Below are 72,089 nucleotides of genomic sequence, written 5' to 3'. Positions count from 1 at the left end.
GATTGCCCCACCCATACCCCAGTCCACTTTTCATCTCCTGCTCACTAACACAGAATCTGGCTAGGAGGATCTGACCCCAGGTTGGACCACTATCATTTCTCAGCCAAGATTCAGAGAAGCATGCCAGGTCAGCCCTCTTCATCTTTGATAGTACATGGTGTGTAATTTGTTTGTTTGCTTGCTTTAAATTGATCTGGTAATACTTAAGACTGAGGTGAGTTTTTGTGGATGGCCTGACTCACTTTCCAAGTTCCTCAGGCTGGCAGAGTGACTGGAGTGAGATAGGTATTACATCTCTCTCACTGTCTCCTTCCTCCAGAAGTGCATGCAACCCTGCCATCACCATATCTCCCTTGGCCATGCACAATTTGTATTGCAGCTCGGTTTCCATATACATTTGATTAAAACCAATCAATACAGAAACAAACAAGCAAAAAGGAAAAACAAAAGACAAACAGTAAGGTATTACTATAACAACACTTAACATACTCTAGTCAATGGGTGTGTTCCCAGTCGATCAGGCTGATAAATTGATTAGTCTGGCAGCACCCTACTCACACCAGAGTGCTAGCTACCGGGTAACCAATTAAATGGTTCCAGGTAATAGCTTGTGCAGTTTGGCTGGAGGGTGATCCATTTTTCATTCTGAATTTCATTGAGTACCCAGATCCGTTTTTGGGAACTTCCCCAAAATCAGCTAATAGAAAAATCTGTTTTCGGCCAGGCAATTTAAAGATCCGGGAAGATCTGGCCAATTGGTTGCAATGGTGAACCTACAAGACCCCGCTTTCCATTCCTGGTATCCTTTCCTTTCTTCCTTTCAATGGAGCCTGGTTTTGAGGAACAGAGTTAAAGAAGCATCCTTCCTGGGCTCCTTTTCTTTCTTCCTTTCAAGGGAGCCTGGGTTTGAGGAATGGGGTTAAGGAAGCATGTACCGTGTACTTCCGAATAGAAAGGAAGAAGTCACTCCCGGCAGCCACATGGACCGTTTCATGCGAAAAAACATGGCGGCTGAGCCCTTGCTGTTATGAATGTCCAGAGAATCTGAAGAAGCTGAAAGAAAACAGCTAAAATGCATCCATGCACAAGTTTACCAGGTAGTCCTCTCACTACTACCTGGTCCTTCAGCTGGCTTTCTCACTGCTACCTGGTGTATCAGTTCCAAAGCAACCAGTCTCCACCCACTGAGCTGGTAGGGGTTTTCACTACATAATAGTACACAACATATAATGCCATTAAAATCGATAAAGAGTTCTTTTAACAGCTAGGGACATAAAACCCATACTGTTAGTGAGCCCAATTCTAGGTTTCTTCTCCTGGCAAACACTGGATTTCTTAAGCCTCAAGATGCCAGTTCCTCCCTTACCTCCCCCTACTCCCCAGTTGCTTCAGCATCTTGGCTGACATCACATCTGTCATTGACCCAGGACTGCTGAGGGAGGACCATCACACCTGTCACCAAGGAAGGGGCACAGCAGCAGGACAGACATCCAGGGAAGGTTCCAGGATGCTGGATGGTTGAGACTCCCATCTTCACAGTGGCCAGGAGACTGGTGGTAAGAAACAGGGCTGATTCAAAGTTTGGCAGTCTGGACCAGCCATGGGATATTACTATCCATATAGAACCAGTCTTGGTTTTTGGGATTGATTCAAGCCTGATTTGTTTCAGGACCCAATTATTTCACTATTATCTTTTGTACTAAATTAGTTTTTGCTGTATACTGCCCTAAAATTCTGAGGTATTAATATTCTGAGATCTTTTTCTTCTTGCTAGCATTTGTCCCACAAATTCGTAGGGTCTGCGTTGCCTGCCATTTCCATATGGCTTTGTTTTGGGCATTCCTAAAAAAAAACCCTTCATGGTTTTGACAGGTTGATGCGACTGTTTGTACTGCCGCTGGTGGGTTGCACTACCTATCACTGCAGACCGTTGCCCCATTCATTGGTTATCCAGATGTTGCTGCTGGGAGGTGGGGTTGAATTTTTGTCAGCCATTAATATTTTGAGATCCTCAGAAATTAATTAACAAACATCAATAAATGCATACATACAGACAAAAATAGTGGTACAGTAGAGTCTCACTTATCCAACATAAACGGGCCGGCAGAACGTTGGATAAGCAAATATGTTGGATAATAAGGAGAGATTAAGGAGAAGCCTATTAAACATCAAATTAGGTTATGATTTTACAAATTAAGCACCAAAACATCATGTTATACAACAAATTTGACAGAAAAAGTAGTTCAATACACAGTAATGCTATGTAGTAATAACTGTATTTACGAATTTAGCATCAAAATATCATGATATATTGAAAACATTGACTACAAAAATATGTTGGATAATCCAGAATGTTGGATAAGCGAGGCTTGGATAAGTGAGACTCTACTGTATTAAGTTTCCCCAGACCAATTTGATAAGACTTCCTATCTTTAACACCTAAATGGTTCAAGCCATACAAAAGGGTTTTCTCCATGTAGATTGCTATTTTTGTGGTGGGTTTTTAATATATTTTATTAATTTTCATATAATCATCAGGCATTGTTTATTTGTATATCAAATACCAATACACTGTTACTGAAAATATAGTTACAAAGCCGATCAAATTAAACAACTACCAAAGTCAAAATGAGATTATAATGTGTCAGTCAAAATGGCATATGGCTTGATAGAGATCAATGGACAAAGTTAGTTTTTGAAACAAACAGAATAGGGAAGGATGTGGTTTTGAAATGGTCCTCTGTGATCTCTTTTATTGCTTTTAAATTTTGAATGTCATTTTTTCCCTTCTGGGCTGTTAATACAGATGGGAGTATATATTAGGTTATTTTTGAAAAATTAAAAAATGTAATCCAATTCACACATTTATGTATGAATTTTATGGAAAGATTCTGAGACCTTTTTCAATGAATGCCACAGAAAGGGACATTGGAGAATTTCACCCTATGGTCCTGCTGTACTGTTGTGGTAATGGAGAGAGTCTTAGAATTGCAGGTGTAGCTTATGTATTTTTGTTGTTGTTAGTACTGAAATTAGGTTGCATCTTATAATCGACAGTGTCTTACAATGGAAGAAACTTGGTAATTTTCTATGATTATCTTCTGAGAGATGAGACTTTCTACCAGCCTCTCTATCTTGAATTTGCCCCTTTTGTGTCCAGGTCACTGTGTAATTTTCAACTATGGTTCCAGCAGTGCCACACTTTCCATGCTATTTCTGGATGCCACCGTGAAATCCTAGATAGAAAGACACCTGCTGCATTAGCAAACATATGTTCTCGGTGTGATTCCACTTGCAGGGAGATTCACCCCTTCCTGAAATTACACACTACAACTTATTTGTGCTTTGCTTACAACATGAGTTACACCACATGCACATCCTTTGTTTGCCTCATCAGTCTTGGCTGTCAGGAGTATGTGAGTGCAATAAACAGTGCAGCCAGTGTCAGATTTGCCATTGGTGTGCTTAAGTCAATTTTTTTACAATGGATTTTGCTGGGGGACTTCCGGGTATGGCAGCATGGCGACCGGGTGAGTGATCGCGGAGCTCGCGGTCACCGACCTCTTCACAGACTGGGTAGGGCAGCTTTTTCGCCCCCTCTCCTAGGTGGATTGAGTCCTGGGAAATAGCAAACCACTGAAGATCCCCGTTGCGGGTCCTGTAGCTGATTCCCCCTCAAGGGGATCGGCAGAAGGATCTGAACCGGGGCGGTGGCAGCGTGTCTGAAGAGGCTGGAGGGCTAGAAAGCCCAGAGGGTCGCCGAGCCATACTTCCAAGACTTATGAAGGATATAATAAACATATAAGGAGCGGTTAAAAGAGAGGATCATTACACAGATACCCAGAGACAGTGTCAGCCAAGAGGAAAAAAAAAGAGAACAGAAAGAAGAAAGAAGGGAAGACATCGATCAAGGTAACTCTATGCAAATTAAATCTAAAATCTAAATCCCGGTGGAGAAACGGGGCAAAAGGAAACGAGACCAACCTTTATTAATGAATTAATGAATTGCCGATAAACTGTTGTGAGTTATCATATGAGTCCAGTCCGAACGGGTTAATGCCCAACGCGGAGGAGGGAAGGCCACGACCTTGACGGCCTATGTTTAGTCTACTGGCTCTGACGCCAATACAGACCAGAGGACCTGGATGGGAGAAAGAGGAAGCGCGTAAGCGGAAGGCATATCAAAGAGAAAACAAGAAGGCATTACTGAGTACAACGGCTGCAAGGAGTGGTGGAGGACTGGAAGGAGAAGGGGAAACAAAAAGCAAAGTAGACCCAAATATGATAAAGGGACTTAGATAACAAAGGCAGCGTTCATAAGGACGAGGACGAGAAGCAGATGGTGAGAGGAGACGTGACACAGGGGGTCGAGGCGGCGTGCGGAGCGAGGACGAGAAACAGACGAGGAGGCAGGGAGACGAGGAGGAGACGAGGAGCCCCGGACAAAGCAAGAACAGACAAGGACGAGAAGCAGACGGGAGGACGAGAAGCAGAAGGAAGAGGAGAGGAGAGCTATCAAAGAGGACTCCAGACAAGAGGGGAAGTGGATAAACTTGTGGGTGAGAGAAAGAACCCATCAGGAAAAAGACAGAAAAGAAGAAAGTCGGGTAGGGGAGATATCTATGTGAGCAGGAGGCAGTGTCAAGAAAGGACATTGGAAAGACAGGGGATTGAGGGAGAAGGTCAAGAGAGGGTTTTGAGAGGGAAGGAAGTAAAAGAACGAGACTTACTTACCTGTGGGACCCCATTTTGAATGGCACAATAAAGAATACTATGATTTAAAGGAAGAATCCCAAGAAGGGGAGTGCAAAAGGGGTAATCAGATATACTCTGAAAAATATATTTAAGTGGGAAATACAGGGAATTAAGGGAAACCAAGGGATTAGCGTCCACCCTCTCAGCCCCAAGGGAAATTACATATTTCAGAGGTTAATATAGTGAGCCCCAAATTAAATAAATAAATAGATAAATAAATAAATAAGAGCCCGTACCAGCGACAATCAATATTTAGAAAGTATTCTTTCACCCAAGTACCAAAAATATTCTTATTTGACATAACATAAAACAATTTACCTAATTTTATTTATATCTCAAAACAATATTTTATTCTCCAAAATTAATTTAAGAGATTGTATTTAAGCAACTAAGTAGTGTCCAGTAAGAAAATAGAAATAGGCCTGAATGCAGAAATTGATAAGGGAATTAGTATAACCCTGTATAACAATAAATCTTTACTCCAGCATAACTAAAGAAGATGTCAATTCAAAAATTGAAGATGGAGGAAAAAAGGTCTACTACGAGAAAAGGGTCTATATCGGAGGAAATAAGTTTGAAAGATGTGATGAGGGAACTCCAAAAAATCTCTGAGAGCCAAAAAAACTCTCCAAGAGCAGATGATAGATATGAGAAAGGAACTATCAGATGAATTTGTAGAAGTAAAGAAATAAATAAAGGACCTACAAAAAGAGATGAAAGAAGTCAAAGAAGATAAACAAAAGATGGAGAAGAACCAAGATAAACTTCAAACCAGATTGGAAAAATTGGAAGTAAGGAACACCAGATTGGAGGAAAGACAAGAGAGGTTGGAGAGAAAAGAGTTAGAATTTCAAATAAGAATGAGAAACATCATAGAAGAACCCAAGGAAAACTTGAAGCAAATCACAACCCAGATTCTGGCGGACCTTTTACAGGTACAAGATGAGGAGATGGAGGACAGTATTGAGAGGGTTTACAGGGTAACTACGAACTTCTCCAAAAAAAAACAAAGTAGCGAGAGATGTGGTCGTGCAGTTGGAAAAAAGGAGAACAAGAGAAGAAATATTAAAAATAAGTTAAAAAAAACACTATTCGCTACAAAGGGCAAAAAGTAACGATATTGAAAGAGCACCCGGCTAGTACGAGGCAAAAACGTAAAAAGTACCAGTTTCTCACAGAAGAACTAAAAAGACGACAAATCCGCTTCCGATGGGAAAGGAAAGAAGGAATTATGGTAACCTACAATCAAGAAAGAGTATGGCTAACATCGGAAGAGAAAGCAAAGGAATTTTATAAGAACTTAGTGAAGAAGGAAAACGAACCAATCCCACCGGACTTAGCCTCTGAAAGAGAAAGAAAGAGAGCCAGAACCATCTCCCCGGAGAAAAGCTACAAAGTAACTGCCCCACAAACCCCAAACCTAATAAATTTAGAAGAAGAAGAAGGAGGAGGAGGCACCTCTCAACACTAAAAGATGCAAATAAAATGTCACTCCAACAATGTTAATGGTTTGAATGCACCAAATAAAAGAAAAAAATTATTTAACAATTTGCAAAAATTGAAATTTGATTTAATAGCACTCCAGGAAACGCACATTTGTCACAAACATACCTCATATTTAATCCAAGGGAAGTTAGGGAAAGAGTTTATAGCATCTGCTGCGGAGAAAAAAAAAGGCGTGGTCTTATATATAAATCCAAAACTAAACCCAGAGCTTGCATTCAAGGATGAGGAGGGAAGAATGGTAGGAGCAAAAATAAAGGTGGGCAACCAAACATTATTAATTTGCAACATTTATGCGCCAAATGGGCCTAAAACAGTTTTTTTTAAAAAACTAAAAGGTAAAATTGCGGAACAAGAATTTGACGAACGAATAATCCTAGGTGACTTTAATGGAGTTCCAGACCCGGAGTGGGACAGGAAAGGGAATAGACCTAGGGAAAAAAGGAATGGTAGCCTGGGTAAATTACCAGTAGGCTTCATCAAATTTTTACAAGATTGGGAACTTAGGAACGCTTGGAGAATGCAACATGTGAGAGAAAAAGATTACACATACTTCTCAAATAGGCACAACTCATGGTCAAGAATAGATATGGCCTGGATGACCCCCTCACTAACCCTAAAAGTGACCAAAATTGAAATCTCTCCTAGGTATATTTCGGACCATTGTCCACTGGAATTTACATTAAACAAAATACAAAGAAACACCAATTGGAGATTAAATGGGAACTTAATAAAATCAGAAGAGGATATACAAAAAAATAAAGAAATTTTGAGGGAATACTTCGAACTGAATGATAATGGAGAAACCACCATACAAACAATCTGGGACGCAAGTAAGGCGGTCATGCGAGGCCATTTTATTCAGCAAAGTGCCCAAAAATATAGAACGAAAAACAGATTGATAACTGAAATTATTGAAGAAATCAGTTCAAACGAAAAAAAACTAAAATCTGAACCAAACAATAAAAAATCAAGCAAGAATTGGGAAATTTGAAAGGACAAAAAATCCATATGGAATTAGAGGAAACAGCAAAAAGATTAAAGTTTATAAAACAACAACAATTCCAGAACGCTAACAAACCAGGAAAATGGTTAGCCTGGAAAATAAGAAAGAAGAAGCAAGCCCATACCATCACAGAAATCATCGCAGATGGTGTAAGCTATACGACTGAACAAAGTGTAATGTCTCAATTTAAAAATTTCTATAGTAACTTATACTCAAAAGATCAAATCGGAATAGATAACGTATCTCAATTTATTAGTAACCAAAAACTGGGGAAGATTTCAGAAAAACAAAGAGAGATATTAAATAAAGAGATAACAGACAAGGAAATTAAGATAGCTATAAGTAAGATGAATGGGAATAAGGCCCCAGGGCCCGATGGCCTAAATGGTATTTATTATAAAGTATTTGCTGAGGAACTGACACCATATCTTAAAAAAGTCATGAACAAAATTTTAGAAGATCAAGAAGTCCCAGACTCGTGGCGCAAAGCAATAATAACGATGATTCCGAAGGAAGGACAAGATCCCAAAAATGTTAAAAATTATAGGCCAATATCTCTACTGAATTCGGACTATAAAATCTTTACAGCTATATTAGCGGAGCGAATGAAAGAATTTCTCAATGATTGGATAGGAGAGGAGCAAACGGGTTTCCTGGCAAAAAGACAAATGAAAGACAATGTAAGAGAAATAATAAACATAATTGAATACTATGAATTTACAAAAAAAGATGAATTGGCTCTACTGACTATCGATATGGAAAAAGCCTTCGATAATTTGAATTGGGACTTTTTCAAACTGTTAATTAGTGAATTGGATATGGGCTACAAATTTATGAATGCGATTAACCAAATTTATGACAAACAAGAAGCAAAAATAAAAATAAATTCACTGGAATCACAGAATTTTAAAATATGTAAAGGAACTAGACAGGAATGCCCGTTATCCCCTCTGCTGTTCATCCTCTCATTGGAAATCCTTTTAAGAAATATCAGAGATGATCCCAGGTTGAAAGGAGCAAAAATAAGAAAGTACAATTATAAATTCAGGGCCTTCGCTGACGATCTCATTTGCATAATAGACGATCCTATAAATACAATACAATTGTGGTTAACTAAAACAAAAGAGTTCGGGGAAGTCTCAGGACTAAGGATAAATTCGGAGAAGACTATGTTATTACCAAAAACTTGACAAAATCAAGACAAGAAGAACTGGTAAAAGTTTCAGGGATACAGGTTAGGAAAAAAATAAAATACTTAGGTATAATTATAATGGCAAGGAATTCCCAACTACTAGAGAACAACTACGATTATAAATGGAAAGAGATAAAAAAAAGACTTGGAGAGATGGAAATATGCGAACTTATCACTATTAGGCAGAATATCGGTAATAAAAATGACTATCTTGCCCAAACTATTATTCCTTTTTCAAAACATCCCTATTATCAGAAGTACACAGAGATTTAGAAATTGGAACAAGGAAATTACCAGATTTATTTGGGGGGGGGGGGGGGAACCCAGAATTAAAAGAATTTATATGATAGATGACAAGAAAAGAGGAGGATTAGGCCTCCCAGATCTGCAACTGTACCATGACGCATGTGGCCTTGTATGGGTGAAAGATTGGTCGACACTGGGAAATAATAGAATTATAGCATTAGAAGGAATAGACCTAAGGGCAGGATGGCACGCATATTTGTGGTACGGGAAAAAATTGACGGAAAAAAACTTTGGCAATCATTTCATTCGATCCTCGCTTTTAAAAATTTGGGAAAAATATAAAAATAAACTATACCAGAAAACTCCAAGATGGATCTCCCCTTTGGAAGCATGCCAAAGGAGAGAAACAGGTGGAGAAATTTGGCCCAGATATAACGACATCTTAACTAAGGAAAATGGGAGATACACCTTAAAAAGTCAAGAAGAGATTAATAACAAATTCGGTAAGGTGGGATGGTTCCAATACATGCAACTAAAAGAATATTACAATAAAGATAAAATACTAGGATTCGAAGATAAAGAGACCTTTTGGGACAAGATAATGAAATTGGGAAAAAAACAAATATCCATAATTTACACAAAATTACTTGAATGGGAAACGGAAACGGTACCAATAAAAGAAAACATGATTAAGTGGGCCCAAAACCTAGGGGAAACAATATACTTAGGGGAATGGGAAAAGGCCTGGAACTCCAGATTAAAACTCACTTATGCAATAGAATTGAAAGAAAACTGGATTAAAATATTTTATCGCAGGTGTATTTGCAGGTGTAGCTTATGTATTTTTGTTGTTGTTAGTACTGAAATTAGGTTGCATCTTATAATCGACAGTGTCTTACAATGGAAGAAACTTGGTAATTTTCTATGATTATCTTCTGAGAGATGAGACTTTCTACCAGCCTCTCTATCTTGAATTTGCCCCTTTTGTGTCCAGGTCACTGTGTAATTTTCAACTATGGTTCCAGCAGTGCCACACTTTCCATGCTATTTCTGGATGCCACCGTGAAATCCTAGATAGAAAGACACCTGCTGCATTAGCAAACGTATGTTCTCGGTGTGATTCCACTTGCAGGGAGATTCACCCCTTCCTGAAATTACACATTACAACTTATTTGTGCTTTGCTTACAACATGAATTACACCATATGCACATCCTTTGTTTGCCTCATCAGTCTTGGCTGTCAGTTAGGAGTATGTGAGTGCAATAAACAGTGCAGCCAGTGTCAGCTTTACCATTGGTGTGCTTAAGTCAATTTTTTTACAATGGATTTTGCTTATGTGGTGCAATTCTAAATTGTTTCAGAGCAATTCCAGACATATTGATAGAGTTGATAGTCTATGGAAGTGTGTCACAAAGCAGGCAATATAGGTTACCTCCTTCAGGGCCCAAGTAAAGGAACTCTTAACATAACTAGCACAGTGCAGCTCATTCGTTCTCATTTGTGAGCATACTTAAACTATAGCAAGTGCAATGGGTCAAAATGATTTCCATCTTAAATAAAACAGTACAGCAATGAATTGGTGTTTGAATAAGATACATGTATACAATGCTGTCTTCGCCACTTCATTCAGAATTATCCACATAATAGTTTCTAAGGAAGTGGCACCTCTGCAGAGAAGTGGTTTTCATGGTGTCCCCACTGCCCAAGTAGAAGTTTTATTGCAAAGATTTCTGAAATGATTTTAATAATAATAATAATAATAATAATAATAATAATAATAATAATACCACCTGCCAGCCGTAAAGAACCGGTGGGATCACAACCTGCAAAGATTGTGGAAAATGAACACGCAAAAATACTGTGGGACTTTCGAATCCAGACTGACAAAGTTCTGGAACACAACACACCAGACCTCATGGTTGTGGAAAAGAAAAAGGTTTGGATTATTGATGTTGTCATACCAGGTGACAGTCAAATTGATGAAAAACAACAAGAAAAATTAAACCGTTATCAAGACCTCAAAATCGAACTGCAAAGGCTCTGGCAGAAACCAGTACAGGTGGTAATTGGCACACTGGGTTCTGTGCCAAAAGATCTCAGCCGGCATTTGGAAACAATAATCATTGACAAAATTATGGTCTGTCAGCTGCAAAAGGCCACCTTACTGGGATCTGTGCACATCATCCAAAAATACACCACACAGTCCTAAACGCTTGGGAAGTGTTCGACTTATGATTTTGTGATACGATATCCAGCATATAGATCTTGTTTGGTGTGTCATACTATGTCTTTGTGTAAATAATAATAATAAAAATGATTTGTACTCTGCCCCATCTCCCTGAAGGGGCAGTAAATAATCTTAGTGAAAAATTAGACACTTTATTTTCACTCTTTCTTTTGCATTGAGTTGTTGCTATTGTTCTCTTCACAGTTTGAAAGAGAACTCACATATATGAAGTTGAAAGAATGGACCAGTTCAGCCAACATGAAGAAACAAAAAATGAAAGTTTTCATACCAAAGTTCAAACTGGAAGAAAAATATGAACTCAAACCAATTTTAAAAGCCATGGGAATGACTGATGTATTTCTACGGGGGAAATCTGACTTATCAGGCATATCAAAAAATCAGGATCGTAATCTGCTTGTGTCCAAGGTCGTTCATAAAGCTTATGTTGCTGTTAATGAAGAAGGTACAGAAGCAGCCGCTGCTACTGGTGTAGAAGTGATTCCAGAGAGTGCAGTAATTCTTCCAGAGTTTAAAGCTGACCGTCCCTTCATTTTCTTTATAGCAGATAATAAAACTGATAGCATTCTGTTCAGTGGCAGATGTTCCTCACCATGATGCTCACCAGATGCAAAATCTCCACAAGCAATTTTATCTTGGTGGTGAAACAAACATGTTAACAGTTCTGGTAGAAATAAATCCTCCGAATTCAGTTTTCTTCTTGAATAACCTAGGTAGACTTTAGTCTCTTAAGAAATCACAAAATCGTATGCTTGATCTCTTTATTATATACATAGATAAATGCATCTTAACTCATTCTTTTTTCCTTTTCTTTTTGGTTCTCTATCTTCTGTTTTTCTCCCTTTAACTGCTATAGACATTCTTTATTTAGCCTTTTCCCTATCTTCATTCTCCCTCTCTCTTTCAAAAATCTTGGTCCTGGTCCTGCTTTCTATCCAGATTACAAGTTCTTATTTTAAAAAAAAGAGAGAGACATTTTACAGGGGGTAAGAGAAAACTGAATGGGGGGAAAGGACAAAAGAGGATAAAATTATAATGCATGTATTCCTGATAATTCCTTAGAAAGATGTTTCAGTTTAATTAAACCCTGCCCCTCACCCCCATAATATTCTAAACTCAATCAAAGGTAGTAGAAGATAACAGGGGAGAAAAAGAAGAAAAAGGAAGGAAGGGGTTAGGACTAAAAGAAAATAGTTTGATTTTTAAAAGATTTTTAAAACAGTTGAAAGCTTTTTTTTTAAAAAAGCAATAATACATAGGATACCCACTAGGCTTTGGCCAAAAATGAATTTGAATGAAAATGATTTGTAGTTTTCAGCTGGATGATTTATATAATTTCTGAAAACAAAACAGCGAGGAGGGAGACGAAAAGCCCAGCAAAACGGATTAAGGGAGCAAGATTTTATCAGTTCTGGAGAGGAACTGTATCTATAGTATCAAGCTTCTTGAAGTTGTACACTTTTCTACTTTAATTCAAAATATTAACTCAATTTTCTATTTTTTAAATCCTTTTTATTGCTTTAGATATATAAGTTATATCCATTTATTATTTCATAATACTTTTAGTTCACAAATCCTATTGCAGTCATCGTCTTCTGGTTTTTTATGAAATACATAAAAGGTTTCCATTCTTCTTGCAATTTTTGTGTATTATTTTGTTGTAGCATTAAAGTTAATTTGTCCATTTTAGTAATTTCAGAAAAAATTGTAATCCATTAATCTGGTGTTGGTGTTCTTTGTTGCTTTCAGTTTCACATATTGATTCCTTGCTGTTGTAGTTGTGTATAGGAAGATTCTTTACTGGTGTATTGGTATTTGCTTATCTAGTAGTCCCAATAAAAAAGTTTCTGATTTCAGTGTCACTTCATTTTTTATTATGTTTTTAGTATCATTATGCACTTTTATCCAGAAGGCTTTGGCCTTTGGGCAAGTCCACTACATATGATTAAAGGTTCCAGTCGTTTGTTTACATTTCCAGCATAAATTTGCTTTTTTATTTGTCTTTGAGAGTTTTTTCTGGTTTTAAATTTTTTTATATTGTACGTTTTTACTGGCTGTAAGCTGCCTTGGGCCTTGGATGGGAAAAGGGCGGGGTATAACATTCATAAATAAATAAATAATGCAATAATAAGTGACTGAATTGGAAGTTAAGCTTCCTCATGGGCCAGTCTACACTGTTATGCTTAGGCTCTCTAGAATTGATATTACCAGTTTAGCTGAATGTCAGCTTTTTCACTTTGTGTGGGGCATTGGAAGGCTTAGAGGTGATGTAAGTGGGTGACACAAACCAACACATTTGTGGACCGTTTTAGGCCATTCAGGCAAATTTCACACAAGCATAGAAAAGAGGTGGTTTGTGTTGGCTGAAGGATTCTGGGGCTGGAAAACCAGTAGCCATACTAGCTGGGAAAAAAAAGTTAACTTTTCTGTTTATAACTAAATCAAAGAACTGGTGATATATCCCACGACTATAATACTAAATTTACATGGAAGTCACGGCCATCAGAAGTGGAAAGATAAATTTTTAAAAATGTGTTTTGGATGAAAACAGTAATGTGGAATGAGATGAGGATTTCCACCAACCTCTACCTTGAATTTGTCCCTTCAGTGTCCTTGTCAACGGGTAATTTTGCCACACTGTCCTTGCTATTTCTTGATGAAGCTTGGAAGTCACCATGAAATCCTAGATGATTACAGAAAGATACCTGCTGCATTAGGAAACTTATGATCCTGGTGTGACTCTACTTATAGGGGACTCGGGCCCCTTCTACACATCTGTATAAAATCCACATTGAACTGGGTTATATGGTAGTGTCAAGTTTAGATAATCCAGTTCAGAACAGATATTGTGGATTATCAGCCTTGATATTCTGGGTTATATGGCTGTGTGGAAGGGCTCTCAACCTCATCTGAAATTGCAAATTGCACCATATTTGTGTGCTGTTTACAACATAGGTTGCATTACTTGTATATCCTTTGTTTGCATCATCAGACATGGATTCTTGATTGCAGTCACAGTAGTCTGCCTATTGCAGAGGTTCATTACATTTTCAGTATTGGGCATCGAATTTCCAGGAACTCCTAGAAGTGTGTGTGTAACAAACTAGTCTTTATGCAAATTTGCATCTTTAAATATCAACGCCCAGAAGCACTCACTGCACCATTTCAGAGACAGCTGTTCAGCAGAATTAGAATCTCCCCCATAGAATAAAAGGTAGGTTTCATGTAGACTTTTCTTTCCCATGAGTATGATTTATATGTTTATATATTATAAATGCGTGTGCATTCATGTGTGAACAAATGTCTAATGGGAGGATAGCTATTGGCCAGGATGATAGTTCATGTAGAATTTTAGAAATACAAGAGGGTGAATTGTTCATATTCAAATCAACAAAGATTGCGTACAACGTGAAAAGTGCCAGGTGAACAGAAAGAGTTTTTCATGCGACTATATCAACCTTCACTTTGCAAACAGTATCTTGTAGATTGTGGTAACATGGAAATAGAATCTTCTGTGACATATAAAATAGGAAAAGCACAACTCAAAATATGTTTCAGAAAGTTACCTGGCACCCTTTGCTTCCTCCATCAATAGCCTATGTTGATCCAACAGGCAACAACATGTCTATGCTCTTTATTCTAAAGAATTGGGACAGTATTGCTACACTGCCCAACCCAGCAAACCTGCTGAGTGAGCAATCTTGGTTGATAAAAATTATTAGATGTCTGACTGATTAATTATTGGGAAGATTAAGGTTGACAGTTAAGGTCTCTAATCTCAATAGCCAGATCTGGAACTCAACTGGATTAGGCCATATTTTTGCCTGGGGCATCATGCTACATTAGTTTTCTCTCAAAGTTTGTCTCAGTTCTGAATCTATTTAGCCATGTCCCCTTTTTCATTCCAAGTTCTTCCCTTTTGCCATTTAAAAATTGTATTAATTTATTCCATCACACATTTTCCACTACCTTATAAATACAACATAACCAAAACCTTACTCTGTTCGATTCAATATTTTATCATGCTTCCTAAGGCCTCTTCTACACTGCCATGTAAATCCATATTAATCTGCTTTGAACTGGATTATATGGCAGTGTAGACTCATATACAGTAGAGTCTCACTTATCCAACATAAACAGGCCGGCAGAACGTTGGATAAACGAATATGTTGGATAATAAGGAGGCATTAAGGAAAAGCCTATTAAACATCAAATTAGGTTATGGTTTTAAAAATTAAGCACCAAAACATCATGTTATACAACAAATTTGACAGAAAATGTAGTTCAATACACAGTAATGCTATGTAGTAATTACTGTATTTATGAATTTAGCACCAAAATATCATGATATATTGAAAACATTGACTACAAAAATCCGTTGGATAATCCAGAACATTGGATAAGTGAGACTCTACTGTAATACAGTTCCAAACACATAATGTGGATTATCTGCTCTGATAATGTGGGTTATATGGCAGTGTAGAAGGGGTATAAGTAGCAACAGGATCTAAAATCCTTTATATTTTTGGTACAGCATAAACATACAACAGTATGTTTCAAGATTGATTTGATAGCTAAACATTTTAAACTGATCAGAAAAGACATTGTTTGCCATGGAAATATTGCTGATAGAAGTCCGAGATTTCTGTTCCATAAGTATTGATGACATTTTTTCTTCCATGCATAACATGTATGCCTGTAAATGCTGGTGAGTATCTGATAAATATCCTATAAAATAGGCATGGGAAAACCTTGGCCCTCCAGGTGTTTTGGACTTTAACTCCCACAATTCTGAAAAGCCAATTTTGCTCACCCATGATTGCTAAGATATATTGGAGGGAATTTTTAACCTACAGTGGTTTTTCTTCAAAAGCGTAAGCTTCTATCATCTTCTCCTGCAAATATACAGGGTGGGCCACAAGCCACCTAGGAGTTTGATGATTATATACTGTATATCCATTTGGAAAGCTCTGCTGTATATGATGCTATGGAATTGTAAATTAAAAACAAAATATAAAGGCATTATTAAATAATGAAACTCCTTTGTGACTTTTGGCCCACAGTGTATTAAACACAAGTGTCCTCTGCTATGGTCTCACAGCAAACTAGAGACATTGTCCCTTACACAATTTCCAAAATATGTGTTAAGCAGAGGTCTTAGCAAACTGAGTGATTTCAGAGGTTCCCTAATTTCCAGAAACAACTGTGTGTCATTGTCTTACAAACAATAACCTGGTTTGTGGATATTTGTGAAACTGCAGTATATTATGACAGAAGAAAAACATGGAAACCATAAGTTAAGGCAAGCTTCATAGCACTGACATGTTGAAGCAGAAGTCCCAGCTCCATGCTAATAAAGGAATTGGAATGTTAAACCTCCGTGAAGACACAAAAGACACAGCTTGAGAGTTCTCCTGGACTCATTGCTGAGACCAGAACCTCAGGTTTCGGCGGTGGCCAAGAGAGCTTTTGCACAATTAAAACTTCTGCGCCAGTTGCGCCCATACCTTGGGAAGTCAGACTTGGCCACAGTGGTCCATGCTCTAGCTATATCTCATATAGACTACTGCAACATGCTTTAAGTGGGGTTGCCTTTGAAGACAGCCCAAAAGCTTCAATTAGTCCAACGGACGGCAGCCAGATTCCTAACTGGGGCAGCATACATGGAACATACTACTACTCAATTACATCAGCTCCACTGGCTGTCAGTTTGCAACCAAGCCCAATTCATAGTGCTGGTCTTGGTCTATAAAGCCCTATACGGTTCTGGTCCAACTTACTCCCTCTATGAGTCTATAAGAGCTTTAAAATCAACTGGGGTGGCCCTAGTTGGGATGAGAGACAGGGCCTTCTCAGTGGTGGCCCCTCGGCTGTTGAACTCCCTCCCCGGTGACATCAGGAAAAACTTAAAACCTGGATCTTCTCACAGGCATTTGGTGAATAGGAAATTACGGAATGAGACTTTAACAGCTTGAGTAACAGACTATGGATTTTGGAAAACAATTTGGTTATGAGATCATTACTCAGCATTTTATTTGGTTTTAATCTGTTCAGTTGATTGATATGTGTTTTAATTGCTCAAGTTTTAGATTGTTGATATTTTGTTGAGATGTATTTTAATGTTTGCAAGCCGCTTTGAGTCCTCTTTGGGTTGGAGAAAGGCAGGATAGAAATGAAGTAAATAAATAAATAAATAAATAATGTTGCGCGGTGGCTATATTATATATATTATATATATAGGTAAAGGTTTCCCCTGATGTTAAGTCCAGTTTTGTCCGACTCTGGGGGGTTAGTGCTCATCTCCATTTCTAAGCCGAAGAGTCGGCGTTGTCCATAGACACCTCCAAGGTCATGTGGCCGGCATGACTGCATGGAGCGCCGTTACCTTCCCACCAGAGCGGTACCTATTGATCTACTCACATTTGCATGTTTTCGAATTGCTAGGTTGTCGGAAGCCGGGGCAAACAGCCCTCATTCCGCTCCCCAGATTCAAACCTGCAACCTTTCGGTCTGCAAGTTCAGCAGCTCAGCGTGTTAACACACCGGAGGCCCATATATATATATATATATATATATATATATATATATATATATGAAACTGGAAATCAACATTTATCCATGTTCATTCTCACTTTTGCAGGAAAGACTCAATAAAAGGTGGCCATTGTCACTTACTGACCAAAAACTAACAAACAACAAAGCCACAGCAATTACCAAACAAAAGCTGCATTTATTTGTACATGTTAATTTTCTTCCATTGAAGGAAGACTTACCATACATATCAAAATGACTTAAAATTAAGCCTAATTGAGCTCCTGTCAAAGTAAAGCAATCACAGTAATCACAGGTTTTGAAATAATGCCAACCGACAACAAGATTATATATACGAACAACGTCCCACATATTCAAACCTCAACTTCTATTTTCAATTAATTAATTCTTTGGTCATCCAAAGAGCATGTTGTGATTAGCTTTTAACTGATGTAGCTTAATTGCATGCTCAGGTATGAAATATGCCCTGCATAAAGAACCACACCTCAGGCATACACCATAACTTGGAGAAAAAAAGACCACAAGTTTGTTTGGTTACAAATGTATACAAGGGTTGATGAGTCCAAAGGCAGCACACTCAACCAAGCGGCTTGTTGATCGATAAGCCAGCAGAGCTGACCCTGTGCCAGATCCCATAAGGGATGGTATGAGAGTTACCAACTGGACTGCACCAGCCTTAGTCTGTCAGCCACTAGGTGCATTTGGCAAACATCCACTCCAAACTGGACAAGACTACTCCAGACAACACATGTGAGAGTTTCCTTTACACAATGCCTTGAGTATATTGGTCTCTCAGCCCTGGATCCATGACCAATTCAAGCAGCACAGCAAAGTAAATACAAATTAACAATGATAAAAGTAGCATGTATGTAGCCATCATTGCCTCACTAGAAACCCCACTGCAGCCAATAAGCCTTACCTACTTGGAAGAAGGCCCTGGGGAAGAAATGTACAATGATAGTGGTTACAGCACAAGACAGCTTCTCATAATTCTGAAGCTGTAACCTGTATTAAACTGGAATCATAACCCATATATCACTTCTAAATGATACATTTTTGTGTTTCTGCTATTGTCACAGGTATCTTTGGCTACAACCATGAGAACCCTCACTGATGAAAACACTGCATTTGCTGTGGAACTTCTGAAAATACTGTTGAAAAACAATCAGGAGGGAAACATCTTCTGTTCCCCACTGAGTATCTCCGCAGCTCTGAGCATGGTCCTTCTGGGTGCCAGAGGGAACACTGCTAAACAGATGGAAAAGGTAATTGTCCAGTCACGTGGCAAAACATGGGGCAGTATTGTTGTAAGGTCCGTTCATAATCCCAGCTGTGGGGACATCCTCGGAAATGTTCCTCACTGATATCTGAAACACACAAGATATTAAAAAATATATTTGAAACTTGTAGAAATATAATATGGGGAAAATACAGAGCTTCACAATCTATATGAAACAAGGATGGGAAGAAAATGCAGCGAGATAAAGAAAATAAACCTCAGTAAAATCCCAAATAATAGATTTTCACATCCCTTATTCTGAGGTTCATGAATGGCAATCAGGGTCTGGGATCGTGTATGTACAAGAAGTGGAACGTACATATGTGGTTGAGATCTAAAGGGCGCATACTCCATAAGTCCAGGCCCAACAATGCAGCATGTTACAGTGTTTTTCCATTCGTGTTTTAACAAGATATGGAGCTTCTTGAAAACTAATCATACACTCTTCCATACAATGGTGCCATAAAGCAATGAGTGAGGCAGCTCTCTCTAGCACAGGAATTGTATTACCGTGTTGAAAGAAAATAGGTATATATCTCAATGGCCTGTCCTGCATCCCTAAGATAACCTGCTGATTTTAGGCATATTGAAGAAAACTCTTTCCATAGCATAGAGTTGACCAGTCCTCTACACTTACCCAAATCAACTGGTGTCAATTGCTAGAGAGCTATACTGATGCAGGACGAGAACATCCTTGGATCCTTCTTGGCATCTAGATGGCTGGTCAAGCCAACAGTGCATTAGGGCCACTGCCACTTCTGCTGTGCTACTGACCAGAAGCAGCTCCCTCATGGATATTGCTTCTGCTGGTCAAATGGCTAGTGGCAGAGAAGGTAGACCTGGTGGCAGAGAAGGTAAACCTAGTGGCAGAGAAGGTAGACCTAGTGGCAGAGAAGGTAGACCTAATGGCAGAGAAGGTAGACCTCGTCGCAGAGAAGGTAGAACTAGTGGCCATTATGCTATCACTGGTCATAATCATAACGGTTGGCTGACTACCTCTAGGTCTACCTTCTCTGCCACTAGGTCTACCTTCTCTGCCACTAGGTAGACCTAGTGGCAGAGAAAGTAGACCTAGTGGCAGAGAAGGTAGACCTAATGGCAGAGAAGGAAGACCTAGTGGCAGAGAAGGTAGACCTAGTGGCAGAGAAGGTAGACCTAGTGGCAGAGAAGGCAGACCTAGTGGCAGAGAAGGTAGACCTAGAGGCAGAGAAAGTAGACCTAGTGGCAGAGAAGGTAGACCTAATGGCAGAGAAGGAAGACCTAGTGGCAGAGAAGGTAGACCTAGTGGCAGAGAAGGTAGACCTAGTGGCAGAGAAAGTAGACCTAGTGGCAGAGAAGGTAGACCTAATGGCAGAGAAGGAAGACCTAGTGGCAGAGAAGGTAGACCTAGTGGCAGAGAAGGTAGACCTAGTGGCAGAGAAGGTAGACCTAGTGGCAGAGAAGGTAGACCTAGAGGCAGAGAAAGTAGACCTAGTGGCAGAGAAGGTAGACCTAATGGCAGAGAAGGAAGACCTAGTGGCAGAGAAGGTAGACCTAGTGGCAGAGAAGGTAGACCTAGTGGCAGAGAAGGTAGACCTAGTGGCAGAGAAGGTAGACCTAGTGGCAGAGAAGGTAGACCTAATGGCAGAGAAGGAAGACCTAGTGGCAGAGAAGGTAGACCTAGTGGCAGAGAAGGTAGACCTAGTGGCAGAGAAGGTAGACCTAGTGGCAGAGAAGGTAGACCTAAAGGCAGAGAAGGTAGACCTAGTGGCAGAAAAGGTAGACCTAGTGGCAGGGAAGGTAGACCTAGTGGCACAGAAGGTAGTCCTAGTGGCAGAGAAGGTAGACCTAGTGGCAGAGAAGGTAGACCTAGTGGCAGAGAAGGTAGACCTAGTGGCAGAGAAGGTAGACCTAGTGGCAGAGAAGGTAGACCTAAAGGCAGAGAAGGTAGACCTAGTGGCAGAAAAGGTAGACCTAGTGGCAGGGAAGGTAGACCTAGTGGCACAGAAGGTAGTCCTAGTGGCAGAGAAGGTAGACCTGGTGGCAGAGAAGGTAGACCTAGTGGCAGTGAAGGTAGACCTGCAGTTCTGCTGCAAATCCAGTCAAACACTATGTGGACTCTTCACCACAGTTGCAATGTTATCCCACTTTATTTGGCTCCTGTAGATTAGATTCAACCAGTAGCCTGGTTGGCTTCTGCACATAATATTAAGGAGTGGAGTACTATCTTATCCTTCATTGCAGACAGCAAAATGTCAGTAGGTTTCCCAAAAATGAATGTGACTACAACTAGCTCCCCATTATAGCCAGAGGGCAGTTGTCTTCCAGGGTGTACTCTCTATCCATTCAAGGCAGAGGTGAGCAATTTCCAAAGGACATACTTCTGGGAACGGCAGAAGTTGTGCTCAATAGTTCTGGAATACGTAAGAACAATTTGGACACTACTATTGAGTTTGACCTTTTTTCTTGACTCCACATGAGCACTCCTTAGATAGTGTGTGTGTGTGTTTACTAAACCTCATGAAAAAATGGATACCACAGTTATGCAGAGCACAATGATGGGTTTCTCATTTCACATTTTATGTTGCAGGTCCTTCACTTCACTGAGATCACTGGATCTGGAAGTTCTAAGGATATTCCTGTATGAGTATTATCAGTCATATTCTATCTCTTTCACTTCTCCAATTAAAGAAGAGAAGATGCAGATCTAGACAGATTACCTTTTCAAAATGGTATTTAATCCCAAACCAGAAACAAATCCAACAGCAGTTAGCTGCTGTCTTGGAACGTGATCTGGTGTAGTAAATTTTGAGTACCTCATCACGTGGAGGCCTCAAAGTTGGGGGAATAGCGGGGGGAAACGTAGGGCAGCATACCGTTTCGTCCCCTGACCATGCTTGGTCATGGGACCCCTTCCCAAGACATTTCTCAACTGTTCCGAGTTTTCTCCCGCACCCTCCCGGCTTCTTCAATGAGGAGTCGCAGCTGTGTGTCTCTGAGCTGCCAGCACACTGTTGTCACAGCGCTGGCACGCTGCTGGCATGGAGCCCTGCATTATCTGATGGGCTCTGGTGGACTCTGTGCCATTAGCATGTTGGCAGTGCCGAGAAGTGGGGAGGAGTCGCTTCTTGGCCTCCATGTGATGAGGTGGTAAGGGCATTTTCATGGGCATTTCACTGTTATACATATTTGTTATTTTGGGTATGTGTGCCTAAGCATGTGTTTTAGATAAATGCCAAACAGACCTTAGAAATGATACTTTTTGGATAGCAACTCGCAGACTTCCTACTGACAGAATGGTGGCTGTGCCTACTGGATGGGGTATTATCACAGCTGTAGTCCAAAATGGCATAGAGTATTTCATGCTCTGCTGTAAAGTCTACTTTGCAGCATCAGTTACACTGTTTTTACAAAACAGCAGATGCCATGTTAAACAGCTTTTGCTCTTTAAAGGTGACTGGGGCACAGTGTGACACCTCTGGAGGACCTCATGAACAGTTCAAGGCACTCTTATCTGCCATCAACCAACCTACCAAAGATTATGCTCTGAGTATTGCCAACAGACTGTATGGATCAAACAGTTATGAGTTCTTGGAGGTAAGAAATTGTGCTCCCCATCCCTCTTCCCATAGCACTTCACTTCTGAATTGTGAACAACAGTGACCACATGATTTTGGTAAAACTGTTACAATATGATATGTTTAAACTTTGGCTATATTTGCATATTTCAATTGAAATGATGTTATGTCTTATATTGTGATTGTGTTCAAGTTCACCATTGTATGACTATGTTTCATTGAATATATTTGTTCAATTAGAGAATGTTCTACTCTTATGAAATCTATGGGATAAAAGTATATTGTTCCATTAGTTTCCAATCAGATTTATTATACATTGTAAAATATTTTTTCAATCAGTTTACTATTAATAATAATAAGAAAATAATTACATTTTTGTATGCATGAACCTATATTGGTTATATTGGTTAGTAATAAATTTACCTATTGGTCCCTTAGTAGGTTCTTTGTCTTACACTTTACACTTCCTTGCAACAGTCTGCACTTAAGTAACATACTGAGAAATGTTGACCTTCCAGATATGCTCAATGTTAAGTTGGATAATTCATTACCAATTTCCTTGTTGGGTGATGCTGATAGCAGCTGAAATCCCAAACATCTGAAGGGCAAAGGATTCCCAGTTAAAACTCAACTACAAAAACAATGAAAAGTCAAAATTAGGGAACATGTCAATAGAAATTCCCATTTGTTGGAAATGAACATTATAGTTACCTTATTGTCTTTAATTATGCACAGCAATACTTACATTCCACGAAGGAGCTCTACCATGCTGAGTTGGAAAGAGTTGACTTTAGGAATGCAGCAGAAGAAGTTAGAAAGGAGATTAACTCTTGGGTTGAAAGCCAGACAAATGGTAAGAGAGCATGTATCAATTCTTGCTCACTTTCTATCACATAACTTTGTGTGTTCTTCTCCACCACAGTTCAAAACTATTTAAAAAAAAATAACTGAATAAAAGACAATAATCTAAATTTATTTTCAAAAAGGTAAAATCAAGGATCTCTTTGCTAGTGGGAGTATTTCCCAAGATGCCGTCTTGATCTTAGTGAATGCCATATACTTCAAAGGAAAGTGGAAGATGCAATTTGACCCAAAGAATACACATGAAGCACCATTTTGGACTAGCAAGGTATGATATGTCTAAGAGCTTGCAGACATGGGAATGTATCCATTATGATCTGTTCCATAATGACCTGGAGGTACAGAGATTTAGAGGCTGAAACATTACATTTCTTTGACCTATATCTCCCAAAACACATTGTCCAGTATGACTATGTTGGTTTAGACTAAGGGTTCTTAAACTGTGCTCTGCGCAGCTCTTGGGGCTTCGTGGGTGATAGTGAGAAGCTCCGCAGTGCCATACTGCTTTCCACCGCCTCCTCTTTCCACCTCCTGAGAAATACAGGGAAATTAAAGTTTTAACCTGCCGGAAACAACAGGAGTAGCTGTTGTGTATTCCCGGGGCACAGATCCTTTCTCCCCACCTCCTTTGCTGCTCAGATTCCTTTTCTCGCCAGACAAACACTATCCCCCCTTTCTTTGCTTCCAAAACTCTATTTCCCTCCCAAGGCTCAGGGGTGCGTGGATTGTGTTTTTCCTGCATGGCAGGAGGGGGTTTGACTGGGTGGCCCCTGGGGTCTGCCACTTAAATACTATTAAGTTTATGATGGTTAAAATTGTACTTCATTTTAATATTTTAACTTCTTTCCTATTTTAAAATTTTGATGAGGAGGTACTTTATATCTTTTTTAAAGAATGGCCAATGCTCCTTTAGGTGGTGTGGCTCCCACTGAAATAAGTGTTTAAAAAAGAGTGCCTCCCTTAACTCAATTTCACTGAAAGGGTGTGGAGGGCAAACGATCCCAGAAAGGGTGGTTTCTTAAGTCTGATGCTTTTAACTCAGGTCTAATTGAAGGATATAAGGAGAAAGGATCCCAGAAAGGATGGAAGGCTTCTTGTCTTTCCATAAAGAAAGATGTGTTGAGCTAACTTAAAGAGGCATCCACCCATGTGATAAGGGGGAAGTCAGTTTAGTGAGGGCCGCCTCTGGCAATGTGAAACCCAGGATGCGGAAAGAAGGGAGAGTGAAGGAGAAATGACCGGTACTCCACTTTTAAAGCCTGAACCCAGCCGGCTTACTGAGGCTTGGGCTTCCCTCTGTGTGATGAGGGGTATGAGGGGGAAGTCTGGATGGTGCAGGGTGGATGCCACAGGCGGCACATGTGAAGAGGTCTGAGGAGAAAGGATTCCAGAAAGAATGGTTTCTTAGGACTGATGCCCTAAAAATGACAGAAAGGTGATCCTCGTGAGTTCCCCGTTGCAGCTAATGGGCCAAATATTCTTGGAAATCGGGAAGCTCCCAAAAAAAATAGATTTGGGGGTCCACCAAAATCCGGATGCCAAAACCAGAATAGGATTTAACTGAATGGCACATCCCTAGCAAAAACCAGGTAGGAGTTTTCTCACTAGCTAGATGGCATATAACTTTCTGATTTAAGATTTTGTTGATACTGGAAATCATGTCTAGTAGCTAACTATACGTACTGAACATTTCATGTATTATATATACAGCTACCTATCCTGCTACTACGGAATACAAGGAAAGTTTAAATGTTGCTTTGTTTATTGCAGAATCAGAGTAAACAAGTGCAGATGATGTTCCTGGAAGACGAATTTAATCTGGCTAAAATAAAAAACCCACCTTTGCAAGTCCTTGAGCTTCCTTATCATCAGAATGAACTGAGTATGCTCATTCTTCTGCCAGATAACAAAGAATCTCCAGATGAGGTATTTTTGTTTGATTTCTATCAGTGTTAGCAAAGGAAATTAAATGAACATTTTAAATTTAGATCAAGATAGGGTTTGCAAGAAGCAACTTATGTTTCTGATATGTTAGAAAATGAGAAGAATAGGGTGAATGAGTCACCTGATCCCACCATCATTTCTTATTTAAACTATACAGTAGTGTGATATTTAAATGACTATTTGTTATTCTTAAATATCTCACCAATTCCAATATTAACTATTGGCAGAGTAATCTTATAAGACCCAAAAGAGATGCTGAAATATCTTTAAAATGTTGAATATCTCATGCCTTATCTACACTGCACAAGCAGGGGTGCTTCTACACTGACACTATAACACAATTTGGAGGTGGATTAAAATGAACTGGTTTTACTGTACAGTGCCTACACAAACACCTCATGGACTGGTTTAAGGCCGACACAGTGGCCACAGTATCTCCTTAATGAGGATTGGAATCAAACCCAGGAGTATTTTTTTCTTAACCAGTCCACTGAAATGCACTATGCCCATTTAGGATAAATGCCTGACCATGGCACAACACGGAAATGAGAACAAAGTGAATGTCACCATGGGAATTATTAAGTTTTTTCTCCTGAAGTTACAATTGCGTTTTGACACTTTTAAAAGAGTGTCAGCACTAGTGGTGTCCTGACAAGCGCTCCACATTTTCCAGTCCAGTTTCAAGTCCTGCATGTGATATAATCTGATTTGCGCATTATCTGACTTATTTCAAATTTTCTGGTGAGGTTTTTAATGTGCTGTTTTGGGTGTGCATTTTGCAGACTTCCATTCTTGAGTTGGCTTTAAATTGCATTATATGGTCTGTGTAGATGAATTCTAAGTGAACAACCAGCCAAACTTCATTTATGCATTTTGAAAAGTTCAAGTTTTCTGTGTCTTTACTTGTATGTCGGTTCACACCATCATTTAAAAACGCAGGAGGGGTTTCCATTTGAGTTCTGATGTACTGCAAGTTGCTGTGCCACTAGACACAAAAATGTAGTTGATCTTGATTGTTGTTAATTTAAACAAACCAGTTTAGGACAACTGGGTCTGGACAACTTCGTCTTAGATTACATGCTAGCAGTGGGTGGGGAAATTGCTTTAAACGAATGCAGCATCTGTACTGATGGTATGCCACTCCCCTCCACATATACATTACACCCAATTACTAACAAACACCTTCATTGTGAGAAAAACACACTCATATATCCCTAATTGCACATATCTATACTGTTAATGTGGGATTTATGTATTGGTAGTGTTTAAATGAAATTTGTGTCTTGTCTGTATTGCATACTGTTTGCATCATCCAGAGTGTACTATAGTCTGGAAAGAGTTAATTACTAAGAAGCTGTGATGTCCTTGATGTGTGGCTGGAACTGGGGAGTGTCCAGACACAAGTGTTTGTGCATTACTGATTGCATCAGTTCAGTTCAGTTCTGAGTCGAGTGCTGTCTGCCTAGGTGTTGAGTCAAGTCTTGTGTCCATTATCTGCAAGCCTGTTTGTCTTGGTTATTACTGCTTACAGTAAAACTTGGTATATAGTTTTACTAAAGTCTTGGTGTCACTTCGTTCTGCGTTCCACTGATTCCATCCAACTACTGCTGTGCTGCAATTACTCTGACATATTCATCCCTCCACAAAAGAGCGGGATATGTTGGTACCCTTGATGATATATGTAGTTCTGTTGAGGAAGGATTCAACCAGTGCTTATGGAAGTGCTACTTGAGGTGTCACCTCCTCTTCAGTTGGATTTGCTCCTACCTCATCCTACTTGAGATAGGCATAAAGGGTTCCTTTTACCACATGTGGTGATCATGTAAAACAGCAAACAACTGCTGGAAAAATATCCACGAAAAAATCCAGGAAATTCTAAACATAAGAATCCAAATGAAACCAGAATACTTCCTCCTAGGAGTGATAGACTTTGAAGTAGATAGAAACAAAGACATACTATTCAACTATCTGGTAGCAGCTGCAAGAATAGTATATGCAAGAACCTGGAAACACAAAGAACCACCACAGAGGTATGGCTACTAAAAATACTAGAGCATGGACAACCTAACTCAACAACTGAAAAATAACTAGGGAGCCTCAGAAAAAAACAAAAAAAAGCAACAGACTGGACAATAGTCAAAGATTATATGAAACAAGAAAAATGATAATGATAATTTAAATGTAAGAAAGAAACATGGGAATTTGATCCACATGCAGAGGAATGACAAAAGGGAGGTAGGAGACAAAGAAGAAAAGAACACAAATAAGACTTGTAAATACCGATGAAAGAGGATGGAGGTCAAAAACTACCCCTTTAAACAAAAGGTAAAAGTTTCCCCTGACGTTAAGTCTAGTTATGTCTGACTCTGGGAGTTGGTGCTCATCTCCATTTCTAAGCCGAAGAGCCGGCGTTGTCCGTAGACACCTCCAAGGTCATGTGGCCAGCATGACTGCATGGAGTGCCGTTACCTTCCCGCCGGAGCGGTACCTATTGATCTACTCACATTTGTATGTTTTCGAACTGCTAGGTTGGCAGGAGCTGGAGCTAACAGCGGGCACTCAAGCTGCTCCTGGGATTTGAACCTGGGACCTTTCGGTCTGCAAGTTCAGCAGCTCAGTGCTTTAACACACTTCGTCCTTATATCCCTATATAACCCTACCCCATCCACCCCATCCACCCCTTTTTCCCATCCCCTCTTTTTTTACCCTACTGAAATACTTTCAATAAAAATGATTTTTAAAAAAGAGAGGGAGAAAGGCATGAAGCTGAACAACAAACTTGAGAAGTACTTCTCAAAACCACAACGTAACATAGTTATTCTTCAAGCCCTTCATTATCTATGAGGAAAAACTCTGGGGAAGACTATCATTCAATAGCTCTGTAGGCCAAAGATTCAGGCTAGCAAGTCATGGGTTCCTCACCCGTGTTTTAAAGTTAGCTTGTTTGAAACTTCTTCTTCTTCTTCTTCTTCTTCTTCTTCTTCTTCTTCTTCTTCTTCTTCTTCTTCTTCTTCTTCTTCTTCTATTTATTTATTTATTTATACCTTGCTTTATCTCCCCTGAAGGGGATTCAAACTGGCTAACCAACCATAGTTAACTGTAGCTTGAGCCTGTTGGTCCAGATGACATGGCATGTGATTAAGTAAAAGTGCCTAGATGGAAAGAAACACATGTGAGCACAAAACTCATTGCAACTCACTCCTTGTCGTTTTGATCATGTTTAAACTATGGCAAATGCATTAGACCAAAAAGATGTCAATTTTAAAAAAATAGTACAGAAATGACTGAGTGTTTGAATGAAGTGAGTGTATTCAATATTCTCATTACCTCATCGATGCAGTATTTTCCACAAAATAGTTTCCAAGAAAGTGGTGCTTCTGCAGATACGTAGGTCATCATAATATTTTTTGTCAAAATAAAGTTTAATTGTAAAAAAATTTCAAATGATTTTAGGGTTATAATAATGTCCCTACTGTATTTTCACTTACTTTTATGTTAATTTGTTGTTGTTTTCTTGACAGCTTGAAAGAGAAATCACTTATGTGAAGCTGAAAGAATGGACCAGTTCAGCAAATATGAAGAAACAAAAATTGAGAGTTTTCATACCAAAGTTCAAACTGGAAGAAAAATATGAACTCGTACCAATTTTAGAAGCCATGGGAATGACTGATGTGTTTCAATTTGGAAAGGCTGACTTATCAGGAATGTCAAAAAATCAGGATCATAATCTGAATGTGTCCAAAGTCATTCATAAAGCTTATGTTGATGTCAATGAAGAGGGCACAGAAGCAGCCGCTGCTACTGGTATAGAAGTGGTTCCAGTAAGTATAGAAATTCTTCCAGAGTTTAGAGTTGACCATGCTATGATTTTTTTCATAAGACATAATAAAACTGGGAGCATCCTGTTTGGTGGCAGATATTCCTCACCATGATGATCACCAGATGCTGAAATCACAACAAGCAACTTTATCTTGGTGGTGCACTGAAAATGTTAAGAGTTCTGGAAGAAACAAATATACTCCAAATGCAATGTTCTACTTGACTAACATAGCAAGACTTTCATCTCTTAAGTACAGTAGAGTCTCACTTATCCAACACTCGCTTATCCAACATTCTGGATTATCCAACACATTTTTGTAGTCAATGCTTTCAACATATCGTGATATTTTGGTGCTAAATTCATAAATACAGTAATTACTACATAGCATTACTGCATATTGAACTACTTTTTCTGCCAAATTTGTTGTCTAACATGATGTTTTGGTGCTTCATTTATAAAATCATAACCTAATTTGATGTTTAATAGGCTTTTCCTTAATGCCTCCTTATTATCCAACATATTTGCTTATCTAACATTCTGCTGGCCCGTTTATGTTGGATAAGTGAGACTCTACTGTAATTACAAAACTTTAGGTTTTTTACATACATAGGCAAATGCATCTGAAAACATCATGTGTGTAGTGTGCTTCTCTCCCATATCTTCTGATTTTCTTATCACTTCTCAAAAACTCTTTTGAAGCATTAAATAAATAAATAAATAAATTTAACAAAATAAAACACTTCATGCCTCTCTGTAAAAATTGCTATAAAAACAGTAGTAAAAGGGCCAGTTTATGTTTTCTTCTTCTTCATACGTGGAGTCATTTCTTCGTGACGTCATGGACCAGTCCACGCCAGTAAAAATCCTTCAGCGTCAAGAAATTTGGTTCCTTTCTCCAAAATTTGCTAAATTCCTCATCTCATGTGTTGTATCATATGGTCACCCCCCACAAATGAATCCATGTTACATTTTTTACATCTAAAAATGTACATGTTAATGTACTAATTTTAAAGTGTGCCTTTTAATGTACCTTTCCCCCAACTCACTAAAATGCATTTGTGTATATTGTAGAATTCTACACATTTTTAGCCACTGACGTGTTTTAAAAGGTAAACATCACTTTTAATACATTTTTATTTTCCAACATCTTTAATTTTTTCACATCATGAGCCTTTAAATATGTGCAAATTTCCATGGCAGAATTCACCTTACAGTGATTCTTAGAAAGTATGAAATAGGCAATCTTATTGAGAATATTGACACCAGCTTCATCCTTTTCCATCCATATCTCTGTCTTATTTACATATGTCTTCCTTTTGTCCTCAGAAGGACTTTGTTGGTAACTCACAGTACACACTGGTTTCTAATGTGCTTTTCAAGATGGACTAGAACAACACAAACAGTTAAGAGAGTCAAAACAGTTGGTTCTAATCTCACTCTCAAAGTAAACAAGAATGTAAAACACATAAAAGATTATATTTGCCTTTCAATGACAACATAATCTTTAGGAGACTCTCCCATACCCATAAACTCCCAGTGGCTGAAAATTAATCTGATATCAAAAAGTTGTATGATTACATCGAATGTTTTGTGGCACATATAAACTGACATGATAAAACTTGCACTATTGATAAAATAGGAATCCAACACCCAGGAAGCATTGCACATCATGGAGTTACAATCTAATTTTTTTAGCAAATGTGTGATTCAGTAAGAGATGTTACCTCAGCAGTCACAATCACCAGTTAAATCCATGTTAACTTCCAAAATAAAATAAAAAATCACACGAAAAGCAAGTGATGTCAATAGCATGTTATGCAAACCATCACTAGAGGGAGTAAAGGTAAAGGTAAAGGAAAGGAAAAAGGTAAAGGTAAAGGAAATCAGAAGACGTTTACTTCTTGGGAGGAGAGCAATGGCCAACCTTGACAAAATAGTGAAGAGCAGAGACATCACACTGGCAACGAAGGTCCGCATAGTCAAAGCAATGGTATTCCCCATAGTAACCTATGGATGCGAGAGCTGGACCATAAGGAAGGCTGAGCAAAGGAAGATAGATGCTTTTGAACTCTGGTGCTGGAGGAAAATCCTGAGAGTGCCTTGGACCGCAAGAAGATCCAACCAGTCCATCCTCCAGGAAATAATGCCTGGCTGCTCACTGGAGGGAAGGATATTAGAGGCAAAGCTGAAGTATTTTGGCCACATCATGAGGAGACAGGAAAGCTTGGAAAAGATCACGATGCTGGGGAAAATGGAAGGAAAAAGGAGAGAGGCCGACCAAGGGCAAGATGGATGGACCGTATCCTTGAAGTGACTGGGTTGACCTTGAAGGAACTGGGGGCAGTGACGGCCGACAGGGAGCTCTGACGTGGACTGGTACATGCGGTCACGAAGAGTCGGAGACGACTAAATGACTGAGCAGCAGTAGCAAAGGTAAAGATTTTCCCCTGACATTAAGTCTAGTCGAGAAATAGCGACTTGGAAGGCGCTGAACAGACTGCACTCTGGCACCACGAGATACAGAGCCAACCTTAAGAAATGGGGCCACAAAGTGGAGTCCACAACATGCAAGTATGGAGAAGAGCAAACCACAGACCACCTATTTCAATGCAGTCTGAGTCCTGCCACATGCACAATGGAGGACCTTTTACAGCAACACCAGAGGCACTCCAAGTAGCCAGCCACTGGTCAAAGGGCATTTAGTATAATGCCAAACTTTATGTTTTCAAATGCATTACAGCTTGTACCCTTGGTTTGCTTCTGACACAATACATACATACATACATACATACATACATACATACATACGTCTAGTCGTGTCCAGCTCTGGGGTTTGGTTTCATCTCCATTTCTAAGACAAAGAGCCGACGATGTCCGTAGACACCTCCAAGGTCATGTGGCTGGCATGACTGCATGGAGTACCGCTTCTATAAATGTATTAAACATTTGGTCTAGTTCAATGGTTCTCAAATTGTGCTCTGAGGGGCTCTTTCTCCTCCTTTCCCTGGCTTCCTTCCCACCTGCACACAGGAAAGGGAAGGTGAAGTGAGGAGGCGACCAACAGCCAAGGTGAGAAGAGGGGCTCCAACTTTTCCTGTGTGGCACTTTATTGTCTGCTATTATAACACTTATTGTCATAACAACGCTCTAACTATTAATAAATCAAAGTCAAAAATAATGGTATTTGGCAAACGACATAACAGACATAGCTGGTTCCTGGATGGTGAATCAATAGAGCAAGTTTGCACTTTCACGTACCTGGGAATTGTTTTTTCTGAGACTGGCTCTTGGCTACCACATCATCAAAGAAGCTCAGTCAGGGCAAGAGTACGTGTAAACCAACTGCTTAAATTAACAACTCACAGCCAACCAGGATCTTTAGACCCACTTCTTAAAGTGTATAAAGCGAAGGTTACCCCCATGCTTTTATATGGAGCTGAAGTTTGGGGTCTAAACCAGGTACCATTATTAGAGCAATCACAATCACAGCACCTGCGAAGTTTTCTAGGAGTAGACAGGACGACCCCAGCTGCTGCAGTAAGAGCGGAACTGGGAGTATACACAGTTGATGGCTTATCTAAAATCAGGGCCTACAAGTACTGATAAAATTGATTGCCATGGCAAATGATAGACTGCCAAAACTGTGCCTGTTAGAGCAGATAGAAAATCAACATCAGTCCTCTTGGCTAGTTCATCTGACAAAATACATTAGTAGTTGTGGACTTCCGATTCGGTATCCAAATCTCTTAGAAGAACTAGACCCAAAAATAGTGGCTCAACGAGTACTGGATATAGAAGGCCAAAAAGACATTGCTACCCTGAGTAAAGCTGGCTCACTGAAATGGTTAAGCCGTTTTAAACATACTTTCCAAACAGCCAGGTATCTAAAGACAGAAATGCCTAAACACCTCAGGAGGGTATTTACCAGAGCCCATTTTGAGCAGCTGGATACGATGGTCAAACATGGAAGGTTTAATCAAGTTCCATACAACGAACGATTTTGTATTTGTGGAGCATCAGAGGTGGAGGATATCGCACATGTTTTGTTCAGCTGTGAATTGTATAAGAAAGAGAGACACCAATGCCTCGGACCATACATTATTCACAAAACACACTGGGACCCACATATTAAAATTTCATTTTTGTTGGCCGGCCAGAATCCTAAAATAACACACAAAACAGCCCTTTTCCTATTCAAAGCCACACAACTGAGAATTGCATATCTGGAATCAATTGGGGTAAACTGTGCAGGTGATGCAGATATTTGACCTGAACGGGGTCTTGTTAACAGCTTGTTTATTTTAACTTCTTTTTTTACCGCGGGTTGTATGTTGTATGTTGTATGTATGTGTTAAATGTTTTGATACGGCCGATGGGCTAATCAATAAAACGTGATTTGATTTGATTTGATTTGTCTGCTATTAGAACAATGTATCCCAAGGCCTGCAATAATGGGACTGCACCTACTGTCTTCTACCTACCTTTCTAATTTTCTGGATCTTGATTCCCATGCTGAAGCAACTAACTGTTCTCAGTATTTCAACCCATGATATTGCCAGGCAGAACTAACATACCCTGTTTCCCCTAAAATAAGACATCCCCAGAAAATAAGACCTAGTATTGGTTTTGCTGAATTGCTAAATATAAGGCCTCCCCTGAAAGTAAGACCTAGCAAAGTTTTTGTTTGGAAACATGCCCGCCAAACAGAACACCAGAGCATGCAGGATCAATGAATGTACATACCATGGATTGTTGTACATGGAAATAATGGTAATAACAAGAAATTCTTGATAGGATTCACAGTTTGTCTGGTTATGCTGGTTTATGATGACAACTACTGTACAGTATATAATAAAAGTTCAATTTTTTTTGTTTAACAATAAATGTGAATTCTTCTTCATGGAAAACTAAGACATCCCCTGAAAATAAGACCTAGTGTATCTTTGGGAGCAAAAATTAATATAAGACACTGTCTTATTTTTGGGGAAACATGGTATTGTATAGTATGATCCACCATCATTCACAAAGTATTTTTACTCAGAACCTTCCTTCCCTATAGTTATCACCTGTCCCTTGCAAATGAAAAATGTTTCCCAAGTACAGATTCTTTGAAATCTGCTTTTGATCTTGTCAAGTGTGAGTTATTGATATTGGGCAGGGCGGTTGTGACTTTGAATTATTCATATGACATGCTTAAGGGTGTTTCCTTGTAATGCAATTATTATTTTTCTGATTTCAGCTTCTTCTAGGACGCCTTCTGCTCATTGTTCATTGATTGTCTGTTCCGATATGAGACCACTTTACATAGCCCTTTTGGGCTGGGCCATTTCGTCAATAGTCGCTGGCGAAAGGGAAGGCTCATGGTGCCCTTCTCACCCTCCCTTCTTCCCCCATTATATAGTGGGGAATGGACAGGGTGTGTTGGACCCTGTTCCCATCAGTTGCCCTGCTGTCCCTTTCCCCCATCATATGGGGAAAATGGGAGGAAAGTCTAAGTAGCTCTGCAAGAGCTACCCAAAACACACTTTCTTCCCCTTGGTGGTGGAGGAAGCACCTTCTGCTTCCACTCCACTTTGAGAGAAATGTGGGCAGGGCATGCCATGTGTCATCTGATAGCGCTTGGCAGGCCCCATCCAAACTGCAAATAAAAGTGGTAAAATGGTCCATGTAAAGAGGTCGATGGTATGTGGCAAGAGCTGCCAGCAAAATCCACCACAGAAACTCTTTTCCTGACATGATACAGGCTTTGCTCTCTCAGACTGGCTAAAGATCTTCAGCTTGAAAGTAAGCATGAATGTAAAAAGTTAATCTGTTTTCTGCATATAGGTATGTCATATTGAATTCTTCCTCACAAACCCACCTTTTTAGTTGCTACAGTCCACCTTCAATATGGTTTACTGAAAAATATATGTGTCTCAAAGAAGAAACATCCAGATCCATTCTTTTATCTGGAGGTACAAGGATGAGGCATCCTCCAGAACAGGGGTCCCCAAACTTTTAAAGCAGGGGGCCGGTCCACAATCCTTCAGACTGTTGAGGGGCCAAATTATCATTTGAAAAAACAACAACAAAAAAACAAAACAAATTCCTGTGCATACTGCACATGTCTTATTTGTAGTGCAACAACAACAATAACGAAAGAACAATACAATATTTAAAAAATGAAAACAATTTTAACCAACAAACCTATTAGGATTTCAATGGAAAGTGTGGGCCTGCTACTGGCCAATGAGATAGTCAAGTTAATTAGGATTGTTTGGCCGAGCCTAAGTCTAACATTATTTATTTACTGTATTTATTTACTACATATATCCCACCCTTCTCACCCCGAAGGGGACTCAGAGCAGCTGTATGTACATACAATATATTATATTATTAGCATAACACAATATTAGCATTATATATTACTATATTGAACTATACTATTATATAATATGTAATATATACAATTAATATTATTATATGGTATTACTATTAGTATTATATTGTATAACATAAGATTATTATCAATATTATATGTATTTACAATATATTATATTATTAAAACTGATATAAAAATATTATATTATAAAACTGAGGTCGGGGGCCAGGTAAATGACCTTGGAGGGCCGCATCTGGCCCCCGGGCCTTAGTTTGGGGACCCCTGCTCCAGAACCTTCATCAGCTGGATCTATGCTGCCATATAATCCAGATTATCAAAGCAGATAATCTAGATTATCTGATTTGCACTGGATTATAAAGGTCTATGGCTGGGACCCCTTCTACACTACCAAATAAAATCCATAGTATCTGCTTTGAACTGGATTATATGGCAGTGTAGACTCATATAACGCAATTTAAAGCAAGTGATGTGGATTATCTGCTTGGATAATCTAAATTATATGGCAGTGTAGAAGGGGTCTGTATATACACTGCCCTATATCCCATGATCTGGACTATATGAGTCTCCACTGCCAGATAATCTGTGATACATATAATCTGGGATCAGAACATGGAATATAGGGAAATGTAGATCTATACTATATGGCAGTCTAGATGGCGCCTGAGGCTGGATCTACACTGACCTATATCCCAGGATCTGATCCCAGATTATCTTCTTATCCCAAAAATATTTAGCAGTAAGGCTGTGCATTTGGAGTAAACCCTGATGCGTTTTGTATCCTTGCTTTCAGTGGGGCCCCCGATCTGTTGGTTTTTTTTTTGGAGCCTCGAGAGCAGATATCTGTTTTTGCTCTCTGGTGCCAAAAGATCCATTTTCCTAGTCTGTATTCCTGAAGAAATGAAAGACACTAAAGAAATGAAAAATGGGAGAAATGAATTCTGTGCACAACTCTATCTGGCAGCGTAGACTCTTATAATCAAGTTCAAAGCAGATCATCTGGGATATAGAACAGTGTCGATCCAGCCTGAGATCTTGAGATATTAAGAGTCTGAGGTTTAAATCTTCTCATCTAGCAATTGCATTAATGCAATAATAAGTGACTGAAGTGGAAGTTGATATTACCAGTTTTGGCCAAATGTCAGCTTTCTCACTTTGTGTGGGGCATTGGAAGGTTTAGAAGTGATGTGGACATTTCTAGGCCGTTTTGGCAAATTTTGCACAAGCATGGAAAAGAGATGTCTTATGTTGGCTGAAGGATTCTGGGGCTGAAAAACCAGTAGCCGTACTAGTTGGGAAATGGAAAAAGCTAACTTTTCTATTTATAACTAAATCAAAGAACTGGAGATATACCCCAAGACTGTAATACTAAATTTGCATTGCCATCAAAAAGCGTTTCCAATATTTCCACACTGTCATTGCTATTTCTTGATCAAACCTGGAAATCAGCATGAAATCCTACATGATGCCAGAAAGCTAACCTGTTGCATTAAGAAACATATGATCTCAGTGTGACTCTACTTACAGGGGGACTCAACCTCTTCTGAAATTGCAAATTGCAACATATTTGTGTTCTGTTTTCAACATAACTTACACCAGTTGTATATCCTTTGTTTGCCTTCTCAGACATGGATTCCAGGTTGCAGTCACAGTAGCCTGACTTTTACAAAGATTCATTTACATTTTCAGGATTAGTTATCTGGTTTCCAGGAACTCCCAGAGGTATGTTTGTAGCAAGCTAGTCTTTATGCAAATTTGCATCTTTAAATATCAACGCCCAGAAGCACTCACTGCATCATTTCAGAGACATCTGTTCAGCAGGATTAGAATCTCTCGCATAGAATAAAAGGTAGGTTTCATGTAGACCTTTCTTTCCCATGAGTAAGATTTATATGTTTATATATTATAAATGCGTGTGTGAACAAATTTCTAATGGGAGGGTAGCTATTGGGCAGGATGATAGATCATGTAGAATTTTAGAAACACAAGAGGGTGAAGTGTTCATATTCAAAATCAACAAAGATTGCATACAATGTGAAAAGCGCCAGGTGAACAGAAAGAGTTTTTCATGGGACTAGATCAATCTTCACTTTGCAAACAGTATCTTGTGGATTGTGGTAACATGGAAATAGTATCAGCTGTGACATACAAAAATAGGAAAAGCACAACTCAAAATATGTTTCAAATAGTTGCACTGCACTCTTTGCTTCCTCCATCAATAGCCTATGTTGATCCAACAGGTAACAACAAGTCTATGCTCTTTATTCTAACTAAATGGGCCAGCACAGCATTGCTACACTGCCCAACCCAGCAAACCTGATTGATTACTTCTTGGGAAGATTAAGGTTGACAGTTAAGGTCTGTAATCTCAATAGCCAGATCTGGAACTCAACTGGATTAGGACAGATTTTTGCCTGGAGCATACTGTTACTTTAGCTTTTACTCCAAGGTTTATCTCAGTCCTGTCTCTAATTAACCACATTCCCCCTTTACATTTCAAATCTTGTATTATCTGCTTAGAACTGGATTATATGAGGCTCCTTCTACACAGCTGAATAAAATGCACACTGAAGTGGATTATATGGCAGTGTGGACTCAAAATAATCCAGTTCAAAGCAGATAATACAAGATTATAAATGGGTTACATAGCTGTGTGGAAGGGCCTTGAGTCTACACTGCCATATAATCAAGTGCAAATTAGATAATCTGTGTAAGAGGCCTAAGTGAGGCCTAATTCTGCCTGCTCCCTGGGCTGAGTGGGTTGCTAGGAGACCAAGTGGGCGGAGCTTAGCCTTCTAACTGGCAGCAATTGGCTAAAAACAATTATTCCTCTTCCTCTAATTAGGACTTTATTTTTCTTTTCTTTTTGTTGTCGGCACCTAGGGGCAAGGATGGTGGATTATGCTGCCAAATTTCTAAGTTCTGGGGCTTGTACTTTTGTTGTTTAGTGGGAGGGGAGGACACCATTACTCATTTATATATATATAGATATCAGAGCTTTCAAAATATTTTATGTTGGTGAAACATATTTTAGACAAGCATCCCATAGTGATACAGTAATTCAGTTTTACTAGAAAATTAGAGATTAAACCAACCTTTTCTGAGATCTAGACACATTCATAATTGTAATAAAGAAGTTCATGGAGACACAACATATCTCGTGAGAACCTTTCATCTATATATTTTTTTAAATTATGTATTTATTTGTTTACCCTCTTTATACCCTGCCTTTCACTACCCTGAAAGGTGGCCTAGGGGATAAAAGCCTCGTGACTTGAAGGTTGGGTTGCTGACCTGAAGGCTGCCAGGTTCGAATCTCACCCGGGGAGAGCGGGGATGAGCTCGCTCTATCAGCTCCAGCTCCATGCGGGGACATGAGAGAAGCCTCCCACAAGGATGGTAAAACATCAAAACATCCGGGCGTCCCCTGGGCAGCGTCCTTGCAGATGGCCAATTCTCTCACTCCAGAAGCAACTCCGGTTGCTCCTGACACGAGAAAAAAAAAAAACTATCCTGAAGGGGACTGAAGTTGTCTTACATATGGCAATTATTCAATGCTTTAAACACATACAAAACACTGAGCTTAAAATAAATTGAGTTTATTTTAAAGGCAACTCCATGTAGAGCATACTGCGGTTGTCTATTCAGGATGTAACAAGAGCATGGACCACCGTGGCCAAGTCAGACTTCCCAAAGTACTGGTGCAACTGGTGCACAAGTTTTAATTGTACAAAAGCTCCCCTGGTCACTGTCGTAACCTGGGGTTCCAGGCTCAGTGATGAATCCAGGATCACTCTCAAACTGCAAAACCTGTGTCTTCAGGGGGAGTGTAACCTACCCATCCAGTATAGGCTATAAACCTATATCCAGTTCAGCCTTGCAACTGACCATAAGGACTTCTATCTTGTTTGGATTCAGTTTCAATTTGTTTGCCCCCATCCAGTCTGATATGATTTCTAAGATAATAATATTGTTGTCATTTCTCCTTACATTAGTGCAGCACACCTACACACTGCAGCCAACACACAGTTTTGAAAGCTCTGCTGTATTATAAATTTTTTAAAAAGAAAGATGTTATTAAATAATGAAATCCCTTTGCGAATTTTGGTCCATCCTGTATTAAACACCAGTGTCCTCTGTTATGGCCTCACAGGAAACTGGAGACATTGTCCCTTACACAATTTCCAAAACATGTGTTAAGCAGACTGAGCAATTTCAGAGGTTCCCTAATTTCTAAAAAAGATTGTGTCATTGTCTTACAAACAATAACCTGGTTTGTGGATACTTGTGAAACTATAGTAAAACATGGAAACCATAAGTTAAGGCAAAATTCATAGCACCGACATGTCAAAGCAGAAGTCCCACCTCTATGTTAATAGGGGCATTGAAATGTTAGGGATTATATATATATATGTGTGTGTGTGTGTGTGTGTGTGTGTGTGTGTGTGTGTGTATCTATATATATATATAAAAGGGCAATGAAATTTCGGCCTAGGACAAAACAATAAAACTACACATCCCAGAAACACTAAACTTGGCAGCACAACCCCTCATCCATGCCTCTACGTTCATACAACAAAAAGAAAAGAAAAGAAAGTCCTAATTAAAGGGACAGGAATAATTGTTTTTATCCAATTGCTGCCGGTTAGAAGGCTAAGCTCGGCCCACTTGGTCTCCTAGCAACCCCCTCAGCCCAGGGGACAGGCAGAGTTAGGCCTCACTTAGGCCTCTTCCACAGATTATCTAATTGGCACTGGATTATATGGCAGTGTAGACTCAAGGCCCTTCCACACAGCTATATAACCCATTTATAATATTATACTAGCTGTGCCCGGCCACGCGTTGCTGTGGCGAAGTATGGTGGTATGGGAAATAAAGTATTCAGGAATTGGTGGTAGTTAAGGTAAAGGGTAAAGGTTTTCCCCTGACATTAAGTCCAGTCATGTCTGACTCTGGTCTTATATTATCTGCTTTGAACTGGATTATCTTGACTCCACACTGCCATATAATCCACTTCAGTGTGCATTTCATCCAGCTGTGTAGAAGGGGCCTCATATAATCCAGTTCTAAGCAGATAATATAAGATTATAAATACAGTATAATATTATAGGAGCCCCCGGTGGCATAGTGGATTAGAAGTTGGGTTGCTGATCTGAAAGCTGCCAGGTTCGAATCCCACCCAGGGAGAGTGTGGATGAGCTCCCTCTGTCAGCTCCAGCTCCATGCGGGGACATGAGAGAAGCCTCCCACAAGGATGGTAAAAACATCAAAATATCTGGACGTCCCCTGGGCAACGTCCTTGCAGACGGCCAATTCTCTCACACCAGAAACTACTTGCAGTTTCTCAAATTGCTCCTGACATGAAAAATAAATAAATAAATATAATATAATATAATATGTAATAATTACTGTGATATAATAATACAGAACAATATAATCTCTAAAACCAGGACAGTAAATAAAGAACAAGACCCTGAAAACAGAGGAATTCCAGACAGGAAACAATCAGGGTCAGCTAACACCTCCCAACAAAGGATTCCCCTAGGAATCCCACTTAGGATGAGGCCACAGCAACGCATGGCTGGGCACAGCTAGTATATGTATAAGAAACTGGAAATCAACATTTATCCATGTTTAGGAGGGAAACTGTTTGCTTTCTACACTGTCTTTCAACAATAGAGTAAGACCACCTTTTTCTACCTCATTCTCAATTTTACAGGTAAAACTCAATAAAGGGTGGTTACTGTCTCTTACTGACAGAAGAAACAAACAAATAACAAAGCCATAGCAATTACCAAACAAAAGCTTCATTTGTTTGCACATAGTCCTTTTCTTCCTTTGAAGGAAGACTTGCATACCAAAATGACTTAATATTAAGCCTAATTGAACTCCTGTCAAAGTAAGGCAATCAGAGTAACTGTCAGGTTTGGAAATAATGCCATCCTACAATCAAGCATTATATATCCAAACAACTACCCACATAATCATATCTCAAAAAGATTGGAAGCATCCACTTTTTTTCAATTATTTAGTTCTTTCATAATCCAAAGTGCAAGTTGTGGTTAGCTTTTGACTGTAGTTTAACTTAATTCTTAGGAGGGCCCTGGTGGCACAGTGCGTTAAAGTGCTGAGCTGCTGAACTTGCAGACCAAAAGGTGCCAGGTTCAAATCCCAGGAGCGGAATGAGCGCCCACTGTTAGCCCCAGCTCCTGCCAACCTAGCAGTTCGAAAACATGCAAATGTGAGTAGATCAATAGGTACCGCTCCAGCGGGAAGGTAATGGCGCTCCATGCAGTCATGCCGGCCACATGACCTTGAAGGTGTCTACGGACAACGCCGGCTCTTCGGCTTAGAAGTGGAGATGAGCACCAACCCCCAGAGTCGATCACGACGGGACTTAACATCAGGGGAAAACCTTCACTAACTTAATTCTATATTCAGGTATGAAATATGCTCTGCATAAAGAATCAAAACGGAGGTAAAGGTAAAGGTTTCCCCTGACGTTAAGTCCAGTCATGTCTGACTCCAGGGTGTGGTGCTCATCTCCATTTCTAAGCCGAAGAGCTGGCGTTGTCCGTAGACACCTCCAAGGTCATGTGGCCAGCATGACTGCATGGAGCGCCCTTACCTTCCTGCCGGAGCAGTACCTATTGATCTATTCACATTTGCATGTTTTCGAACTGCTAGGTTGGCAGGAGCTGGGGCTAACAGCGGCTGCTCACGCTGCTCCCGGGGTTTGAACCTGGGACCTTTCGGTCTGTAGTTCAGCACTTTAACGCACTTCGCCAACGGGGCTCTTTACTGAGACATAACCTATAACTTGGAAAAAAGACCACAATTTTATTTGGTTACAGCTCTATACAAGCCTTGATGAGGCCGAAAGGTTGCACATTTCATAAGCCTGGACCCAGGCAGCAACCAAGCCATCTGTTGATCGATGAGTCGACAGATCAGGCCCTGTGTCAGATCCCATGAGAGTTAAGCAGTGGGCTGCACCAGCCTAAGGGCCTCATCACAAAGGCCAAGTAAAGTGTCCAGCTTTACTTGGCTTCAATGAGAAAAAAGAGGGGCAGTGGGGCGAATCTATCACCCCTCATTTAACTCCCTCTTGGCGACACTTCCCCCATCACATGTGGAGAGCATCACCCTTCTGCAGAGGATCCATGCTGGCTCCATTGGAAGTATCACAACACATGAAGCCTCCTATGTTGTGGGGGGAGCGTCCAACAACACCTTGATCCTAGTTTGACAGGGTATCTGCCCAAAGTCGCACAATATTGTGTGATGGCTGGCATGGGGTTCCACCCACAAGACAGGGTGGAAGTGTTCTAAGATGCTGATTTAGGTAAATGTGATGAGAGTGTTAGTCCAATGATGGGCAACCTTTTGCGCTTGGTGTGTCAAAATTCACCAAAAAAAAACCTAGCATGACTTGGGTGGTGTGTCACTTCAAGAAAAAAAACCCATAATGTCGCAATATGTATAGTTTATATAACAAAAATGTATAACTGTATTTCATAAATCAAAAACCATTTACTACCATTATTTCCATGTACAACACTCTATGGTACCTCTTGCAGTTTCCACGCTGATTTTGCTCTATTCTAGTTTCAATGTAGTCATGAATCATTAATAATATAATAATAATATAATAGTAGTAATATGATAATATACTACAATAATAATAGAATAATAATAGAATGATAATGATAATGTAATGTGCATAATTCCCATGGAGTAAACAGCAAAACCACTGGACCAAATCACACCAAATTTGGCCACAAAAGACATAGTCATTCAATCAATCTACATGGAACAGCGTGTCAGCAAAAATGGCTACACGTGTCAGTGCTGACACGCGTGTCATAGGTTGGCCATCACTGTGTTAGTCTGTCAGCTACAGGGCATGTGACAAACATCCACTCCAAACTGGGCAATACTAACTCCAGACCACACACATGAGAGTTTCACAGTGGCACAGTGTGTTAAAGCGCTAAGCTGCTGAACCTGCAGACCAAAAGGTGCCAGGTTCAAATCCCGAGAGCGGAATGAGCGCCCGCTGTTAGCCCCAGCTCCTGCCAACCTAGCGGTTCGAAAACATGCCAATGTGAGTAGATCAATAGGTACCGCTCCGGCGGGAAGGTAATGGCGCTCCCATGCAGTCATGCCGGCCACATGACCTTGGAGGTGTCTACGGACAACGCCAGCTCTTCGGCTTAGAAATAGAGATGAGCACCAACCCCCAGAGTCGGTCACGACTGGACTTAACGTCAGGGGGAAACCTTTAATGCCTTGAATATATTGGTCTTCAATCCCTTGATATACGACCCATTCAAACAGCCTAGCAAAGTAATTATGAATTAACAATTAGAAAAATGACTGCATAAGACATAGAGAAAGAGGGTGGGGTGTACATTGGAGCAAGCTTAGAAGAGCTCACTCTGGCACTTGAGTTTATTCTAGATCACCAAACTAGAGTGAATGGGAACTAAGAGCCAATGGGAATGCAGGATATAGCCATCATTGCCTCACTAGAAACCCCACTGCAGCCAATAAACCTCTCCCACTTGGAAGAAGGCCCTGGGGAAGAAATTTACAATGACAGTGGTTACAGCATAAGACAGCTTCTCATAATCCTGAAACTGTAACATGGCGGTGTATTACGTTGTTGTGTTTCTCTTATTGTCACAGGTATCTTTAGTTACAACCATGGGAACCCTCACTGATGCAAACACTGCATTTGCTGTGGAACTTCTGAAAATACTGTTGAAAAACAATCAGGAGGGAAACATCTTCTGTTCCCCACTGAGTATCTCCGCAGCTCTGAGCATGGTCCTTCTGGGTGCCAGAGGGAACACTGCTAAACAGATGGAAAAGGTAATTGTCCAGTCACGTGGCAAAACATAGGGCAGTATTGTTGTTAGGTCCACTCATAATCCCAGCTGTGTGGAAATCACTCGGAAATGTTTCTCACTGGTATCTGAAACACACAAGTTATTTTAAAAATTGGAAACTTGTGTAAATGTAATATGGGAAAAATACAGAGCTTCACAACCCACATGAAACAAGGATTGGAAGAAAATGCAGTTGAGATAAAAAAAATCTTTAAAATCCCAAATGATAGATTTTCACATCCCTTACTCTGAGGTTCGTGAATACGTAACACAAATTTAGACACAACTATTGAATTAGCCCCTTTTCCTTAACAGCACGTGAGCACTCCTTAGAAAATGTGTGTGTGTGTGTGTGTTTACTAAGCCTCATGAAAAAATGGATGCCACAGCTGTGCAGAGCACAATGACGGGTTTCTCATTTCACATTTTATGTTGCAGGTTCTTCACTTCACTGAGATCACTGGATCTGGAAGTTCTAAGAATGCTCCTGTAAGAATATTATCAATCATATTCTATCTCTTTCACTTCTCCAATTAAGGAAGAGAAAATGCAGATCTAGACAGATTGCCTATTCAAAATGGTATATAATCCCAAACCAGAAACAAATCCAATAGCAATTAGTTTCTGTCTTGGAACATGCTTTGGTATTGCAAATTTTGACATGCAAATGTCTCCTGAGATTATTTATCCAAGGAGACATCTTTCTGATTTTTTTCCAAAATGTTATTGAAACATCAATAATTGTATTTGGATGGGTAGAAAACATACACCAAAACACCAGAATGTGCCTAGTGTGTTTAGTTTCCTAGGACCTCTTCACACAAAGGTTTCAAAGTCCCTTGTTCCTTCTTATGGATGGGGCCTGCTGAGTGTCATCTGACTGCTCTGGATTGGCCCACATTCCTCCTAAAGTGGAGAGGAAGCATGGCAAGATGCTTCCTCCTCCACCACAGGGAGGAAAGTTTAATTTGGGAAGCCTTGTCCCGTTCCTACCATATGATAGGGGAAGGGGAGAGGGCATGTCGGGCATCATAAGCTTCCCCGCACACCTTCCCTTTCACCGACTTGCTGGCAAAACGGCATGGCCCCAGGGGTCATGAGGAGATGTCCTTAGAGCTCTGTTGATTTAGTTTTCTGACTGCAATTCCCAGGATCCTCAAGCCAGCAAAGCCAACTGTGTGCTGGTTGGAATTTTTTTGAAAAAGTAATTCAAATAAACTCATTTCTGGTTTTCTTATTTGTTTTTTTTAAAATATTGTTTATTGCTTGATATCTATATATATATAAAAGAGTGATAGCATCACGGCGACCGACAAAACAACAAAACTACAGGCCCTCCAAACTCGAAATTTGACAACACAACCCATCATCCACGCCTATAGGTTGATACAACAAAAAGAAAAGAAAAATAAAGTCCTAATTAGAAAGAGAGGAATAATTGCTTTTATCCAATTGCTGCCAGTTAGAAGGCTAAGCTCCTTCAAATTGGTCTCCTAGCAACCCAATAAAAATAATAAAAAACACTAAAAAATTATTAAAAACACTAAAAGATTAATACAATAAAATACAACAATAACAGAAAATAACTAAAAATAACACAAGAAAATAATAAAATATAATAAATAAAAAGATAACTTACAATAAAATTAAATAAAAAAATACAAATAACGTCAAATAAAAATTACACAACAATTTTTAACCAATACCACCACCACTTTGCCACAGCAACGCATGGCCAGGCACAGCTAGTATATATATATAAAAGAGTGATGGAATCCCGGCAACCAACAAAACAACAAAACTAAAGGCCACCCAACCTCGAAAATTGACAGCACAACCCCTCATCCACGCCTCTAGGTTGATACAAGAAAAAGAAAAGAAAAATAAAGTCCTAATTAGAGAGAGAGGAATAATGGTTTTTTTTATCCAATTGCTGCCAGTTAGAAGGCTAAGCTCCGCCCACTTGGTTTCCTAGCAACCGACTCAGCCCAGGGGACAGGCAGAGTTAGGCCTTACTTAGGCCTCTTCCACACTGCCTATAAAATACAGATTATCAGATTTCAACTGGATTATCTTGACTCCACACTGCCATATAATCCACTTCAGTGTGCATTTTATACAGCTGTGTAGAAGGGGCTTCATATAATCCAGTTCTAAGCAGAAAATATAAGATTATAAATATACAGTAGAGTCTCACTTATCCAACATAAACAGGCCGGCAGAACGTTGGATAAGTGAATATGTTGGATAATAAGAAGGGATTCAGGAAAAGCCGATTAAACATCAAATTAGGTAATCATTATACAAATTAAGCACCAAAACATCATGTTATACAACAAATTTGACAGAAAAAGTAGTTCCATGTGCAGTAATGCTATGTAGTAATTACTGGATTTACAAATTCAGCACCAAAATATCACAAAGTATTGAAAACATTGACTACAAAAATGCGTTGGATAATCCAGAAGCTTGGATAAGCGAGGCTTGGATAAGTGAGACTCTACTGTACTTTATTTCCCATACCACCATACTTCACCAGAGCAACGCGTGGCCGGGCACAGCTAGTTACATACATAAAAAAGAAAAAATATAAAAAGGCAGGGGGGAGGGTAGGATGTAGGGAGGTATGGGATGGGATTTGGGGATGAAAGGGTCATAGGGGTTTAAGGTTGATGTAGGGTGTAAGGCCTAAGAGGAAGGGATAGGTAAGAGAGGAGAGAAGAGAGGGTGTAGGTTTGTGGAGGGATGGAATAAGGGTAGATTAAAAAAAGAAAAAGAGAAAAGAGAAAAAAAAGTTGGTGGGTTGACTTCCACTTCACGGACGGAGAGGTCTAACTTTCTCTATTAAAGTTTCTTTCTTCTTTGTCTTCACTCGCTTCTTCGTTCGTAGTTTCCACTATTCGATATCTTCTTCATGGTTCAGGTGGAGGGTTCCGACCCGTTGTTAGGTCTTAATGTTCTGTTCTAATTTTTATATTTAAAATAATTTATTAGTTTCTTTATTTATTTATCCTTTTTTGCAGCTTTATTAAGTTCAAAATATCTTTCTACCTGTTGCCAATTTGTTTCTTTTTTGGGTCTTCCCTGATTTTTTGCTATTAAGTAGGTTAGTCTATCCATATTTTTTATTTCGGCTAATTTAATTAGCCAATCCTCTTTCCAGCATGCTGGCAGTGCCGAGAAGTGGAGAGAAGATGCTTTTTTGCCTCCATGTAATGTAATGAGGTGGTTAGGGCATTCTCATGGGCATTTCGCTGTCATAAATAGAGTATTTGTTATTTTTGGTATGGGTACCTAAGCCTGTATTTTAGATAAATGTCAAGCAGACCTTAGAAATGATACCTTTTGGATAGCAACTCTCAGACCTCCTGCAGACAGAATGGTGGCTATGCCTACTGGATGGAGTATTAAGCTGTAGTATAAAATGGCATACAGTATTTTCATGCTCTGATGTAAAGCCTGCTTTGCAGCATAAGTTAAACTGTTTTTGCAAAACAGCAGATGTCCTGTTAAACAACTTTTGCTCTTTAAAGGTTACTGGAGCACAGTGTGACACCTCTGGAGGACCTCATGAACAATTCAAGGCACTCTTATCTGCCATCAACCAGCCTACCAAAGATTATGCTCTGAGTACTGCCAACAGACTGTATGGATCAAACAGTTATGAGTTTTTGCAGGTAAGGAATCGTGCTCTCCATATCTCTTCTCATAGCAATTCGGTTTTGAACTGTGAACAACATGGACCGCATGAATTTGGTAAAACTGTCACAATATGATATGTTTAAACATTGGTTATATTTGCATATTTCAAATTCAAAAGATGTTATTGTTGGGATTCATTTTGAACTACTCAAGTCTAAATGTAGTCAGATAGATGATAGAGTTAGATTGAGGGAATCCTTTCCCCGTTTCCAAAGCATGCCTAGATAGGATTCACCATTGTTTCCTGCTTCCCATCCTATTTAGGTCAGCCCACCCTTTGATGTTCCTAGAAATGTAATCTCTCCTAGGGCTTTGACGTAACTTCCCTAATTTGGTCCTTTGGAATGTTTATGGCCCTAGAGAAGAAGCGACCCACGAGGCTGACCGCCATTCCAGCTTCCTGCTTTGTTCCAGAGAGGACGCACCTCTGTCCTCTAATAGCCAAGATGTAGTTATCTATAGAGCTTTGTTATTTTAATCCGTCTATGTGTATTAGATCAGGACAGACTAGCTAGATAGGTCCTAACCTTTTCTATCCTTCAATTGATTTCTTTTTACCTCAATAGATGCTTTTAAACTTTAAAGCTAACTTTGCATCCCTTTTGCCTTCCTGATGACACAGAGGCCTTCCAAACTCACATCCGCAAGTCTCACACTGCTGCAATTCTTTACTCTGCTATTTTAATGGGAATTTACCTCATAAAGAGGGTGATTTGATCTTAACGGCTCTTCCATTCCCAATAGTTATGTCTTATTTTGTGATTGTGTTCAAGTTATTATCACCATAGTATGACTATGTTTGAATATATTTGTTTAATTAGAGAATGTTCTACTCTATGGGATAAAAGTATATTGTTCCATTAGTTTCCAATCAATTTTATTATATATTATACTTTTTCAATCAGTATACTATTAATAATAGTAAGAAAATAATTACATTTTGTATGCATGAAAATATATTGACTTCACTGATTACTATAAATTTACCTATTGGTCCTTTAATATATTCTTTGTCCTACACTTTACACTTCCTTGCAAGTCTGCACTTAAGTAATATACTGACCTTCCAGATGTGCTCAATGTTAAGTTGGGAAATTCATCACCAATTTCTTTGTTGGGTGATGCTGACAGCATCTGAAATCCCAAACATCTGAAGGGCAGAGGATTCCCAGTTAAAAATCAACTATTAAAAACATGAAAAGTCAAAATACAATACAATTCTTTATTGATTAGTCACTTTTGATCATATCAAAACATGTAAAACATACAATACGTACACACTTATGCATACATACAATAAAACCATGTAAAGATACAAAACATCCCGACCTGCAGCCTAATAACCTGCTCCTAGACATATACAGAGTAAAAAGGTTAAAATTAGTAATTTCCTAAGGTAAGGTTTGAACGAGGACACGGGTAAGTAAAACAAGTGTCTTGTCCATAGTAAATTTTAAGTTTGGATTTTGTTAATGGCAATAATGTATCAGCTCTCAGCTTCCATCTTCTCACGAATGGCCAGCGCTTTTTGCGTAAAAAGGGCCAATTTTAAAATAGAGTTTTTATCTGAACCCTGTAGAAGGATATACAATTTCTCCTTATTCTCTAAGTGAGTATGATTCTCCAGCAGTGGGTCTAAATAGGGAGATCGAATCTTGGTGTAATAGGGGCATTTTAAGAAAAAGGGTTCTGAGTCCTCCACTTCTGCATCTACCTCACGACACCCACAGGTTCTCTTCGTATAGGGGATATTCTGATGTCTACCTAGCTTGGACTTAATGTCGAGCTGCTTGAATCTAGCCCGGGTAAAAAGTTTTCTAATATATAATGGAAGAGTCAAGAAGAGGTAGGTTTCCATGCCCACGTTGCATTTAAATTTGGCCAGGTATGGAGTGGCTCTAGCTTGCGCTATGATCATAAGATCATTTTGTGCAGCAATGTCGAGGGCTCTTTGGTATACAATTGAGCCCAGAAATGTATTAGCTCGTGCGGGGCAAAACTATCTTACTGACCGTGTGACCGAGTCTGCTTAGCCATGATGACCACTCTTTGTGGTTTTATGAAAAGTCAAAATTAGGGAACATATCAATAGAAATTCATTAATGTCGTAAATGAACATTAGTTACCTTATTGTCTTTAATTATGCACAGCAATACTTACATTCCACGAAGGAGCTCTACCATGCTGAGTTGGAAAGAGTTGACTTTAGGAATGCAACAGAAGAAGTTAGAAAGAAGATTAATTCTTGGGTTGAAGGCCAGACAAATGGTAAGAGAGCATGTACCCCCTCTTGCTCGCTTTGTATCAGATCACTTTGTGTAAACACATTTTTAAAAAATAATTAAATGAAAAAAATAATAATCTTAAATTTATTTTCAAAAAGGTAAAATCAAGGATCTTTTTGCTAGTGGGAGTATTTCCCAAGATGCTGTCTTGATCTTAGTGAATGCCATATACTTCAAAGGAAAGTGGAAGATGCAATTTGACCCAAAGAATACACATGAAGCACCATTTTGGACTAGCAAGGTATGGAGATGTGGCAGGGAGGAATCTTTATATCCCACCGCTGCCACCAATTTGTGGAGATGTGGGGTAGAGGAGGAATCTTTTTATTAATTATATTATTATATATTTAACTATATCCGCTGCCACCAATATAAATATGCTTTATTTAACTGCGGCCACCAATTGTGCAGAACTCAGGCAGAGGGGAATTTCTTTATCTTTTCTTATTCACTGTAGATGGTACCATAATTTAGTTTTGAATATATGTGACAGATAGGGCCGTAGCCAGAAAAAAATTTCGGGAGGGGTTTTTGAAAATTTCGGGGAGGGTTTAACCCCTAGCACACACCCCTCCCCGCTACAAACCTGTCAATATCTGCTTGAGATAGTGCCTGGAGGGACTCTTAATGTTTTGTGTCTCATAGACTTAGCATGGGGATTTGGTTAACCAGTTAAAATTCATGAGTAAACCAGGTTTTTTTTTATAACCTGAAAAATTTCGGGGGGGGGGGGGGTTGAACCCCTAAAACCGCCCCCTCGCTACAGGCCTGGTGACAGAGACTTGGATATGGAAGAACAAAAAAATAAGTTTATTTCAGGCACAGAGCTTAGTGGTTACAGTAACTTATTTATAGGCACTTAGATAATGGTTTCAAAGTTATGAACTGATCACTTTGGATCTAACTGGGATTACTTCCCCTTACTACTCAGACTCTACAAATAAACCTAAACAAGTCTCCTAACTTGCTTAATTCAACACCACTAGAGATCTGAGTTTCCCTGGTATCCCTAACCTGGAACCAGTGTCTTCCCTGTGACTAAAAATCACAGACTAAACTGTTTTTAAAACATTCCCTCTCTTTCTTCCAAACGGCGGTTGGCTCCGCCCTCGTTGCTATGGTAACCTGCCTCAGAATGCTGAGCTGGTTACCATCCCCCACGCACTGGTAACTAATACTTACCCTTTTAAACATAGCCAAACATGACTTTTAAAACGAAATTAAACATGACATCTATAAATCAAAATAAAAACACACTTCTTTACAGATATGTTTAAATGCTTGCAAACATGGGGCTGTATCCATTATGATCTGTTCCATAATGACCTGGATGTACAGAGATTTAGAATTTCAAACATTATATTTCTTTAACCTACATCTCCCAAAACACATTGGCCAGTGTGGCTATGTTGGTTTAGAGGATTTTGTTAGTCCCAAATGAAAGGGGATAATTGAATCAGGGTAAGAATTGACTTGCCACATTCCCATTAATTTAGTGGATTTGTTCCAGTTGGATTTGGTCCCCCAGATGTTTCCAAGCACTGCAAGAATCAGAGTGGGGTTTTCTCACTAGCCGGGCAACATATGACTTTCTGATTTAAAATTTTGTTGACATTGGAAATCATATCCACTAGCTAACTTTACTCAACATTTCATGTATAGTATATACAGCTACCCATTTTGCTACTATGGAATACAAGAAAGTTTAAATGCTGCTTTGTTTATTGCAGAATCAGAGTAAACAAGTGCAGATGATGTTCCTGAAAGATGAATTTAATCTGGCTGAAATAAAAAACCCACCTTTGCAAGTCCTTGAGCTTCCTTATGATCAGGATGAACTAAGTATGCTCATTCTTCTGCCAGATAACAAAGAATCTCCAGACCAGGTATTTTTGTTTGACAATGAAAATTTAATGAATATTTGAAATTTAGATTAAGATAGGCTTTTCAGTAACTACTTATGTTTCTGATATTTTTTAAAAAATGAGAAGAATAGGGTAAATGAATCACCTGATTCCACCATCCTTTCTTATTTAAACTACAATAGTGTGATATTTAAACGACTGTTTTTATTCTTAAATATCTCATCAATTCCCATTTTATTTTTCAATATTAACATTTGGCAGGGTAATCTTATAAGACCCAAAACAGATGCTGAAATATCTTTACAGAAATAGTCTAAAATGTTGAATATCTCATACCTTATCTACACTGCAAAAGTAGGGGTGCTTTTACACTGACACTTTAACACAGTTCAGAGGTGGATTAAAATGAACTAGTTTTGCTGTACAGTGCCTACACAAACACCTCAGGGACCAGTTTAAGGCTGGGAAAGTAGCCACAGTATCCACTTAATGGAATTAAACCCAGGAATATTTATTTTCTTAACCAGTCCACTGAGATGCACTCATGTGCATCACAATGCCTCACTGTGCCTATTTGGGATCAACACTGGGCTGTCGCAGGGCACAGGGAATGAAAACAAAGAGGAATCGAATGCAGCTCATCATGGAAATGACAAGGTTTCCTCTCTTGAGGGACTTGTTTTCCTTTTGGCCAGCTGTGTTTTGACACTTTTTAAAGGGTGTCAGAACTAGTGGTGCCCTGACAAGCGCTCCACATTTTCCAGTCCAGTTTCGATCTGCGCATTTTCTGACTCGTATTCCAACTTTCTGGTGAGGTTTTTAATATGCTGTTTTGGGCCTGCATTGAGGGTGCGCATTTTGCAGACACTCAGTCTCAAGTCATCTTTGAATTGCATTTATCTGGTCTGTATATATCAGTGGTTCCCAAACTTATTTGGCCTGCCGCCCCTTTTCCAGAAAAAATATTGCTCAGCGCCCCCTGGAAAGGGGGCGCGGCTTAGAGGGGTGGCCGTGGCTCCTGCTCAAGAGGGCAGGGCTGAGCCTTTTCCTGAGTCCAAGATGCAGGGCTGGGAGGGGGAGGTGGGCGGGGCTACAAATGGGCAGCCAGGACTGGGATGGGCGGAGTTATGAGCTCTGAGGCAGGGCTGAGCTTCTATCCATATCCTGCGGTGCCTGCCAGGACACAGAGGGCGGGGCTAGAGGAGGGGCGGGGCCCCCTCCTCTATTGCCTGATGGAGCTGAACCTCTATACCCCACCCCCATGTTCTAACAAATGCTTCAGGAGAGGTATAGAGGCTCAGCCCTGTCTCGGGCTCTTGGAAGAAAGCCCCGCCTTGTTCCCTAGCTCCGTCCTCTGTGTTCCAACAAGAGCCTCAGGAGAGGTATAGAGGCTCAGCCCTGTCTCGGGCTCTTAGAAGGAGGCCCCGCCTTGTTCCCTAGCTCCGTCCTCTGTGTTCCAACAAGAGCCTCAGGAGAGGTATAGAGGCTCAGCCCTGTCTCGGGCTCTTGGAAGAAAGCCCCGCCTTGTTCCCTAGCTCCGTCCTCTGTGTTCCAACAAGAGCCTCAGGAGAGGTATAGAGGCTCAGCCCTGTCTCGGACTCTTAGAAGGAGGCCCCGCCTTGTTCCCTAGCTCCGTCCTCTGTGTTCCAACAAGAGCCTCAGGAGAGGTATAGAGGCTCAGCCCTGTCTCGGGCTCTTAGAAGGAGGCCCCGCCTTGTTCCTTAGCTCCGTCCTCTGTGTTCCAACAAGAGCCTCAGGAGAGGTATAGAGGCTCAGCCCTGTCTCGGGCTCTTGGAAGAAAGCCCCGTCTTGTTCCCTAGCTCCGTCCTCTGTGTTCCAACAAGAGCCTCAGGAGAGGTATAGAGGCTCAGCCCTGTCTCGGGCTCTTAGAAGGAGGCCCCACCTTGTTCCCTAGCTCCGTCCTCTGTGTTCCAACAAGAGCCTCAGGAGAGGTATAGAGGCTCAGCCCTGTCTCGGGCTCTTAGAAGGAGGCCCCGCCTTGTTCCCTAGCTCCGTCCTCTGTGTTCCAACAAGAGCCTCAGGAGAGGTATAGAGGCTCAGCCCTGTCTCGGGCTCTTAGAAGGAGGCCCCGTCTTGTTCCCTAGCTCCGTCCTCTGTGTTCCAACAAGAGCCTCAGGAGAGGTATAGAGGCTCAGCCCTGTCTCGGGCTCTTGGAAGAAAGCCCCGCCTTGTTCCCTAGCTCCGTCCTCTGTGTTCCAACAAGAGCCTCAGGAGAGGTATAGAGGCTCAGCCCTGTCTCGGGCTCTTAGAAGGAGGCCCCGCCTTGTTCCCTAGCTCCGTCCTCTGTGTTCCAACAAGAGCCTCAGGAGAGGTATAGAGGCTCAGCCCTGTCTCGGGCTCTTAGAAGGAGGCCCCGCCTTGTTCCCTAGCTCCGTCCTCTGTGTTCCAACAAGAGCCTCAGGAGAGGTATAGAGGCTCAGCCCTGTCTCGGGCACTTGGGAAGAGGCCCCACCCACTCCTCTAGCTCCGCCCCCTGTGTCCTAACAGGCGCCTCAGGTGCTCAGCCCTGTCTCCGGCACTTGGGAAGAGGCCCCGCCCCTCCCCTGGCCCCACCCCCGTGTCCTAATAGGTGCCATCACTGCCCCCTCTGGATCGCTGCAGCACCCACCAGGGGGCGGTAGCGCCCACTTTGGGAATCACTGGTGTAGATGAATCAATCCTAAGTAAGCAGCCAGCCAAACTTCATTCATATAAAAGACTTACTGCATTTTGAAAAGGTCCAGTTTTCTGTGTCTTTACTTATATGTTAGTTCACAACATCATTTAAAATTGCAGGAGAGTTTTCCATTTCAGTTTTGATGTACTGCAGGTTGCTGTGCCATTAGACCAGGCATGGGGGAGAGGGTTTCACATGTGGATGCGTTGAGTTCTTGGGGGAGCCCCGCATAGTTGCATGTGCCTGCAGTGTGCTCCTCTTTGCAGGAGGACACAGCGGCCCACCATGTCCTCCCACAAAGAGGAGGGCTTGACACAGCCACGTGTACCTGCAGGGTGTTACTCATTGCAGGGGGACATGGCTTGATATGTGGCTGTGGAGAGTTCTTGGGAGAGCTATGCACAGCCATGTGTGACTGGGAGGGCTGGGGCCAGGACTATGACAAGTGGCTGGGGCTTAGGCGGTGAGAGAGCATCTGGCCCGCAGGCCTGGGTTTCCCCATGCCTGCACTACAAACAGACATTTAGTTAATCTTGATTGTCATTAATTTAAACAAACCAGCTTGGGAAAACTGGCTCCGTACAATTTCGTCTTGGATCAAATGCTAACAGTGGGTGGGGCAATGACTTAAAATGAATGTGATCCCTGTAGTGATGGCATGCTGCTCCCCTCCACATATACATTACATCCAATTACTGACAAACATCTTAATTGAGAGAAAAACACACTCATATGTCCCTAATCCCACACACCTATACAACTCTCCACAAACCAAAGGAGCATGCTGGTACCCTTGATAATACAGTAGAGTCTCACTTATCCAACACTTGCGTATCCAACGTTCTAGATTATCCAACACATTTTTGTGGTCGATGTTTTCAATAAATCGTGATATTTTGGTGCCAAATTTGTAAATACAGTAATTACTACATAGCATTATTTCATATTGAACTACTTTTTCTGTCAAATTGTTGTATAACATAATGTTTTGGTGCTTAATTTGTAAAATCATAACCTAATTTGATGTTTAATAGGCTTTTCCTTAATCCCTCCTTATTATCCAACATATTTGCTTATCCAACGTTCTGCCAGCCCGTTTATGTTGGATAAGTGAGACTCTACTGTATATGTAGTTTTGCTGAGGAAGGATTCAACCAGTGCTTGGGGAAGTCACCTCCTCTTCAGTTGGATTTGCTCCTCCCTCATCCTACCTGAGAAAGGCATGAAGCTGGGCAATAAACTTGAGAAGTGCTTCTCAAAATCACAACTCACATAGTTATATTTCAAGTCCTTCATTATCTATGAGGAGGAGCTCTAGGGAAGGCTACCATTCAACAGCTCTGCAGGCCAATTGGTCCAGGTTAGCAAACCACGAGTTACTCACCCATGTTTTAAAGATAGTTTGTTTGACACTAATCACAGTTAATTAGAGCTGAAACCTACTGGTCCAGGCGACATGACATACGATTAAGGGCCCTTCCAGCCAGATCCAAATGACTCCTCAAGTAAAATCAAAATAATCCAGAGAAAAATGGGATTTCTCAGTGTGCGCTAGATTAATTAAACACATGGGAAAATCCAGACCTTAAGATAAGGTCCGGACCTTTCCAGGTGATGCCCAGAATTACTTTTGCAATCCCGGGGGTCAGTCCCCATAGCAATCCCTCTTCTTTGGGCTCTAAGAGCCCAAATGAGTGGGATGGCGTCCCCACCCTCCCATCCCAAAATAACACACCAGCCTCCTCCCCCCACCTCCTGACATGTTGTTTTTGAGCACCAAGAGAGCTCTCTGGAGGATAAGTTTTTTTGGAGTGAAATGGGGGGGGGGGAAGTGCCCTCCTGGCTCAACCTCTGTTTGACCTGGGAGGACATGTCGCCATTCCCCTCCCAGGGAAAGCCAGGGGTTTCTCTTGGGGGTGAAGACTAAATCTCAGGAGAAATTGGGATTTAATATCCCGGTTCCTCTTGGGATTTAGCTATGTCTGGAAGGGCCTTAAGTGAAAGTGGTATTAAAAGTACCTGGAGGGAAAGAAAAACATGTGAGCACAAAACTCATTGTAACTCACAACTCATTTGGATCATGTTTGAACTATAGCAAATGCATTGGGCCAATATTATTTTCATCTTTTTAAATAGTACAGCAATGATTTGGTGTTTGAATTAAGTAAATGTATTCAATGTTCTCTTTACCTTATCCATTCAGTATTTTCCACAAAATAGTTTTCAAGAAAGTGGTACAGTAGGGTCTCGCTTATCCATCCTTCACTCATCCAACATACTGTATTATCCAATACAGTTTGCCTTTTAGTAGTCAGTGTTTTGTAGTCAATGTTTTCAATACATTATGCTGCTTTGGTGCTAAATTTGTAAATACAGTAATTACTACATAACGTTACTGTGCATTGAACTGCTTTTTCTGTCAATTTGTTGTAAAACATGATGTTTGGGTGGTGAATTTGTAAAATCATAACCTAATTTAATGTTTAATAGGCTTTTCCTTAATCTCTCCTTATTATCCAACATATTCGCTTACCCAACGTTCTGTTGGACCGTTTATGTTGGATAAGTGAGACTCTACTGTACTTCTGCAGACAAGTAGATCTCTGTAGTATTTCTTTTCCCCAAGCTAAAGTTTTATTATAAATGATTTTAGGGAAGTATCTATTTTAATAATGTATCTACACTTTCCCACTGTATTTTTACTTGTTTTTTGTTGATTTTTGTTGTTGTTTTCTTGATAGCTTGAAAAAGAACTCACGTATGTGAAGCTGAAAGAATGGACCAGTACAGCAAATATGAAGAAACAAAAAATGAGAGTTTTCATACCAAAGTTTAAACTGGAATTAAAATATGAACTCGTACCAATTTTAGAAGCCATGGGAATGACTGATGTGTTTCTACAGGGAAAGGCTGACTTATCAGGAATGTCAAAAAGCCAGGATCGTAATCTGGTTGTGTCCAAAGTCATTCATAAAGCTTATGTAGATGTTAATGAAGAGGGCACAGAAGCAGCTGCTGCTACTGGTGTAGAAGTGGTTCCACTGAGTGCAGAATTTCTTCCAGAGTTTAGAGCTGATCGTTCCTTCATTTTTCTCATAAGGCATAATAAAACCAAGAGCATCCTTTTTAGTGGCAGATATTCCTCACCATGATGATCACCAGATGCTGAAATCACAACAAGCAACTTTATTTTGGTGCACTGAAAATGTTAAGAGTTCTGAGAAAAATAAATATACTCCAAAAGCAATGTTCTTCTTGACTAACATAGCAAGACTTTCATCTCTTAAGAAATTACAAAACTTTAGGTTTGATGTCTCTTTTACATCCATAGGCAGATGCATCTTAAAACGTTCATTATTTGTATGCCTGACTTCTGCTTTATCTATTTAAAAGAGAAATGACGTGCATACCGTGTTTCCCCGAAAATAAGGCAGTGTGTTATATTATTTTCCCCCCAAAGACATGCTAAATCTTATTTTCAGGGGATGTCTTATTTTGTTCCCTCCTCCTCCGCCAAGGAAGGAGCGTGCTGCATGAAGGAGAAGTTGGGAAAGGAGCTTGCCAGAACTCAGACTTATGACAGAACCCATCTTCTGAAAGCTGATATTACTGTAAAAGAAGCACAAGTCTTACAAGATCAGCTTTTATGAGACTTTCCACTTCTGGGTGTAGAACTAGCAGGTTAAATATCTATGCCAGGGGTCCCCAAACTTTTTAAGCAGAGGGCTGGTCCACAATCCTTCAGACTGTTGAGAGGCCGAATTATCATTTGAAAAAAAAAATACAAACAAATTCCTATGCATACTGCACATGTCTTATTTGTAGTGCAACAACAACAACAACAACGAAAGAACAATACAATATTTAAAATTAAAATTTTAACCAACATAAACCTATTAGGATTTCAATGGAAAGTGTGGGCCTGCTTCTGGCCAATGAGATAGTCAAGTTAATTAGGATTGCTGTTGTTGTGTGCCTTCAAGTCATGTCAGACTTTGGCTGAGCCTAAGTCTAAAAATAATTATTTATTTACTGCATTTATTTACTACATTTATATCCCACCCTTCTCACCCCAAAGGGGACTCAGAGCAGCTGTATGTACATACAATATATTATATTATTAGCATAACACAATATTAGCATTATATATTACTATATTGAACTATACCACTATACTATTATATAATATGTAATATATAACATATAATTAATATTATATGATATAACTATTAGTATTATATTGTATAAGATAAGATTATTATCAATATTATATGTATATACAATATATTATATTATTAAAACGGATATAAAAATATTATATTATAAAACTGAGGGCGGGGGCCAGGTAAATGACCTTGGAGGGCCGCATCCAGCCCCCGGGCCTTAGTTTGGGGACCCCTGATCTATGCTATTGATTCATTTATTGCATTTTCTTATCACTTCTCAAAAACTCTTTGAAGCATTAAATAAAGAAATAAAACCAATGAAACACGTCATGCCTCTCTGTAAAAATTGCTATAAAAACAATAGTAAAAAGGCAGGTTTATGTTTTAGAAATTCAAAAATACATCAATGTCAAGAAATGTGGTTCCTTTCTCCAAATTTCACTACATTCCCCATCTCATGTGTTGTATCATATTGTCACTCCCTCACAAGTGAATCCATGTTTGTTTATTTTTTGCATCTAATCGTCGTCGTCGTCTCACTCGTTCAGTCGTTTTCGACTCTTTGTGACCTCATGGACCAGTCCACGCCAGAGCTCCCTGTCGGCCGTCACCGCCCCCAGTTCCTTCAAGGACGAGTCAGTCACTTCAAGGATACCGTCCATCCATCTCGCCCTTGGTCGGCCTCTCTTCCTTTTTCCTTCCATTTTCCCCAGCATCATAGAATCATAGAATCATAGAATAGTAGAGTTGGAAGAGACCACATGGGCCATCTAGTCCAACCCCCTGCTAAGAAGCAGGAAATCACATTCAAAGCACCCCCGACAGATGGCCATCCAGCCTCTGCTTAAAAGCCTCCAAGGAAGGAGCCTCCACCACGGCCCCGGGGAGAGAGTTCCACTGTCGAACAGCTCTCACAGTGAGGAAGTACTTCCTGATGTTCAGGTGGAATCTCCTTTCCTGTAGTTTGAAGCCATTGTTCCGTGTCCTAGTCTGCAGGGCAGCAGAAAACAAGCTTGCTCCCTCCTCCCTATGACTTCCCCTCACATATTTGTGCATGGTGATCATGTCTCCTCTCAGCCTTCTCTTCTGCAGGCTAAACATGCCCAGCTCTTTAAGCCGCTCCTCATAGGGCTTGTTCTCCAGACCCTTAATCATTTTAGTCGCCCTCCTCTGGACGCTTTCCAGCTTGTCAACATCTCCCTTCAACTGTGGTGCCCAAAATTGGACACAGTATTCCAGGTGTGGTCTGACCAAGGCAGAATAGAGGGGGAGCATAACTTCCCTGGATCTAGACACTATTCCCCTATTGATGCAGGCCAGAATCCCATTGGCTTTTTTAGCAGCCGCATCACATTGTTGGCTCATGTTTAACTTGTTGTCCACAAGGACTCCAAGGTCTTTTTCGCACACACTGCTGTCAAGCCAGGCGTCCCCCATTCTGTATCTTTGATTTCCATTTTTTCTGCCGAAGTGAAGTATCTTGCATTTGTCCCTGTTGAACTTCATTTTGTTAGTTTTGGCCCATCTCTCTAGTCTGTCAAGATCGTTTTGAATTCTGCTCCTGTCTTCTGGAGTGTTAGCTATCCCTCCCAGTTTTGTGTCGTCTGCAAACTTGATGATCGTGCCTTCTAACCCTTCGTCTAAGTCGTTAATAAAGATGTTGAACAGAACCGGGCCCAGGACGGAGCCCTGCGGCACTCCACTTGTCACTTCTTTCCATGATGAAGACGACGCATTGGTGAGCACCCTTTGGGTTCGTTCGCTTAGCCAATTACAGATCCACCTAACCGTAGTTTTGTCTAGCCCACATTTTACTAGTTTGTTTGCCAGAAGGTCGTGGGGGACTTTGTCGAAGGCCTTACTGAAATCCAGGTACGCTACATCCACAGCATTCCCTGTATCGACCCAACTCGTAACTCTATCGAAAAAAGAGATCAGATTAGTCTGGCATGACTTGTTTTTGGTAAATCCGTGTTGACTATTAGCAATGACCACATTTGTTTCTAAGTGTTCGCAGACCACTTCCTTAATGATCTTTTCCAGAATTTTGCCTGGTATTGATGTGAGGCTGACCGGACGGTAATTGTTTGGGTCGTTCTTTTTTCCCTTCTTGAAGATAGGGACCACATTCGCCCTCCTCCAATCTGCTGGGACTTCTCCCGTTCTCCAAGAACTCTCGAAGATAATTGCCAGTGGTTCTGAAATAACTTCCGCTAGTTCCTTCAGTACTCTTGGGTGTAGCTGATCTGGCCCTGGGGACTTGAATTCGTTTAGAGTGGCCAGGTGTTCCTGGACAACTTGTTTCCCTATTTGGGGTTGGATTTCCCCAAATCCTTCGTCCATTCCATGTTGCTGAGGTTGAAGATGGCTTTCTTTTTGTGAGAAGACCGAGGCAAAGAAGGCATTAAGTAGTTCTGCCTTTTCCCTGTCCCCTGTCGCCATCACCCCATCTTCTCCTTGCAATGGCCCTATCGCCTCCTTTTTCTTCCTTTTTCTACCAACGTAAGCAAAAAAGCCTTTTTTGTTGTTTTTTATGTCCCTGGCAAGTCTGAGCTCATTTTGCGCTTTAGCCTTGCGAACCTTTTCCCTACAGGTGTTGGCTATACGTTTGAATTCTTCTTTGGTGATTTCTCCCCTTTTCCACTTCTTGTGCATGTCACTTTTGAGCTTTAGCTCAGTTAGAAGTTCTTTGGACATCCATTCTGGCTTCTTTGCACTTGTCTTATTTTTCTTCTTTGTTGGCACTGTTTGCATTTGCGCCTTGAGTATTTCACTTTTGAAAAACTCCCATCCATCCTTAACTCCCTTGTTTTTTAATATCGGTGTCCATGGAATGCCGCTCAGTAATTCCTTCATTTTTTGGAAGTCAGCTCTCTTAAAGTCCAGAATGCGTGTCTGACTTGTCTTAGTTTCAGCATTCCTTTGTATTGCAAACTGCAGGAGCACATGGTCACTTGCCCCTAAGGATCCAACCACTTCAACTGTATTGATCAGGTCTTCCACATTTGTTAAGATTAGATCAAGAGTTGCTGATCCCCTTGTTGCCTCTTCTACCTTCTGGACCATAAAATTATCTGCAAGGCAAGTGAGGAATTTGTTGGACTTTGTACTCTTGGCTGAGTTTGTTTTCCAGCAGATATCGGGATAATTGAAATCGCCCATGACTACTATATCTCTTCTTTGTGCCTGTTTGGTCAGCTGTTGACAGAAGGCTTCATCAAGTCCTTCATCCTGACTTGGAGGTCTGTAGTAGACACCCACGACAAGATCTTTTTGAGTCCCGGTTCCCTTGATTCTTATCCAGATGCTTTCAAGCTGGTTTCCCGGATTACAGTCTTGCATTTCTTCTGCAACGTAACTGTTTTTGACATATAAAGCTACTCCCCCTCCTCTCCCCTTTGTTCTATTTCTGTGAAAGAGGTTATAGCCCTCAATGGTTAAATTCCAGTGATGGGAGTCATCCCACCAGGTTTCAGTGATGCCTATGACATCGTATGTGTGGTGCTGTGCTAGGAGTTGGAGTTCGTCTTGCTTATTTCCCATGCTCTGAGCATTAGTGTAAAGACATGTAAGCCCCTGTGACCTCCCCTCGAACTGTTTATTTGGGATTATTGTGCTCTCTGTACTTGGTCCTTGCTGTGTTTGTGCAGCCCTCCGTTTAGCCTTTCGGCGGTTCCCTGTGGTCGTGGGTAATATAGTGTTCGCCAGGCTGTTGTTCCCCTCCCCCAGTGGATCTAGTTGAAAGTGCGCCTGATGAGGTTTGTGAGTCTGTGTGCAAAAAGATGTTTTCCTACTTGTGTGAGATGCACCCCATCGCTTGCCAGTAGTCCATCCTCTTGGAAGAGTAGACCATGGTCAAGGAAGCCAAAATGCTCCTCTTGACACCATTTACTGAGCCAGTTATTGACCTGTACTATTTTTCCGGCCCTTGTAGAGCCGTGTCCCACAACAGGGAGGAGGGATGAAAAGATCACATGTACATTATACAGTTTTAGCTTTGTTCCCAGAGCTCGAAAATCATTTGTGATCTTTTGAAAAGTATGCCTAGCGGTGTCATTGGTACCTACATGAATCAACATAAGGTGGGGAGGGTGATGGGGCTTTAGGAGCCTGCTGAGCCTCTGAGTGATATGGTGTATTTTTGCCCCCGGGAGGCAGCATGTTTCTCGAGCCATCCCATCCGGTCTGGAAATGATGGCTTCCGTTCCTCTAAGGAGGGAGTCACCTACTACCAAGACCTGTTTCCTTTGAGGATTGACAGGGTCCCTTTTGTGCAAGACAGTGTGTATGTCCCCTGAAGAGTGTTCCTGTTGAAGTGAATCATGTAGGTGTAAAGTGTTGTCCTCCTCCTCAACATCCCCAGTGCATTCATCAATGACAATCCATTGAGATACATCCGAGAGCCCATTACTCTCCCAAGGATGTTCCTGTTGCTCCTGGTCTATGATTGGGGATGGAGCATTTGCATGATTACATAAGTGTGACTGTGGTGATGCACTGTCCCCGTCAGGGCTATCCCCTGCGCATTGATCCAGGGTGGTCCACTGAGTGGTATCTAAGAAACTGTGGTCCTCCACAAGATGTGTTTCCTGATTGTATGTTAATGATGTAAGAATTTCAAATCTGTTGTGTAAATGCAGCTGAGCAGAGGAGTTCTGCGGAGGCTGCCTGGTCCTGCGTCTCCTTCTATGGGTGACCTCCTTCCAAGCCTGAGGGTTGTCTACCTTTGAGTTGATCTCCCCATAAGGTTCCTGATCATGGTCTTGGTGGTGTTGGTGTGATGCAGACTGCTGATCTACAGCAGTGTGTTGTGCAGTGTCCAAGAAGAGCTCGAGTGCCTGAATGTCCTTAAGGGTCTTAATACGGTGCTCGAGCTGTTGGATCCTCTGCTCCATCAGAGTCATCTGTTTGCATTTGGAGCAGATGTAGTTGTCTAGTTTTTGTGTGAAAAAGCGGAACATGCCACAGCTGGTGCATGTGATGGGAATGTTTTGCTTTTGTTGCATCTCTTGGTGAGCGTGGTGGCCAAGTGGGATCTTTGTACAGTTAAGTAATATGCGCGCACTTTATGTGCAAACTGCAACAAACCACCTCTTTGTGTATTTGTTTATGTTGCTTTGTTTCCTGTATGTACTGCAAAGGATAGTTAGTAAAGGCGCGCGCGACACTGGCAAATAAAGCTTTCCCAGAAACTCAATTAACAGGGGACAATGCCTGCTGCCAATCAACTTAAGTACCTGGCTCTCTTTCAACACAAAAGTCACACAACAGTTAGACTTTGACCACAGGAGCCAAGCCCACACTCAGTTTAAAATCTTAGCCAAATCTTAGCCAAATCCTACCTGAAGCCAGGGAGCAAAAATGTCGTCCTGCTGCCTCTGCTTCTGCGAGAACCAACTGCCCTTCTGGGATCAGGCTCTGGCAGAAACTCACACTGGCAAATAAAGCTTTCCCAGAAACTCAATTAACAGGGGACAATGCCTGCTGTCAATCAACTTAAGTACCTGGCTCTCTTTCAACACAACAGTCACACAACAGTTAGACTTTGACCACAGGAGCCAAGCCCACACTCAGTTTAAAATCTTAGCCAAATCTTAGCCAAATCCTACCTGAAGCCAGGGAGCAAAAATGTCCTCCTGCTGCCTCTGCTTCTGCGAGAACCAAGCTTGATCTTCTCCAAGCTTTCTTGTCTTCTTATGATGTGGCCAAAATACTTCAACTTTACCTCTAATATCCTTCCCTCCAGTGAGCGGTCGGGCATTATTTCCTGAAGGATGGATGATGATGATGATGATGATTATTATTATTATTATTATTGCATCTAATATGTGTATGTTAATGTACTAATTTTAAGGGGTGCTTTTTAATGTACCCTTTCCCCAACTTTTTATATATATTGTAGAATTCTACACATTTTAGCCACGAGGTGTGCATCACTTTATATGCATTTTTATTTTCCAACATCATTATTTTTTCACATTATGAGGCTTTAAAAACCTGAAGAATTAACCTTACAGTGAGTCTTGGAAAACATGAAACACACAGTCTTATTGAGAATACTGACACTGGCTTCATTCTTTTCTATCAATATGTCTTATTTGCATATGCCTGCCTTTTCTACCCTGAAGGATTTGGGTAGTAATAGTACACTGGTTTCTAATGTACTTTTCAAGATGGAGTAGAACAACGCAAACAGTGAAGAGAGTCAGAACAGTTGGCTCTGGCCTCACTCTTAACATCAACAAAAACATAAAAGATTATGTTTGCCTTCCAATGGCACCCTAATATTTGTGAGAATCTCCCATACCCATCAGCTCTTAAGTCTCTCTCCCAATGAATCAGCAGCTGAAAATTAATCTGATGTCAAAGAATTGTATGGTTACATCGTATGTTTTGTAGCACATATAAACTGACATGATAGAACTTGCATTATTGATACAATAGGAATCCATCATATATGAAGCATTGCACATCATAGAAGTTGCAATCTAATTTTCTAAGCAAATCTATGATTCAGCAAGAGATGTGATCTCACAATCACCAACTAATTTCCAAAAAAAATCACATGAAAAGCAAGTGATATTAATATGTAAACTACCACTAGAGGTAGCACCATTTCTAAAAATGTACTAAACATTTGGTCTTGTTCAACTTTGATTCTATGGATGCAGTGGGATTCTTTATTATTATTATTATTATTATTATTATTATTATTATTATTATTATTATTATTATTTTATTGTATGACACAGCAAACAAGATAGACATGCTGGATTTCATATCACAAAATCACAAGTCGAACACTTCCCAAGCGTTTAGGACTGTGTGATGTATTTTCGGATGATGCGTGCAGATCCCAGTAGGGTGGCCTTTTGCAGTTGACAGATTGTAATTTTGTCAATGTCTATTGTTTCCAAATGCCGGCTGAGATCTTTTGGCACAGCACCCAGTGTGCCCATCACCACCGGGACCACCTGCACTGGATTCTGCCAGAGTCTTTGCAGTTCAATCTTGAGGTCCTGATAGCAGCTGAGTTTTTCCTGTTGTTTTTCGTCAATGCGACTGTCACCTGGGATGGCGACATCAATGATCCAAACCTTTTTCTTTTCCACAACTGTGATGTCTGGTGTGTTGTGTTCCAGAACTTTGTCAGTCTGGATTCGGAAGTCCCACAGTATCTTTGCATGTTCATTTTCCAAGACTTTTGCAGGTTTGTGATCCCACCAGTTCTTTGCTGCTGGGAGGTGGTACTTGAGGCATAAGTTCCAATGGATCATTTGGGCCACATAGTTGTGCCTCTGTTTGTAGTCAGTTTGTGCGATTTTCTTACAGCAGCTGAGGATATGATCATATTATTATTATTATTATTATTATTATTATTATTATTATTATTATTATTATTATATTATCTTTATTTATACCCCACTTTATCTCTCCTGAAGGAGACTGAAAACGGCTTAACATAAAAGCATCAGCATACAATTTAAAATATACAGATAGGCAAACATTAAAACAGGATTAAATAAACAGTATCAAAAAATTCCCAATTAAAAACCATTAAAACATACCTTAATATAGTTGAAATCAAAATAACCAAGCTGCGAAGAATAAAGGACGTTTAAGAACCAGGGGTGAGCAGCCTTGAGAATAAATTGGCCCTCCTCACTAAAACTTGCTTCTCACTATAGTTAGCCTCCACATTTGCTAGGGTGAGGAGTACAGATGTGCGGGGCTTGATGAATCCAAGGCTGGAGTTAAAATTGCTTGAAGAAACATTAACAACCTCAGATATGCAGATGATAGCACTCTGATGGTTGAAAGCGAGGAGGAGCTGAGGAACCTTATAACCAAGGTGAAAGAAGAAAGTGCAAAAGTTGGGTTGCAGTTGAACATCAAACAACCAAGATGACGGCAACCAGACTGACTGATAACTGGCAAACAGAGGTACAAAACATGGAGGCAGTGACAGACTTTGTATTTCTAGGTGCAAAGATTATTGCAGACACAGACTTCAGCCACAAAATCAGAAGACATTTACTTCTTGGGAGGAGAGCAATGACCAATCCTGATAAAGTAGTGAAAAATAGAGACATCACACTGGCAACAAAGGTTCGCATAGTTAAAGCAATGGTATTCCCTGTAGTAACCTATGGATGCGAGAGCTGGACCATAAGGAAGGCTGAGCAAAGGAAGATAGACACTTTTGAACTGTGGTGTTGGAGGAAGATTCTGAGAGTGCCTTGGACCGCAAGAAGATCAAACCCGTCCATACTCCAGGAAATAATGTCCAACTGCTCACTGGAGGGAAGGATATTAGAGGCAAAGCTGAAGTATTTTGGCCACATCATGAGGAGACAGGAAAGCTTGGAAAAGATCACGATGCTTGGGAAAATGGAAGGAAAAAGGAAGAGAGGCTGACCAAGGGCAAGATGGATGGACGGTATCCTTGAAGTGACTGGCTTGATCTTGAAGGAACTGGGGGAGGAGACGGCCGACAGGGAGCTCTGGCATGGACTGGTCCATGCGGTCACAAAGAGTCGGAGACGACTAAACAACTGAGCAGCAGCAGCAGGTGCTGAGCCCTTCCTGAAAAATATGCTTTTGGATATTTGTTTAAAGTTTGGACTAAAGGATAGTGTGGATTGATCATGCCAATGAAATGGATGGTGACTGCTACTGTTCTGTCATTTTGCATGTGTCATCTGGTATATCTACAATCATGGAAGACCAGCTTCAAATGTATTTCCCTGGGGTCACTATTGGCTCCCGTATGTAGGCAAATTTTGCACATATTTGTGTTGCCATGTCTCTGGGTCAATGCACTTCAACCCTCATACTTGTTTAGTCCTTTCACCAAAAGAATCCAAGGGCATGCTCTTTGGTTTTTTATGAACCCTTGTATTGACATCATTTTTTGACACAAAGGAAGTTGCAGCACAAAGCATGAAGCAGCACAAACAATATAGGGTTCTTAAAGTCATCGCTACTTTTTCTTCACTTTCCTGTTGTCAAATTGGGAAATTGCAAAATATGCAGAAGGAGAGAGGTATGTGTTACTGTTGTGGCTGATAGGAGAGATAACACCAAGAGCGATCCTTCTTGAGGAGGAAAAGTATGGTTTTTCTTTTCAGTTGAGACTCTGGTGTGGAATTTCCCCAAAAGCAAACCAGAGTCAATTTATTTTATAGGATGTGGGGTGTATATACGCATGCATATCTCAGTGTTTCTCTATCTAAACGTGGCTTTCAGCACGTTACAGACACTGGGGTCATCTACAGAGATCAATCAAGAGGCCTCCCTTTCACCTGTCAAGGGAGAGAGAGAGACCCATTCTGTATTACACACAGCCTGCAGACAGCAAAAAAAAAAAAAAAAAGAGGAAGGAGAAGAAGAAGAAAAACCAAAAAACAAAAACACACTGATAACTTCCGGTCGATTCCACAGGGGTAGTAATTCATTTACATTATACTAAGAATTTTCTCTGCCCATAACCCCGCACATTCTCTGTCCAATGCACATCTATCATTGCTCTGACCAACTATTCAAAATTGATCTGATGTTTCCCTTGTAAAAAAATTTTTACTGGTGACCAGTCCGTCCTTTGTTTTTTGGTATAATCTTGCAGTAAAAAGGTCATAGTATCCATGTCCATGTATTCCCTTAATTTGGTGATCCATGCATTTTCCGATGGGATGTCTTTCGAACGCCATCTTTGAGCTATTAAAGCTCAAGCAGCTGCTGTTAAGTGAAAAAAATAATATATCGTCATTTCTTTCTAGGTGAAAGTCAGTAATATTTAACAAATAATATTAAGGTTTAAAATCAAAGTTCTTATCTGAGATTCCTTTTGTGTAATTATGTATCATTTTCCAGAAACCTTTGACCTCTTTACTAGGGTTGTCCGATCGATGGAAAAATTGTTTCAATTCTCGTTTCTAAAGTAGGGGGTACCGGCTCTTCGTTGTAGAAATTATTTCTAAATGTTTCACCCGAAATTTTTGGATATTTACGAAAATTCGTAATGTTTCTAAAATGTTTCTAAAATGGCGGACGCGCATGCGCAATCGCCAAAAAACAGGAAACCGGGGGGGACTTTTCTGGGGGTCTCCCGCCCTCATTTCTTGAGCTATTCTCATCAAATTTGGTACAGTGGGAGAACACATTCCACACTCTTTGCTCAACAAATTGCAGAATATTTCCTGTCTCCTATGATTTTTGGCAAATTTTTATAACTTTTTATAATATACTATTTTTTTATATTTTAAGAAACCTGTTCCTGTTTTGAAAGTCTTACTTCCTGTTCAATTGGGTTCTTCACTGTGAAAGTCCCTCTTTTTTATTTGTGTATATTTGTTGCTGTGGCCGGAAATCAGCAAAAATGGTGGTCATTTGCAGAAACTGGAAACCCCCCCCCCCCGCTCCTATCTAAAAATAAGGTGGTGATATTTCAGCTTCCTAAGACATGGGAGCTCATGTCCCACTCCCTTGTGACCTGAGCCCCACACCACACACCCTGCCCCTATCTAATAAAAAGCGGTGGCCGGGGGGGTTTTTTTTGTGCAACAAGGAAAAGGGGTGCACACACTCCTTTGCAGGCTTGGAAAGCCTTATATGGGTTTTATTGCTTTCTTCCAGAAAACTTTGCAAAGGAAAGGCAAAAAGTGAACCTCAAAAAGAAAAAGCACCCCAAAAGCCCCAAAGCTAGCGGTTACAGGGAGGGACGCAGACTCCTTTGAAAATAAAAATTCCCAACATCCACAGCAAGGACTCTGCCCCAAGCCCCAAGCCAATTTCCCCCCAACACAATATCTAACCGGCAACAACCAGCCACTTTCCCCTCTCAGCTTCACGGTGCGCGCGACCCACCCTCTCTCCTCGGTATCCCAACCCAGAGAATGGCTTGGCTCCGTGCGGAGGCGATTTTTATAGCGATTCTACACGTCGACGGGAGGACGCTAGCCCCCACCTTTTTTAGCCATCGTGGAAGACTCTGATTGGCAGGGAGCGGGAGCCATGTTAGGCTGCGCTAGGCTCCCGTTCATGTTAGGTTGCAGAAACTATATATATGTATGTGTGTGTGTGTATATATATATATATATATATTTAAAAAATATTTTAAAAAATTTTGGAAGGAAAAAAATTAACGAAATTTTTAAGACACAATTACAGAATGGGCCAACGATGGATCGTATTACATTGCTAGTTGCGCCCAGGGAAAACGTTTCAATACTCGTGTCAAAAAACGGGAACATAACGAAATTATAACTGTATGACAATTTTTACGACGATATGGACAACCCTACTCTTTACATTCCCATCATACATGTAAAAAAGTTCCTGTTTTATTATTGCATTTCCAACATTCTTTTTTCTGGTTTTTGTAAAATCTGAGGGGTTAGGTACCAGCGGAAAAACATTTTGTACCAATTCTCCCTTGAGTGAACTAGAATATTTCAGTTTAGTTTTCCATAATTTCTCCCAATCTTCAAATTGAATTGAGTGTCCCACATCCTGTGCCCATCTAGTCATAGTGTCTTTTACCCCTTCGGATTCTGTACTCCACTCAAGTAGTTTTTGATATAAAATCTTTATGGTTTTGTTTTCTCTAGACATTATTATGTCCCACACGGTTTCCTGACCCATAAAGTCGAATTTTTTATCTTTTGCGTAACTCTCCGCTATCTGTCTGTGTTGGTACCACGTTAGGCTACTCTCTATCTTCCTCAGTTCTTCTAGTGATTTTAAGTTCCACATATTATTTTTTTTGTGAAGTAATTGTTTGTAAGTGAACCAGTTTTCTTTAGCTAATTCTCTTTTATGGTGGGCTGTAACATTCATTTTATGACAAAAAATAACACATAAGAAGTCATACTTTTATAGTGGAGGAAGCAGCAACTTGACTAACACAGACATATCTGACTCTATCTTTGCTTGTGTGAATGATCCTTATGTTATCCTGTTTGGCTTCAGCCAAACTCTGGAACATCCACCCCCTTCTCTCAATAAGGAGTTAAAGGTGGAAGCCTGGGCTGTGGCGCAGGCTGGTGAGCAGCCAGCTGCAGCCAGCTGCGACAAATCACTCTGACCAAGAGGTCATGAGTTCGAGGCCAGCTCGGAGCCTGCGTTTGTCTTTGTCTTTGTTCTATGTTAAGGCATTGAATGTTTGCCTTATACGTGTAATGTGATCCTCCCTGAGTCCCCTTCGGGGTGAGAAGGGCGGAATATAAATACTGTAAATAAATAAATAAAATAAAGGTAAACGTTTTCCCCTGACGTTAAGTGCAGTCATGTCTGACTCAGGGGGTTGGTGCTCATCTCCATTTCTAAGCTGAAGAGCCGGCGTTGTCCGTAGACACCTCCAAGGTCATGTGGCTGGCATGACTGCATGGAGCGCCATTACCTTCCCGCTGGAGCAGTACCTATTGATCTACTCACGTTGGCATGTTTTCGAACTGCTAGGTTGGCAGGAGCAACAGCGGGCGCTCACTCCGCTCCCAGGATTTGAACCTGGGACCTTTCGGTCTGCAAGTTCAGCAGTTCAGTCCTTAACACACTTCGCCACCGGGGCTCCTTATTGTTGGGGTAGACGACACACAACAATGGTAATCTGAATCCATGGTGAAATACGTGCACTGTCTTGTAAAATCCATGCAAGCCCCCTACATGATTAAAAAAGAATGGGTTAGCCACAAACTAAATGAATCAGCTCTGAGAGTGAAAAACTAAATCTTATTCATACAATACACACATTAGGCTACACCCACAAATGCGTTTCTTCAGAAAAGTGACTGTACATTTTCATACGTAGAATCCCATTTTTTTTTTTGTGGAAGCATGAATCATAGTTGAAAGCCGCTGTGAAAGGTTATTCAGAATCTAGAACATGCATACTTTAAGTGCTGAGATGTTCATAGTGAAAGTTCAAGAGTGCCCTGTTTGTCAAAGAGGTGTGGCTTGGCAGGTGCAAACAAGGGCGGTGAACTGACACACAAAATGGAATGTGGGCTTGATGCCTACCTGTTACCTAGTGACAAGTTAATAAACACTCTTCATGGGAAAATCTGATGTTTAAACAATCCCAAATGATAACAAACAGATGCTAAACATTAAAGAACAGGTTGGTTTCGATGGACATAGGTTAGAGTTTCAGACTGTATAGT

General features: G+C 40.4%; 2 protein-coding genes across 3 annotated transcripts; both read left to right on the top strand.

Moving 5' to 3' along the window:
• The first annotated feature begins 13,886 nt into the window (after positions 1-13,886).
• LOC100551823 (serpin B4) lies at positions 13,887-29,744 on the top strand. The gene is made up of 8 exons (XM_016996346.2): positions 13,887-14,162; positions 18,580-18,765; positions 21,349-21,399; positions 22,212-22,355; positions 23,072-23,189; positions 23,323-23,465; positions 24,968-25,123; positions 28,663-29,744. The coding sequence occupies exons 2-8, from the start codon at positions 18,598-18,600 to the stop codon at positions 29,071-29,073; spliced, it is 1,191 nt and encodes a 396-aa protein (XP_016851835.2). The 5' UTR covers positions 13,887-14,162; positions 18,580-18,597; the 3' UTR covers positions 29,074-29,744.
• Positions 29,745-36,972: 7,228 nt separating this feature from the next.
• Positions 36,973-58,010, top strand: LOC100566821 (serpin B4). 2 transcript variants are annotated; one of them, XM_003225574.4, is made up of 8 exons: positions 36,973-37,189; positions 44,032-44,217; positions 44,673-44,723; positions 47,768-47,911; positions 50,087-50,204; positions 50,320-50,462; positions 51,952-52,107; positions 57,505-58,010. In XM_003225574.4, the coding sequence occupies exons 2-8, from the start codon at positions 44,050-44,052 to the stop codon at positions 57,913-57,915; spliced, it is 1,191 nt and encodes a 396-aa protein (XP_003225622.1). In that variant the 5' UTR covers positions 36,973-37,189; positions 44,032-44,049; the 3' UTR covers positions 57,916-58,010. The 2 variants fall into 2 exon arrangements, with proteins under 2 accessions (XP_003225622.1, XP_062833752.1); XM_062977682.1 differs by lacking the exon at positions 36,973-37,189 and having other exon boundaries at positions 43,522-44,217.
• The last annotated feature ends 14,079 nt before the right edge of the window (positions 58,011-72,089 follow it).

The sequence above is a fragment of the Anolis carolinensis genome, chromosome 4, assembly GCF_035594765.1.
Source record: "Anolis carolinensis isolate JA03-04 chromosome 4, rAnoCar3.1.pri, whole genome shotgun sequence".
Taxonomy (NCBI): Eukaryota; Metazoa; Chordata; class Lepidosauria; order Squamata; family Dactyloidae; genus Anolis; species Anolis carolinensis.
Note: the sequence above shows the minus strand (reverse complement) of the source record. Positions and strands in the feature narration are given on the sequence as shown.

Coding starts and splice junctions, on each gene's coding strand:
- LOC100551823 (XM_016996346.2), top strand. CDS start 18,598: ATGAGAACCCTCACTGATGAAAACACTGCATTTGCTGTGGAACTTCTG. Junction 18,766..21,348: donor CTGCTAAACAGATGGAAAAG/GTAATTGTCCAG, acceptor TTTATGTTGCAG/GTCCTTCACTTCACTGAGAT. Junction 25,124..28,662: donor ACAAAGAATCTCCAGATGAG/GTATTTTTGTTT, acceptor TTTTCTTGACAG/CTTGAAAGAGAAATCACTTA.
- LOC100566821 (XM_062977682.1), top strand. CDS start 43,990: ATGGCGGTGTATTACGTTGTTGTGTTTCTCTTATTGTCACAGGTATCT. Junction 47,912..50,086: donor ACAGTTATGAGTTTTTGCAG/GTAAGGAATCGT, acceptor AATTATGCACAG/CAATACTTACATTCCACGAA. Junction 52,108..57,504: donor ACAAAGAATCTCCAGACCAG/GTATTTTTGTTT, acceptor TTTTCTTGATAG/CTTGAAAAAGAACTCACGTA.